This window comes from Thamnophis elegans, chromosome Z (genome assembly GCF_009769535.1).
Source record: "Thamnophis elegans isolate rThaEle1 chromosome Z, rThaEle1.pri, whole genome shotgun sequence".
Taxonomy (NCBI): domain Eukaryota; kingdom Metazoa; phylum Chordata; class Lepidosauria; order Squamata; family Colubridae; genus Thamnophis; species Thamnophis elegans.
The window spans coordinates 124,700,999-124,765,863 of NC_045558.1; the positions used below are offsets into that span (position 1 = coordinate 124,700,999).

Sequence of the window (64,865 nt, forward strand, 5' to 3'; positions counted from 1 at the left end):
TTGACTTTCCACTTCATTGGAGGGAACATGAATTATGGAATTGTCATTGTCATGTATGAAGTATCTCCCAGAAACCACTCCTCAGAATGCAGTATTTGGTATTTACACTTTATATAGCAATAACACTTAGACTTATATACAGCCCTCTCTAAGCAGTTTACCCCCAACAATCAGGGTCCTAGTTTTACTAACCTCAGAAGGATGGAATGCTGAGTCAATCTTGAGTGGGTGAGAATTGAACTGCTGGCAGTCAACAGAATTATCCTGCAGTACTGTATTCTAACCCCTGTGCCACTATAGCTCTTTCAATGAATGTCATAGAATGTATGCTATGTGCATTGCCATAAATATATTCTGATAAAAACCCAAAGGGAAACCACAAACAATAAATCTTACTTTAAGATCAGAGGTTGATTTCATGAACAATTTTGGAACATGAATAGCCAATATAGCAATGCAGTTCCACAACAAACTTACATTATTAAACCATTGCAATGGGTTCCAATGACTCATAGCAGGTCCTGCTATACTCCACTGTTTGAAACTGAAATTGTGTGAACATCAGATAATATGAGAAAATGTGAATGGAATAAATTGCCATTTTTATAGCCAGGGAGGAGGAGATATATTAAAAGTACCCATAGCCCACAGATTTTCCCTGTTATTATTCGTCATCATGATAGATAGTGTAATCAGGAAGGATATAAATTATCCCATTGATTGGCATTATAATGGAAACCAAAATAGTCAGCATCTGGGGGCACTGGATTTACTACCTTTTTAAAACAATGCTTCCCCTGTGATCCAGGATGTCCTCTGATATTCATTAATCAAATCCACAGGATGAATCTTCAGGCTTCTGTCAGGAGATCTTGTTAAAGGAAAAAAAGTCTTTTATGTCTCTTTAGAATTTCTGGTCCTCTGGGAGTCAAGTGATTCTATAGACTCCTTTACTCCTTTGATGTTGGCTGATCCGAAATGTCTGCAGAGAGGAAAAAATACTTCATTCTCCACAGAAAGAGTTACATGGAGAGTCACTTATGGCAAGCTGATATTCAAGTTCTAAAGCAAGGTCAATGCATTTTCCTTGGTTCATGTTTGGTGGGTTGGTTCTTCCTGTTCTACAACTCCATGAAAGGTTTTATTGATCCAATAATAGTAACAGAGTTGGAAGGGACGTTGGAGGTCGACCAACCCCTTGCTCACACAGGGGACCTGTACTAGGGATTTGAACTGCCAAATGCCAAACTTTCTGATCAACAAGCTCAGTGGCTAGTAGTGTAGTGTGGTGTAGTCATGTAGATTTCAAGGACAGCAAGTCTAGTTCATTCTTAAAAAAATGTTATGAAGAATTATTTAATTCTGTATTTTCTCCTCTTCCTAAGGTTTTGATAATGAAGAAAGAGAACTGGACCTGTTTGACCGAAATTGTCCTGCTCGGCTTCTCAGATTTTCAGTCTATGCGAGAACTTCTGTTTTGCCTGGTCCTAATGTTCTACCTCATGGCTTTGATGGGCAATAGCTTGATTTTGATCCTCACCATTTTCAGCCCTACCCTTCACACCCCAATGTACTTCTTCCTCTGGAACTTGTCCTTTGTGGAAATCGGCTACACTTCCTCCATCAGCCCAAAGATGCTAGTGAACTTATTATCAGAAAGACAAACTATATTCTTTTGGGGCTGTGGATGTCAAATGTGTTTCTTCATTCTCTTTGGTATTACCGAGTGTTGTCTTCTTTGTGTAATGGCATATGATCGCTATGTTGCCATTTGCCAACCCTTGCAATACCCATATATCATGAACCTCAGGGAATGTGCTAAGCTTGCTGCTGCCTCATGGACCATTGGGATATCGGTGGGTCTGGGGCAATCTATTTCAATCTTCACCCTTCCCTTCTGTGGGTCAAACAGAATCAGCCATTTTTTCTGTGACCTTATGCCTGTTCTGAGACTGGCTTCCACCAATATTTACAAAAATGAAGTGGCCATTGCCACAGTAACAGTTCTAGTTATTCTTGTACCCCTTTTGCTCATCCTTTTTTCCTACATCCTCATCATTTCTACTATTTTCACAATGCCACTGGCCAAGAACAGGCGCAAAGCATTTTCCACTTGTTCCTCACATCTCACCGTGGTCTGCATTTTCTATGGAACCTGCATTGTTACCTACATTCATCCCAACTCAGAATATTCCATGGACAGTAGCCGATTCCTTGCCCTGCTCTACACAGTGGTGACCCCAAGTTTAAATCCCATCATTTACAGCTTGAGGAATAAAGAGATGAAAGTGGCTTTCAAGAAAACTGTAGCAAGGAAACAGATCCTCTTTATGGGGTAATAGAGGTAGATCCATAGGTTTGATGTTTTCAACACAATGTAGTTGTCATGCACATATTTCTAGAGTAGAATGGACTCCAGGGAATACCAGTGGCAGATCTCACCCTTTACAAAAGAAGGATTCAGGCAGATTTTTTTAAAACAAAGAGGGAGCCCTGAAAGATAACCTAAGTTTATTATTGTGATAGAATTCAAATGAAGGTTAATATAGCTCAATTTATTTAAAAAGAAAGCTGCTGGGCTGTTCTTAAAAGTATAAAGAAAAGAGAGGAAAAAGGAAGGAGATAAAAGATGCTTTTAAGATATCAGTAGCAATCTGGGTGTGATTATGAAGCAGTGGGGTAGACTGCCAAGATAAGTTGTGGTTTTTTTTTGAAAAACAAAACAAGAAGGCATTATTCGATAAGTGCAATTTCTGTGTGTAGTGAATTACAATATTTTTTCTTTCCCAGAACTCTTTTGAAATTGTGCTATCTTGTCTTCTCCAAGTTTACCATCATTTCTTGCCTTTGCAAAGTTTTATGCCTGAGCTGATAGTTATTCTGGAAAAGTGTTTTTGTAGATGAGATGATTGCATAATTTGAAATGGCATGGCTGTGACGGTGCTTTATTTTTGCTAGAAAGATATATTTGGCTGAGCACTTCTAACTTGAGCTGCAGAAATACTACTTTACTACTTTCATTTGTGTTTGTACTTATAGTTATTAGTTTATCAAACATGTACAAGATAGCAGGTATAAATATAAACATGGATATGAATGAAATAAATAAATGCAAATAAATTGGGACAGTAGAACAGAGACTGTAGGCATGCTGGTGCGCTTATGCCTGCCCTCTTTATGGACACTTAGGAATGGGGTGAGGTCCATGGTAGACAATTGAAGGAGGGAAATCAAGGAACATCAGACAGTATTATTTAGCACTGTGAAGGTGTATATAAATCTACGTGCTATTGCTACATATACAGCTGAGCACTGAATTAAAAAATGTACCATATAGGAACTTTAGACTAATTCTGATTTTTTTTCCAAATATTTGCTGAGATAGCGATCTTATTAGAATCGCAACAATAATAAACCATGCTCTTTCTTACCATCCATTTATGCATTGATATGAAATTAATGTTTTATTATCCTGTACTGAAATATTTCCTTTTCTCTTTCTTCACTAACAAACTTATTGTATCCCCGACTGAACATCTACAGATGGAGTAGTTATAGTTCGGATGACCTAACAATTTTGCAAGGAGGTGGCTAGTTAGGTCTCTGTTTCTGGCACTGAATGCAGAAATCAAAATCTTCCCCTCAATATTATCCAAATGGCATTCCAGAATAGATTGCAGCCATAGTAGCATTTCAGTAAGAACGTTGACAATGTATATGAGAATGGCAAAACATTTAACATAAAATTAGCCCCTTATCTAAATCAGATATTGAGGTATGTTCATTTCAGAGAGGTAGTCCTTATGGTGTTATGATTACAACCCTTTTATGTTTACATTCCATTGAAGATTTACTAATGATAACAGGAAGTATTGCCAGATTTTTTATTTTGTTTTTAAATTTTCTGGGTCATTTAGTTCTTTGGAGGGAGGAGCAGGTAACTCTTTAAATTTTGATCTGATAGAAATGGATGGAAAAGAATACTCTTCCCCTGGTCATTGAAAAGAAGCAATGGTCCCCATTTGCAGATTATGGGATGACAGAAGTCTTTTTCCTAAATCCGCTTCCCTGAAGATGTTCTTCCTCCTGATATGTTAGAAGAAACCATCATCAAGAGGTCCCAAAGGTGCTTTTTCAAGAGGCAACTTGACTTTCTTTCCTTGAAGATTATTTTTCCCTTGAAGATGTTCCACTTCTCACCCAAGAAGCTTCTTCAGTTCTTGAGTTCTTCAGGGCTTCAGTCAGAATTGAAGAAGCTTCTTGGATGAGAAGTGAAACATCTTCAAGGAAAAACATGTTCAAGGAAACAAAGCCTAGTTGCCTCTTGAGGAAGCATCTTTGGGACAACAATGATCTAGGTGACTAAGAATCTCTACAGATATTTTTCAGAGGATTGGGCCTTCTGAGCATATGAGCCTACATTCATATAGATTTATTTTATTGTGATTTGAATAATAGTCTGAAACTGGCCAGCTAAGTAATGTCTTTCCCTCTGGAAGAATTTGTCTCAACTGGCTAATATGGTGCCCTCCAGTGGGGGGATTTAATTTTTTTATTACTGGTTCCATGGGCATGGCTTTGTAGGTGTGGCAGGAGAAGGATACTGCAAAATCCCCATTCCTTCCCCACCTCATTAACCTGCTTTCCAGCTCTGTTCTCCTGTGCAGGACAACAAAAGAAGACTCAGCTGATCAGCTGTGACTCCAATCAGCTGTGACTCAGGAGGCAGTGAATCAATGGAGGCGGAGCCAGCCAGAGGTGGTATTTGCTGGTTCTCTAAACTATTCAAAATTTCCACTACTGGTTCACTAGAACCAGTTAGAACTGGCTATATACCACCTCTAGTCCCCTCTCTTTTAATGTTCAGAAGTGCCACCAGATCAGCAGTTCTTAACCTGTGGGTTGTGACCCCTTTGGGGGTGTGTCGAATGATCCTTTTATAGGGGTCACCTAAGACCATCGGAAAACACATATTTTCAATGGTCTTAGGAACCGAGACACCAATTTTATCGTTGGGGGTCACCACAACATGAGGGACTATATTAAAGGGTTGGCGGCATTGGGAAGATTGAGAACCATTGCACTAGATGCTTCTTTTTCCTAAAACTTCCAAGGCAGAGTATCAGCTAAGTGAAGAATACTAAGTTCATTTTGAGCTTAATGGAAAGTTTGGGTGTTTGTTAATGAAATTTAGCTGTTATTCTTTCCATGTAGCCCAGATTTGAAATAGACTCCACCAGGTTGACTGAAATTCTATCACATTGATAGCAATATTCCAATATTTCAGGGGCTGTCACAGAGAGGAGAGGGCCAAGCTATTTTCTAAGGCACCTGAAGGCCAGATAAGGAATAATGGATGGAAACTGAACAAGGAGAGATTCAACCTAGAAATAAGGAGGAATTTTCTGAAAGTGAGAACAATCAACCAATGGAATAGAAGTTGCCTTTGGAAGTTTTGGGAGCTTCATCACTTGAGACTTTCAAGAAGAGATTGGGCTGCCGCTTGTTAGAAATGGTGTAGGGTCTCCTGCTTGAGCGGTGGGGGGGGGGAGGCTGGACTAGATAAACCATAAGGTCCCTTCCAACTCTGTTGGATCAGATTAATCTGTTAACCTGATGCAGGTTACAATAACAGAATCCTGAAAGCTTGACTCAGCCTGTTATACCTGAATGAATGAAGATGGAGTCAATTAGAGCTTTTTTCTCAGGATTTCCATGTTTCCTGGGATTAAAACATATTTTTGTTTCTGTAATCATGTCTGCCTCCTTTCTCTGAGGTCATGTCTCTGCCACTCTAATAAAAATATAGATGTTTTTGAAATATATTTTATGATATCATTTCTGAGAATCTTGGTTAGGTGGAGCAATCAGTAAATTTCTATATCAATAAAACATTCATAAATGCTACTTCCAGTTGGATCCCCTGTGAACGACCGAGAATTCCTACTAGTATGTAATGCTATTACAGGAACACAACTATGCACTCTTCAAATTATAAAATCCAGGATGGATATGCTCATAATTTCAATTTCTTCATCCACCCAATCATACAAAATTATAGGTGAATCACTACTTAACCCAACAATGTGAATATTTAACTATGAACAAACTGTATTATTTGAGATTCAAATTGTGTGAGCCAAAGGTGGCATTCAGCAGGTTCTGACCAGTTCTGGAGAACCTGTAGTGGAAATTTTGAGCAGTTCAGAGAACTGGTAAATACCACTTCTGACTGCCCCCCCCATCTATTCTCTGCCTCCCAAGTCCCAGCTGTTCAGGAGGAAATAGGGATTTTGCAGTAACCTTCCCCTGGAGTGGGGAGGGAATGGAGATTTTACAGTACCCTTCCCCTGCCATGCCCACTAAGCCATGGGCACAAATCCATGCCCACAGAACCAGTTGAATCCCACCACTGGTGTGAGCATCAGGTGAAATGAAAGAAATGGAAAAGGAACTGAAATAAATTGAAATTTCTTCAACTCAGGAAAGAGGAGAGATATTAAAATTATCTCAAAGTTATAGAAATTGTAAATGAAAATATTCAGTATCTGAGATCACTGGGTTTCCTAATTCTGCTGTAGGGAGTGTATTACCCTGGGGCCGGGGTGTCTTCTAGTATTAATTTACCAGATTCCCAAGATCAATCTTTGAGTTTCTTTCATGAGATCTTGTTAGAGAAAAAGTCTTCAAATCTCTTTGGAATTTTGGAACTTCTAGGAGTCTGGAGGCTTCTTTAGACTTGTTAATGTCAGTTCCTATAAACAGCCTACATTATACATTTTTTCCCGAGGAGGGACTGCATAAAGACTCATTTTCAAGATCTTGAATTACCAATGAAAGTTACAGCATGTGCAGTGTTCCTTAAGAAGAAATATTCTATCTCTATAAAAATCATCAAAAAACCATTCATAAAGTAAGATTGATACTTCATAAATAAACAAGGTCAGGTTCAGTGGGATGGTTCCAGTGGGTATGCAACTTCATGAAAATAAGTTTCATTTTTGAATGATAGACAGAGAAATATTAAGAGAATTTTATCACCAGCAGTAAAAAGTTCTTAATTCAAATCAGTAAAAATTGAGCTCATTCTTGTAATGGCCAGAATCTCTAAAATAATAAAGAATTAAATAGGCAAAGTTGTGTCACCTTGAAATTAAGGGTCTGCCTTAAACTCAAGAGGTCCATGTTTAAATTGTCGGCACTGAAAATTCTGACAAATCAGTTCTAAAAATATAGAGAATTATTGTGTGATTCATTAAAATGGTATAATTGCAAAAAAGTCTGAAGGACCTTAAATTAGATGACCAGTCTCTAGTTTTCAAGAACTTGATCCAATTAACTACTTTTGATAAATGTGGATATAGAAAATAATTATTTAGTGTGAAAAGGGTATTGATTGTCAATAGCTGCTAAAACCAATAGTTGCACATCAACAAGTCATTGTTGACTCTAAATTGTCTGTGGGATGACCTGTCTATTACTTAGTCCTTCAGGTTTCCCAAAGATACACCTATTGGCACTTTAACTTTGTCCAAATAACTTGCCAATCGTCTTCCTCTTGTCTTTCCTCCCATCTTTTCTAGCAATAGAGCTTTTTCCAGAAACCCTGGTCTTTGCATAATATGTTCAAAGTGAAATAACTTGAGTGTGATGATTTGTGCTCTTTGTGAGAACTTTGTTTAATGTTTATTTTCTTGGTATTCTTAATATTCTCAAGTTTTTTTTAAAAAATAATGATGTTTAGACATTTAAATTAGTTTTTCCATTGTTATTCCTCAAGATTGAAATTACTGAAAACAAATGTAATTTTTATTTCACATTCATTTTGTGTTCTCAGGCTTCAGTCTCAACAATATTATGAAGAAAGACAACCAGTCCTGTTTGACCGAGTTCATCCTTTTGGGCTTCTCAGATTTCCAAACAGTACAAGAACTTTTCTTTTGCCTGGTTCTAATATTCTACTTCATAGCCCTGATAGGCAACAGCCTGGTTTTGATCCTCACTCTTACCAGTCCTAGTCTTCACACCCCAATGTACTTCTTTCTCTGGAACTTGTCCTTTGTGGAAATTGGCTACACCTCCTCCATCAGCCCAAAGATGTTGGTGAATGCATTATCAGACAACCAGAACATATCATTTTGGGGCTGTGGAATTCAACTGTGTTTCTACCTTCTCTTTGGTACCACTGAGTGTTGTCTCCTTTGTGTCATGGCATATGACCGCTACGTTGCCATTTGCCAACCCTTGCAATACCCATCTATCATGAACCTCAGGGAATGTGCTAAGCTTGCTGCTGCCTCATGGACCATTGGGATATCGGTGGGTCTGGGGCAATCTATTTCAATCTTCACCCTTCCCTTCCGTGGGTCAAACAGAATCAGCCATTTCTTCTGTGACCTTATGCCTGTTCTGAGACTGGCTTCCACCAATATTTACAAAAATGAAGTGGCCGTTGCCACAGTAACAGTTCTAGTTATTCTTGTACCCCTTTTGCTCATCCTTTTTTCCTACATCCTCATCATTTCCACTATTTTCACAATGCCACTGGCCAAGAACAGGCGCAAAGCATTTTCCACTTGTTCCTCACATCTCACCGTAGTCTGCATTTTCTTTGGGACTGGCATTTTTACCTACATTCATCCCAGCTCAGAATATTCTATGGATAGTAATAGATTTCTTGCCCTGCTCTACACAGTAGTGACCCCGAGTTTGAACCCCATCATTTACAGCTTGAGGAATAAAGAGATAAAGGCTGCTTTCATGAAATCTGTAACAAGGAAGCAGATCTTATTTACTGAATAATTTTAGTGTACCCACATATTTGTTCTCTTCAACAGAATTCAATTGTGAACATAAATATTAGGTAAAATGGATATATTAATGGCAGAATGAATCTTTACTGAAGAATGATCTGGATAGATTTATTTAAAATAGGGAGAGAGTCTTGAAAGTTAACCTAAGCACATTAAAAGTAAAGGTATAAGTTTCCCTCACATATATGTGCTAGTCGTTCCCGATTCTAGGGGATGGTACTCATCTCTGTTTCAAAGCCAGAGAGACAACATGGTTCAGAGATTTCTCTTTGGTCATGTGGCCTGCATGACTAAATGCCGAAGGCTCACAGAGCTCACTCCGTTAGGCAGCTCTAGGGATTCGAACCGATGAACTGCCAACCTTTCTGATCGACAAACTCAGTGTTTTAGCCACAGAACCACCATGTCCTGCTAAGTACATTATTCTGATAGGATTCAGATAAAGGTTAGCTGTCAATTTATTGAAAAGGAAGAATGCCAGACTGCTCAAAAAGTCTAAAGAAAGGGGTGGCAAAAGGAAGGAGATAAAGTATCATTTCAAGAGATCAGTAGCAATCAGGGTGTATGAATGAAACAATGAGGAAGATGACCAAGTCAGTTGAGATTCTAAAATACAAGAAGGCAATATTCTATAAACACAATTTCTGTGTGGGAAGTTTTAATCTTTTGGTTTCCCAGATCTCACATATCTTGTGATATTTTTGTCTTTGTTCCATTCCTTTATTTTTGCTGGGAAGATGAATCTGGTTTAGGAGCTTTTAATTTGAGGTGCAGAAATAGGAGTATGAGAGATTTACTACTTTCATGGAAAGGGAGATAAAGGAATATCAGACAGTATTATTTATTCAAGTATATGTACAACTGAGCACTGAATTCAGAGATGGTACCACATAGGAACTTTAGATTAATTTTGATTTTTTTTAAAAAAATATTCCTGGATATATTGGTCTTATTAGAATTGCAACAATAATAAACAAATGCTATTCTTTGTTATTAAAAAACCCTTTATCCATTTATCATTTATATGACATCAGTGTTTTATTATCCTGTATTGAAATATTAAGAGATGCAGTGGCTCAGTGGCTAAGATGCTGAGTTTGCTGATCAGAAAGGTTGGCAGTTCGAATCCCTAGCACCGCCTAACAGAGTGAGCTCCCGGTACTTGTCCGAGCTTCTGCCAACCTAGCAGTTTGAAAGCACGTAAAAATGCAAGTAGAAAAATAGAAACCACTTTGGTGGGAAGATTCTGTGCACCTTTGCCATTTAGTCATGCTGGCCACATGACCATGGGGATGTCTTTAGATAGCACTAACTCTTCGGTTTTGAAAGGGTGATGAGCACTGCCCCATAGAGCCAGGAACGACTAGCACATATGTGCAAGGGGAACTTTTACCTTTTACCTATTGAAATATTTCTTCTTATTCTTCACTGACAAACCTATTGGATTCCTTTTTTAACATTTACAGATGGAGTAATTACAACTTGGGTGACATAACAACTATGCAAGGAGCTAGCTGGTTAGATTTCCCCTTTTGCCACTGGATGCAGAAATCCAGATCTTTCTCTGGATATTCTTGTAAGGTCATTCCAGTTTCAGTAAGAGGTCTAATAAAGTTCTCTTTAAAAAGAACTATAAAACTAACATAAAAATAGTCCCTCATTGAAATCTGGGCTAGGGAATCTGGGCTAGATGGAGCAATCAGTAAATTTCAGTATCAATAAAGTAATTAATAAATGGTACTCTGAGCTGGCTCCCCTGTGAACTATTCAATTTCTACTAAGTTGATAAAATGGCTATCAAAGCAACAGCAATATGTACTCTTAAAACTACAAAAGCCAGGACTGATTTGCTTATAATTTCAATTTTTTACGTATGCCCAATCATAGAAAATTCTAGATGAATCACCAGAGGTAACCTAACAATGTGAATATTTAATTACAAACAAACTATACTATTTGAGATCCACATCATGTGAGCATCAGGTGATATGGAAGAAATGGGAAAGGAATTGAAATAAAATTGAACTTTCTGGAGCTCAAGGAAGAGGAGTAATATTAAAATCAGCCCCAAAAGTTTCCACACAGTTGTTGATTTCATGGCAGAACTTTAGGCACAATATCTATTATGCCATTGTAATCATCTTTTGAACTAAATTCCCTATATGAGTGAGTTAGCATGGCAAATGATTAGAGAGTCATGGAAAATGTAAATGAAAATATCTAGTATCCACTGGGTTTGTTAACTTAGCTGTAGGGAATGCTTTTCCCTAGATCCAGTTTGTCTTCTGGTATTAATTTGCCAGATCCCCAGGATGAAACCTTTGATGTTTCATGAGACCTTGTTAGAGAAAAATTTTTTTCCAGTCTCTCTGGAATTTTGGAACCTCTAGGAGTCCAGGGGCTTCTCCAAATTTGGTAATGTCAGCTCCACTAAAGAGCCTACAGTATTTCATTTTTTTTCCTGAGGAAGGAAAGCATAAAGACTCATTTAAGGCAGTAGAATTTTCAAGACCTTGAATTACCAATGAATATTACAGCATGTGGCTCGTTCCTTAAGAAGGAATTATCTCTATAAAAAAAAACACCAGAAAACCATTCACAAAGTAAGACTGAAATCTCATAATTTATGAAGGTCAGATTTGGTGGGATGGTTTCTGCAGATAGTCAATTTCATGAAAAGAAGTTTTATTTCTTAATAATAGTCTGAGGAATATTAAGAGAATTATATCATCAGCAATGTAGTTATAAAAAGTTTTTATTTCAAGGAAACACGGTAACAGCTTTCATTCTTATAATGGTCAGAATCGCTGAAATAATAAAGAATTAAAGAAACAAAGATGTGTCAGCTTGAAATCAAGTCTGTGCCCTAAACTCAAGAGGGACATATTTAAATTCTGAACATTGAAAATTCTGACAAACCAATTCTGAAAAAAAAGAGAATGACTGTGTGATTCATTAAAATGATATAATTGCAAAAAAAAATGTGTAGGACACTAAATTTAAATCAGCAGTCTCCAATTTTCAATAACGATCCAATTGACTTCTTTTGAGTAAATGTGAGGGATGCAGGATATAGATATCTATTATTAAAAGGCTATTAATTGTTAAATTGATTGACCAATTAGGTGCTATCAAATCAATGTTGACTATAAATTGTCTGCATAATGATCTGTCCCTAATCTGGTCCTTTAGGTTTTCTAAGGATGCATTTATTGTCATTGCAACTTAGGCCATGTAATTTGCTGATTGTTTCCCTCTTCTCTTTCCTTCTACCTTTCACAGCAACAAAGCTTTTTCCAGAAACCTATCTCTTTGCATAATATGTCCAAGATAAATTAATTTAAATCTGATGATTTGTATCTTGAGAACTCTGGTTTGACATGTTTTATTAGGTCCACTTGGTTATTTTCTAGTTTATCCATGATATTCTTCAAAACCAATGTTCAAACTTCCCATTCTTATTCTTCAAAGCTGAAATTGCTAAAAGAGGCATGCAATGCTTATGTCAGATTCTTCTTGCTTTCTTAGGCTTCAACCTGGACAATACTATGAAGAAAGACAACCAGTCCTGTTTGACTGAGATGATCTTGATAGGTTTCTCAGATTTCAAGACAATACAAGAGCTTTTATTTTGCCTGGTTCTAATATTCTACTTCATAGCCTTGATGGGCAACAGCCTGGTTTTGATCGTCACTATTTTAAGCCCTACCCTTCATACTCCAATGTACTTCTTCCTCTGGAACCTGTCTTTTTTGGAAATCGGCTATACCTCCTCCATCAATCCAAAGATGCTAATGAACTTATTATCAAAGAATCAGACTATATCCCTTTGGGGTTGTGGATGTCAAATGTGTTTCTTTGTTCTTTTTAGTGTCACTGAATGTTGTCTTCTTTGTGTCATGGCATATGACCGCTATGTTGCCATTTGCAAACCTTTGCAATACCCATATATCATGAACTACAGGGAATGTGTTAATTTTGTTGCTGCATCATGGGTCTTTGGGATTTTGATGGGTTTGGGGCAATCTATTTCAATATTCACCCTTCCATTCTGCAGGTTGAATAGAATCAGCCATTTCTTCTGTGATATTATGCCTGTTTTAAGACTGACTTCCACCGATACTTACAAAAATGAAGTGGCCAATGCCATACTAACCATGGTGTTTGCCCTGGTACCCCTTTTGTTCATCCTTTTTTCCTACATCCTCATCATCTCTACTATTCTCATGATGCCAGCGGCTAAGAACAGGCAGAAAGCATTTTCCACTTGTTCCTCACATCTCACTGTTGTTCTTCTCTACTATGGAACAATCACTGCAGCCTACATTCATCCCAACTCAGCAAATTCTCAGGACAATAACAGGTTCCTTGCCCTACTCTACACAGTAGTGACCCCAAGCTTGAACCCCATCATTTACAGCCTGAGGAACAAAGAGATAAAAGCTGCTTTCAAGAAAACAATAGCAAAGTTATGTGTCTTCCTTAGGTAAAAATCCAGTTATTTCAGTTGGTTTCAGCCTTTCATAGCGTGACTTTTCTTGTGCACATATTTATGGGTAGAAGCAATTCTAGAAAATAACAGTAGTCATTGTTATCTTTAGAAGTACACAGAGATGGGGCTAGATTTATTCAAGAAAAAGGGGAGAGCCATGTCAGGATACCTAAATTTAATATTTTGATACAATCTAAGAAAAGGATTGATTAGCAAGTTCCTTACAAGGAAGGCTGTCACTGTCATAACAAGTCCAGGTTCAGATGAGGAGACTGACAATTAGCATTCAGTTCCAGTGTTGTTGCCTGATTAGCTGCAACGAAAGGAGATGGAGCCATGCAGTAACCAGTAGGCACAGCTGCTGCCAGTGTCTGAAAATGAGGACACATCGCTTCCCAGTGCAAGAATTCACTGTGCAGAGAGCAGAGCAGAGGAAACACATTCTGTAAGGCTCCGTGCAAGAAAGGAACTTTGCCCTTCCAAAAGGGTAACATTGGGATTGCTTATCCCAAAGGTGACCTGGGTGACTGAGAATATCCATGGACGTTGGAATTGCTTCTGTTTAAGAATAGCAAGCTCCAGTCTCTCTGTTGGCCACAATTGTTGGTTTACCTAGACTCTGCGTGCCTTGTCTCCCAACATGAAACCTCAGGACTTTGACTCTGACTCTTTGAACTGGCTGATGAACCGTCTACATTTTGACCCTTGGACTGTTTGACAAGTCTTGTGCCTACTATTTTGGAACTCCCCTAAGGCAAACTTTTTTTCCATTCAAGTTTTTTTCTTTTTTAATACAAATTATACATATTATAGGAACAAAGAGTTGTCGGGTCTTTTCTTTTACATCCTCTCATTCACATAGTCCTTTTAACATCATAGTTTCATTTTCACTTTCAATTATTCTCTTCCATTATTTTTCATCTTTATGATTATTTTTTCTTAATACATAAACAATATCTTCAATTGCCCCTTCAAAGTTACACCAAATTATCCTTTCTTATTTTCTCCATTGGTATATTTTACTATAAACAGCATACATTCTCTAATTCAATTTAAACATAGACAGCATTTCTTTCAATTTTTTCTATAATTAACAATATACTATCATTTATTTCTTAATTAGTTACATCACAGTAACAATTTTATATTACTCTCTTTAATCATGTAACTCTTTCCCCCTTTCTTCCCCTTTTAACCATTTTCTCTTGGGCCTCAAAAATTCCAGTTTTAATTTTTTCCCTTCTTCTCCCCCTTTCCCCTAACTTCTTCTCCCCCCCCATATTTTTGTGATGATTGTATCTTTTCTTCAGAGTGTTTACTTTTATTATTCTAGTAACTTTCCCCAGGGTTTTTTCTGTTCTCCTTACTATTTTGTGATTTCTTTTTTGAGAGAACTCCTTTTTCTGCTTTTTCTTTGTGACTGTATATCCCAGTAAAATCTTCTATCTGTGTTTTTATTTTCAGTTCTTCTTTTTCTCATCTTATCTTCCTGTACCTCATTTGTGCTCCCTCTCCTAAGGAAAACTTATTGGACTTTAGGGCTCTCTGCTGTGAACATGCATGTTGTTAAGTTCATGTTTCCTTTGCCATTTATTTATTGACTTCACAAAGTTATCCTTCTTGGTATTAAGACTAGGCCTCTTCCTCTCCAACAATAGATAATATGGAATTAACACCAAACAAACAATCAAGTAAAAAAAAAACCAATACCCTAATCAAGGAACTATTATGGAGAAAACTGCATCTCCACCAACATTGGCAGGGGAAGCTACTCTGTAAAAATAGGGAATAAACCTCACATTCACTAGCTCTTATGATATAACCTAATTGGGTAATAAAACTTCTGCGAGCAATACAGAAGGTCAGAGAGCCTCAAGTACCCCGAACAATCTATTGTATATTCTCTTCTATTGGAACTGATGAACAGTTAGGCTCTTTTCACTTTCTTGTTCCACGGATGTAGATCAATAGTTGTCAGCCCTTTTTTTGGCCATGCCCCACCTAACCATCTTTAAAATCCTGATGCCCCCCCTTTGACATATAATTCTTAATTTACTCAAAAAGTGAACTCAGGGAAAGCCTAAAAGGCCATTAACTTGGCTTAAAAAAGGTTCAAATGACTCCCATTAAAAATCAAATTGCCTCCCTGTGGGGCATGGGGCCCACATTAGGAACCACTGATGCAGACCAAAGGATTAAACATGGGAAAAATAATCCCAGAAAACATGTTCATCAGCATGTTCAATTCTGAGTGGCTCAGGGTTGACTTCCATCCTTTCAAGGTCAGTAAAATGAAGACCCAGATGGTTGGGGACAATATGCGGATTCTGAAAACTGCTTAGAGAGGAGCACAGTGAAGATATATAAGTCTAAGTGCTATTGTTATTTACACCACTCAGGTGACGCTGACTGCACAGATAAACTTCCAGATGGCCTTAACAACTCACGAAAAGAATGCAAATGACCAGCTGTCTGCAAAGAGTATAAATCCTTCCATTCCCCATCATCCAATCAGAGCTGAAGAATCTTCTTGGATAGGAAGCAAAGTGCTTCCACCCCCATCATTCCCTCTTGCACAAAAAGAGCCTGCTGCAAAAAGAGCGGTAGGCTAGTAATGTGATCACCCTCTCCCGCCTGTTCCTTCACGCACAAACACTGCCCACCCGACTCCAATGGTAAAGGCAGCCTGCCGGGTTTCCTTTCCTGCCGTTCCCTTAGCTAGTGGTGGCAGGTGGGTGGGGGAGAAGCAAGGCAGGTCTCTTATCTTTCCAGGTCCATTGTGTTCTTTGGCCTTTTGTCCAGTGAATCCCCTTGTAAAAAAACCCTCATGAGTTCAACTCGCAAGGTTTGTTTACAAGTCGCTTCACTGGACTCTGTAAACTGTTTAGAGAGAAGCACAGTGAAGGTATATAAGTCTAAGTGCTATTGTTATTTACACCACTCAGGTGACACTGACTACACAGATAAACTTCCAGATGGCCTTAATGACTCGCGAAAAGAATGCAAATGACCAGCTGTCTACAAAGAGTATAAATCCTTCCATTCTCCACCATCCAGTCAGAACTGATGAATCTTCTGGAATAGAAAGCAAAACATCTTCAAAAAATCCCCTGGGAAGTCCAGGATGTCTTTTGAAATTTGAAAATCCCCTTTGGAGATTCTAAAATGTGTCGTTTCGAAAATGGCTCAGGGCAAAGAACATGAAGGGACTGAAGACTACTATCCATTGGTATCTCATTTTGTCCCGATGGGATGCTTTTTATGTTTAGGATTTAACTGATTAACTATGGGGAATGTTCTTATGGATATTTATTATTACCTTGATTTATAATGTAAGCACCTGGAATATTGGTTAGATGAACAGTTCTTAAAATTTAGATGACTTCATAATATCATAATATGTCTGTTGCGACATATTGAAATGCTCTGTCCTAAGATTTTCTATGTGGTTATTGATCCCCATGGCAGGACATTATAAATTATGCCACTGGTGGGCTTTATTTCTGAGGTTAGAATTTGTGTAAGACCAGCCACATGGCAAATGATCAGGTAGACAAAGTAATTGTAAGCCAAAATATCCAGTATTTGAGGCCACCAGATTTCTTTACTTTGCTGTAAGCAAGATGTTCCCCAAGATCCAGGTTTTCCTCTGGTAATTCATTGACCAAATCCCCAGATAGTACTTCTGTTCTGAGACCTTGCTAGACAAAATGTCCTCCAATTTCCCTGGGATTTCAAATCTTCCAGAAATTTGAATAAATATCTCTCTTCTGTTCAATCCTGTCTGATTCTCAGAGTCTGCCTGGACAAGCCTGTGCTGTTTTCTTGGCAAGATTAGTACTTCATATTTTATCAAAGATTATATTTGGTGGTTTGATTCCTTACATGCTCAAGATAAGATATTTTGCTTTTAAATGAGGTAAATATTACAATAGTTTTATTTCCAACAATTGTGCATTGTTCTTTTGAACATGGGAAAGATGCTGACTGATATTTCAACACATTTTGATGCTCTGTTTAAATAGAAAAAGAGATCTTTATCTAGCAGGAATGGCTGATCTCTGATGACAGAAAATGAGTACAAATTGCATTTAATGGAATATTGAGCTGTTTTTAAAAATCTAAATCAGTTTTCTCCAATACTCCATCTATTTCAGGATTCAGAATCTCCAGTAAGAATCTCCATAAACAATGTAAAATTTGGAGTGAAACAAACCAACAAACAAAAGGAAATATAAATGAGTAGCACCTTCAATTAATTATGCACTATTAACTCAAAGAAGATCCATTTTAAAGTCTTAAGATTGACAATTTTGACAAATTACTTCTGAGAAATGATCCTAGATTGATCCGATCTAAGTCGGTCCTAGATCCTAAAATGGTTTATATGATTCATAAGAATGAAATGATTGCATCCAAAATGGACACTGTGCTAAATTAAAATTGTAATTTTCCTTTTATATCGAACAACATCCGAGTTACTATTTCTGAAGAAAAAACTAAAGGAAGGAAACTAAAGGAAGCGATATATAGGTCTCTAATGTGACAAACCCATTATATTGTTAGTAATTCTAAAGAATAATTGTTGAATTCATTGTTTAATGTTCTTCTTGTTTGTAGCCTTTGGCCTGGATGAAACAATGAAAAAAATCAATCAGACTTGTCTCACCGAGATTGTCCTTCTCGGTTTCTCAGATTTCCAGTCTATGCGAGAACTTATCTTCTGCTTGGCACTAATATTCTATGTTATGGCTTTGGTAGGCAATGGTCTGATCTTGTTCCTCCTCTGTCTTAGTCCTACCCTTCACACCCCAATGTACTTCTTCCTCTGGAACCTGTCCTTTTTGGAAATTGGCTACACCTCCTCCATCAGCCCAAAGATGCTAGTGAACTTATTATCAGAGAAACAAATGATATCCTTTTGGGGCTGTGGATGTCAAATGTGTTTTTTCCTTCTCTTCGGTGTTACTGAGTGTTGTCTTCTTTGTGCCATGGCATATGACCGCTATGTTGCCATTTGCAAACCCTTGCAATACCCATACATCATGAACTTCAGGGAGTGTGCTACGCTTGCTGCTACCTCGTGGACCATTGGTATTTCTTTAGGTTTGGGGCATTCAATTTCAATCTTTACCTTTCCCTTCTGTGGATCAAATAGAATCAGTCATTTCTTCTGTGATCTTATGTCTGTTCTGAGACTGGCATCCACCAATACTTACAAAAATGAGGTGGCCATTGCTGTTTTAACAGTGGTAGTTGACTTGACACCCTTTTTGCTCATTCTTGTTTCTTACATCCTCATTATCTTCACTATTCTGAGAATGCCAGTGGCCAAGAACAGGCGCAAAGCATTTTCCACTTGTTCCTCACGTCTCACTGTTGTCTTCATTTTCTACAGAACTGTCATTTTTACTTACATTCGTCCAAATTCGGAATATTCTGTGGACACCAACAGATTTCTTGCCCTGCTCTACACAGTAGTGACACCAAGTTTGAACCCCATCATTTACAGCTTGAGGAACAAAGAGATAAAAGCTGCCTTCATGAAATTAGTAAGCAAGAAGCAGTCTTTTTGAGGTAATCATCAAATTGTTTCAGTTGGTTTTGTCATTTCATTAGATTAGAATTTTGTCATGTGTATGTATAGGTAGAATAAAGCTCTGGAATAACCTGAAGCTGGAAACAGATGTATTCAAATTAAGGAGAGAACCCTGACAGGAAATGTAACTTGATTCCTCTGGTGGTATGTAAATAAAGGATTCTCTAGCCATTTCTTTACAAGGAAGGCTGCTAGACAGCTTGAAAAATGCAGAGGGAAAAAGGGTGAGAGGAAGGAGGAGATAAGTGTTTAGACCTGAAGGAGTGAGATAAGCAACACAAAGCTTGAGATCATCCAGAACAATCCACCGATATCAACATCCTCTCCCATTTTAACTCTTTGTCCATTGCAAGTGTAAAGTATTGTTTTTAAATTGTCCTTGGACTACTTAAAGTCCAGCTTGAGGAGATCATGTTAATATTAATAAAGTGAAAGTATCTATTTTCTTCCTAAATAAGAAACAAATGAATGGGAATCTAAGAAATTTCAAAATACAATGTATAAATACAATTATATATAGATATTGGTTAAATCATGAGTACTTTAGCAATGAAGTTTATTTTTTACTCCAGCAAACATTTGACAATACATTATATTTGGGTATATAAAACTTCTCTAAATTATTTTTAGAGAGGAGAAATTGTGCATATACTTGTAACTTTAAAATGGAGGAATAAACCATATTTTTCTACAATTGTTACTTTAAACCGTTACTACTTTGTTATGAAGGGCATCAACGAAGCAACATTTTTCAGGAAAATGATATAATGCAAAAATGTTTAGTGACCATTCTAATAGCAACAGCACTGATAGAAATGACTTATGACTGTTTTTTTACACCTGTGACCAGGAGTGGGTTTCTGCCAGTTCTAACCTCTTCTATAGAACAAGTTCCACAAATCTATCGCGCCGTTTAGAACCGGTTCCAGCCCCCCTCCCCACCTGTCCACACCATACTTGCCCTGCCCGCTACTCACTGATTGGCTGGCTCACCAATCACCCCACCCACCTCTAAGAGTCCTATCTAAATCTCAACATTTTAAAGCTGTCAAGTTTGATCATCTGGGGTTTTTTTTCTAAAGGGTTCGGGTTGCAAGGGTCTTGTAACTTGACAGCTTTAACACTTGCATGCTTAAAATGCCAGAGTTTCTGAGCCAACATTTTGGTTGCTAGTAGTGACTGAGTGGGAGTGGCTTGGCAGTCATGTGACTGGATAGGTGTGGCCAACTTTAAAATGTGGTGAAACTCACTTAACAAGTGAGCAAGAGATTTTTTAAGTGAGTTTCACCACATTTTACAAGTTGGCCACACCTACCCAGTCACATGACTACCACTCCCACTCAATCACTACTACTTAGTCATACTCTATTATTCATGCCCTTTCAAATATCTTCTACTCTATTATTCATACCTACGGCAGTAAATACTGGATACTGAATTTTTTTCGGTAAATTTTCTGAAACAGGTTGCCATTGCTACTTCTTATGGCTGAGAGAGAGCAACTTGTCCAAGGTGACCTAGCTTATGTCATCCTAAAGTGGAACAAGGACTCATAGTCTCTCTATGTTTAGACTGATGCCTTAATCATTACACCGAACTGACCTTCCAATTCATATAAGCAACCATGGCAAGCAGAGAACCACTGAAATTGGATATTGTTCCAATATCTCAGGGGCTGCCACAAAGAAGAGGGAGTCAAACTATTCTCCAAAGCACCTGAAGGCAGGACAAGAAGCAATGGATGGAAACTGTTCAAGGAGAGAAGCAACTGAGAACTACCGTGTTTTCCCGAAAATAAGACATGCCCTGCTAATAAGCCCAATCAGGCTTTTCAGAGCATGCGCAATAATAAGCACTCCCCCAAAAATAAGCTCACCCCCAACTATTTAAGTGCATGCGCAACCGGTCCCAGCCATTACCACTGTACTACCTACAGGTACAGCTTGCGGGGAAAAAAGAGGGCCCGTTGCAAAAACAGCAGCAGGTGAAACAAAGTGCTTCCACCCCCGTCCTTCCCTCTCGCGCAAAAATAGCCTACTGCAACAAGAGCGGCAGGCCAGCAATGCGACCACCCCCTCCCGCCTGTTCCTTCTCGGGCAAAAATAACACTGCCCACCTGACCACAATGGTAAAGGCAGCCTGCTGGATTCCCTTCTCCACCACCCCCTTAGCAAGCGGTGGCAGGTGGGGGGGGAAGAAGCAAGGCACGCCTCTTACCTTTCCAGGTCCGTTGTGTTCCTTGCCCTTTTGTCCAGTGAATCCCCTTGTAAACAAAAAACCTCATGAGTTCAACTCGCAAGATTTTTTTTACAAGTCGCTTCACTGGACGGAAGGAATGTGACGGATCTGGAAAGGTAAGAGGCGTACCTTGCAGCCCAACCCCACCCATCTTTCCCCATTGATAAAGGCAGCCTACTTGGCTGTCTTCTCCGCTGTCCCTTTAGCAAGGGGTGGCAGGTGGAGGGAGAAGTGAGGTGCGCATCCTAGTGCTACCAGAGACTGACAGCTCCGCGGCATTCCTTAGCCTTTAATCCAGTGAAGCACCTTGTAAAAAAAAAAAACACCTCACGAGTTGAACTCATGAGGATTTTTTTGCAAGGGGATTCACTGGACAAGAGGGCGAGGAATGTAACGGACCTGGAAAGGTAAGAGGCGCACCTCACTTCTGCCCCCCACCTGGTACCCCTCGCTAAAGGGATGACGGGGAAGGGAACCAGGCAGGCTGCCTTTACCATTGGGGTGAGGTGGGCGGTGTTGGGCCATGAGGCACGCCTCTTACCTTTCCAAGTCCGTGGCATTCCTCGCCCTTTCATCCAGTGAAGCACCTTATAAAAAAACCTTGTGAATTGAACTCATGAGGTTTTTTTTTACAAGGGGATTCATTGGATGAAAGGGCAAGGAACGCAATTGGACCTGGGAAGATAAGAGGCGCGCCTCGCTTCTCACCTGCCCCAGAAAATAATAAGCACTACACCTATTATAAGTCCAAGGCCATATTTCATGGGGCAAAAGAAAGTAAGACCCTGTCTTATTTTGGGGGAAACACGAATAGGGAGAAGTTTTCTGACAGTTAGAACAATTAATCAGTGAAACAACGTGACTCCAGAAGTTGGGAATGCTCCAACACCGGAAATTCTAAAGATGTTGGACAACCATTTGTCTGAAGTGGTGTAGGGTATCCTACCTGAGCAGGGGGTTGGACTAGAAGACCTCCAAGGTCCCTTCCAACTCCTATTCTATTGGGCACAAAATATCCAGTGTCTGAGCCCAATGGATTTCTTAACTCTGCTGAAGGGAATGATTTTACCCAGGTCTGGATTGCCCTCTGGTATTCATTTACTAAATTCCCAGGATGAATCCTTGGGCTTCTATCATGAGACATTGTTAAAGAGAAAGTTCCCCAGTCTCCTTTGAATTTGAGATCCTCTGGGAATTTCGTGGCTCTTTCAGAGTCGTTGATGCCTGTGGATGTAAATATAAAATAATATTTTTTTTCCAAAGGACAAATGGCAGAAGTATCTTCAAAGTCTCAAATCTCTACTAAACATTATTGGATTGTCAATTCTCTAAGAAGAAATACGCCATCTATTTGAAATCATCAGAAAACCATTCACCAAGTAAGATCAATATCTCATAATTTAATAAAGGTCAGTTTGGTGGTTTGACTCCTGATACTATGTATATTGAAGACAGAGACTTTAGTTTTTAAGTGATGCTAAGTAGAATGCTATGAGGGTTTTATTTATTTTTTTAAAAATTAAAAAATGCATTAGCATTTTATTCTTGTGAACCAGAGAGAAATGATGCCTGAAATTTCTGCACATTTTTATGTACCTGTCTAGATGGAAAATGGCATTCTTTATATAACATGAATGGATTACAATTTATGATAAGCAATTAACGCTAACTGTGTTTAATGGAAAAGTAATTTGGCTTTATCCTAAATCCGTTTTCTTCACATTGTAATCTAGGTACTTGAGGATTTTACAATTGCCTGTCATAATCTCAGGGCAGATTCAATTCTGAATAATATTCATAAATCACTTGTCAGAAAGGTTCCTTGAATGGTTGATTAACATGATATAATCAAATGCAAAGGGCATAAGAAATACATTTAAAAACAAAATTAAATTGCAGTCTTCCTTAGGTCTAAAGATTTAATTCAATTTACTATTTCTGAGTAAACATGAAGGAAATAAGATACAGGTCTTTAGGATGAGAAGCCTTTTGAATTGTTAAGAATAATTCTTTAATTGTTTATTTAACAGTTCTCTTTTGTACCCAGGTTTTAACATGAATGATACTGTGAAAACAGACAATAACTCCTGTATCATCGAAATTGTCCTGTTGGGCTTCTCAGATTTCCAGACTTGGCAGAAACTTCTATTTTCCCTCATTCTAATATTCTACCTCATAGCCTTGATGGGCAATAGCCTGGTTTTTCTTCTCACCATTTCCAGTCCTACCCTTCACACCCCAATGTACTTCTTCCTCTGCAACTTGTCCTTTGTGGAAATTGGCTACACTTCCTCCATCAGCCCAAAGATGCTAGTGAACTTATTATCAGAAAGACAAACTATATCCTTTTGGGGCTGTGGATGTCAAATGTATTTCTTCAGTCTCTTTGGTGTCACCGAGTGTTGTCTTCTTTGTGTCATGGCATATGACCGCTATGTTGCCATTTGCCAACCCTTGCAATACCCATCTATCATGAACCTCAGGGAATGTGCTATACTTGCTGCTGCCTCGTGGACCATTGGGATATCGGTGGGTCTGGGGCAATCTATTTCAATCTTCACCCTTCCCTTCTGTGGGTCAAACAGAATCAGCCACTTCTTCTGTGACCTTATGCCTGTTCTGAGACTGGCTTCCACCAATATTTACAAAAATGAAGTGGCCATTGTCATAGTAACAGTTCTAGTTATTCTTGTACCCCTTTTGCTCATTCTTTTTTCCTACATCCTCATCATTTCCACTATTTTCACAATGCCACTGGCCAAGAACAGACACAAAGCATTTTCCACTTGTTCCTCACATCTCACCGTGGTGTGCATTTTCTATGGAACCGGCATTGTTACCTACATTAGTCCCCACTCAGAATATTCCATGGACAGTAGCCGATTCCTTGCCCTGCTCTACACAGTGGTGACCCCAAGTTTAAATCCCATCATATACAGCTTGAGGAATAAGGAGATGAAAGTGGTTTTCAAGAAAACTGTAGCAAGGAAACAGATCCTCTTTATGGGGTAATAGAAGTAGATTCATAGGTTTGATGTTTTCAACACAATGTAGTTGTCGTGCACATATTTCTAGAGTAGAATGTACTCCTGGGAATACCAGTGACAAATTTCACCCTTTAGAAAAGAAGGATTCAGGCAGATTGTTTTAAAACAAAGAGGGAGCCCTGAAAGATAACCTAAGTTTATTATTGTGATAGAATTCAAATGAAGGTTAATATAGCCCAATTTATTTAAAAAGAAAGCTGCTGGGCTGTTCTTAAAAGTATAAAGAAAAGGGAGGAAAAAGCAAGGAGATAAAAGATGCCTTTAAGATTTCAATAGCAATCTGGGTGTGATTATGAAGCAGTGGGGAAGACTGCCAATATAAATTGTGGGTTTTTTTGAAAAACAAAACAAAACAAGAAGGCATTATTCCATAAATGCAATTTCTGTGTCTAGTGAATTACAATATTTTTTCTTTCCCAGAACTCTCTTGAACTTGTGCTATCTTGTCTTCTCCAAGTTTACCATCATTTCTTGCCTTTGCAAAGTTTTATGCCTCAGCTGATAGTTATTCTGGAAAAGTATTTTGTAGATGAGATGATTGCATAATTTGAAATCAGTGATGTGCGGTGAGCTTTATGGCTGGTGAGGCACTTTTTAGACTTGTGGACTTCAACTCCCAGAATTCCACAGCCAGGCATGCTCAGTTCCGATTTGAAGCAACAGCATTTCCCCCCCCTTGCAAAATAAGTTTTCCCATTTTTTTCTTCTCCCTCCCCCTCCTTCCTCCCTCTCTCTGTCCCCCCCTCAAACAGACACACGCACACAGAGAAATTGGATCCCTCTCTCACTCACACACTCACTCTCAAACAAACCCAAACACAGAAGTTGGATTGGATATATTTCCCAAAGGCTTGAAAGCAGCTCCTCTACCATACCCCCCCTTCCCCTGCTGCCTTCCGATCGGAACATTTGATTGCAGGTGAATCACGTTGTAATCAGTGAAGCTGGGCTTATATACTTTTATCCAGCTCTCTCTCTCTGTGTGTGTGTGTGTGTGTGTGTGTGTGTGTGTGTGTTTGAAAAGGCAACGTGGTTCTGCCAGAGCTCTGAGTCAGACTGAGCTAGTTGCTCCCAGAGAACTCTAAAAAGCCTCTAAAAATGCCCTCTACAGGAGGCGAGAGAACACGTGCCTCCTTTGCATACAAATTTTTTTGCTTGTTAACCCTTGCTTAACTCTTAAAAGGCGAAAAATTGCTTATGCACAGGAGGCCCCTATTTCTCTGGCCTCCTTCTATAGTTAACACTAAGCACTGTTCCAAGTCACTGTGAATCTGGTAGCAACTACCTTGGCTTTAATTATTTTAAAAAAATTCTTTAAAATTCTTTCCTTTTCCTCATGACTGGTGAGGCCACGCCTCCCCTGCCTCTAGTGACTGCATGTCCCTGCTTCCATCCTTCCAAGGTGGGTAAAAGGAGGACCCAAATTGTTGGAGACAATATGCTGACTCTGTAAACTGCTTAGAGAGGGCTGTAAAGCAACGTGTAGGGGTATATAAGTCTAAGCTCTGTTGCAATTCCCAAGATTACAAAACCCAAGACTGATGGTTAGAAGCTCAGGATCAATGCCTTTTCCTCATTGACAATTTTGGTAGCACACTAGTGTTAAAACCAACAATGTGAATTATGAAGGATGAAACACTGTGTTTGAGATTCAAATGGTGTATCAGTCAGTAGGGGAGAAATATGAATGGAACTAAATTAATAGGCATATCTGTAGTTCAGGGAATAAAATGAGACATTGAATGTGCTCTGTTCAAATATCTTCTACTCTATTATTCATACCTATGGCAGGAAATACTGGACAGGAACAATATCAGTTATGCTGCTGAATTACCTTTTGGACTTGTTTTGGGAATAAATTTGAAACAGTATTAATTCTTGGTGATTATCTGGACAAGTCCCTGCACGTTTTTGGTAAATTTTCTGAAACAGGTTGCCATTGTCTACTTCTTACGGCTGAGATAGAGCAACTGGTCAAAAGTGACCTAGCTTATGTCATCCTAAAGTGGAACAAGAATTCATAGTCTCTCCATGTTTAGACTGATACCTTAATCACTACACAGAACTGACATTCCAATTCATATAAGCAACCATGGCAAGCAGATAACCATTGAAATTGGATATTGTTCCAATATCTCAGGGGTTGCCACAAAGAAGAGGGAGTCAAACTATTCTCCAAAGCACCTGAAGGCAGGAAAAGAAGCAATGGATGGAAACTGATCAAGGAGAGAAGCAACTTAGAACTACCATGTTTTCCCGAAAATAAGACAGGCCCTGCTAATAACCCCAGTTGTGTTTTTTAGAGCATGCGCAATAATAAGCCCTCCCCCCAAAATAAGTCCACACCCAACTATTTAAGCCCAAGCGCAACCGGTCCCTGCCATTACCACTGTACCACCTACCGGTACAGCTTGCAGGACAAAGATAGCGCCTGTTGCAAAAACAGTGGCAGGCGAAGCAAAGTGCTTCCACCCCATCCTTTCCTCTTGCGCAAATAGAGCCCGCTACAAAAAGAGCGGCAAGCCAGAAATGCGACCACCGCCTCCCGCCTGTTCCTTCGCACGCAAAAAAAACACTGCACACCCCACCCCAATGGTAAAGGCAGCCTGCTGGGTTCCCTTCCCCGCCGCTCTCTTAGCGAGGGTGGCAGGTGGGGGGAAAGTAGCGAGGTGCGCCTCTTATCTTTCCAGTTCCATTGTGTTTCTTGCCCTTTTGTCCAGTGAATCCCCTTGTAAAAAAAACCCTCATGGGTTCAACTCACAAGGTTTTTTTTACAAGGCGTTTCACTGGACGAAAGGGCAAGGAACACAATGGACCTGGAAAGGTAAGAGGCGCACCTTGCAGCCCAACACCACTCATCTTTTCCCCAATGGTAAAGGCAGCCTGCCAGGTTCTCTTCCCCGCCATCCCTTTAGTGAGGGTTCGCAGGGGGGGAGGGAGAAACGAGATGCGCGTCCTAGTGCTACCAGAGACTGAAAGGGTGTGTTCCTCACCCTTTCATCCAGTGAAGTGCCTTGTAAAAAAAACCTTGTGAATTGAATTCATGAGGTTTTTTTTTACAAGGGGATGCACTGGACGAAAGGGCAAGGAATGCAATTGGACCTGGGAAAGTAAGAGGCGCGCCTCGCTTCTCATCTGCCCCAGAAAATAATAACCCTCCCCTTATTATAAGCCCAAGGCTATATTTCATGGGGCAAAAGAAAATAAGATCCTGTCTTATTTTGGGGGAAACATGGTAGGGAGAAGTTTTCTGACAGAACAATTAATCAGTGAAACAACTTGCCTCCAGAAGTTGGGAATGCTCCAACACTGGAAATTTTAAAGAAGATGTTGGATATCCATTTGTCTGAAGTGGTGTAGGGTTTCCTGCCTGAGCAGGGGGTTGGACTAGAAGACCTCCAAGGTCCCTTCCAACTCCTATTCTATTGGGCACAAAATATCCAGTGTCTGAGGCCAATGGATTTCTTAACTCTGCTGAAGGGAATGATTTTACCCAGGTCTGGATTGCCCTCTGGTATTCATTTACTAAATTCCCAGGATGAATCCTTGGGCTTCTATCATGAGACATTGTTAAAGAGAAAGTTCCCCAGTCTCCTTTGAGTTTGAAATCCTCTGGGAATCTCGTGGCTCTTTCAGAGTCGTTGATGTCTGTGGATGTAAATATCAAATAATATTTTTTTCCAAAGGACAGATGGCAGAAGTATCTTCAAAGTCTCAAATGTCTACTAAACATTATTGGATTGTCAAATCTCTAAGAAGAAATACGCCATCTATTTGAAATCATCAGAAAACCATTCACCAAGTAAGATCAATATCTCATAATTTAATAAAGGTCAGTTTGGTGGTTTGATTCCTGATACTATGTATATTGAAGACAGAGACTTTAGTTTTTAAGTGATGCTAAGTAGAATGCTATGAGGGTTTTATTTTATTTTTCTAAAATTAAAAAATGCATTAGCATTTCATTCTTGTGAACCAGAGAGAAATGATGCCTGAAATTTCTGCACATTTTTATGTACCTGTCTAGATGGAAAATGGCATTCTTTATATAACATGAATGGATTACAATTTATGATAAGCAATTAACGCTAACTGTGTTTAATGGAAAAGTAATTTGGCTTTATCCTAAATCCGTTTTCTTCACATTGTAATCTAGGTACTTGAGGATTTTACAATTGCCAGTCATAATCTCAAGCCAGATTTAATTCTGAATAATATTCATAAATCATTTGTCAGAAAGGTTCCTTGAATGGTTGATTAACATGATATAATCAAATGCAAAGGGCATAAGAAATACATTTAAAAACAAAATTAAATTGCAGTCTTCCTTAGGTCTAAAGATTTAACTCAATTTACTATTTCTGAGTAAACATGAAGGAAATAAGATACAGGTCTTTAGGGTGAGAAGCCTTTTGAATTGTTAAGAATAATTATTTAATGCTTTATTTAACAGTTCTCTTTTGTACCCAGGTTTTAACATGAATGATACTGTGAAAACAGACAATAACTCCTGTATCATCGAAATTGTCCTGTTGGGCTTCTCAGATTTCCAGACTTGGCAGGAACTTCTGTTTTCCCTCATTCTAGTATTCTACCTCATAGCCTTGATGGGCAACAGCCTGGTTTTACTCCTCACCATTGTCAGTCCCACCCTTCACACCCCGATGTACTTCTTCCTCTGGAACTTGTCCTTTTTGGAAATCGGCTACACTTCCTCCATCAGCCCAAAGATGCTAGTGAACTTATTATCAGAAAGACAAACTATATCCTTTTGGGGCTGTGGATGTCAAATGTACTTCTTCCTTCTCTTTGGTATCACCGAGTGTTGTCTTCTTTGTGTCATGGCATATGATCGTTATGTTGCCATTTGCAAACCCTTGCAATACCCACATATCATGAACCTCAGGGAATGTGCTATACTTGCTGCTGTGTCATGGGCCACTGGTGTTTTTGTAAGTTTGGGGTACTCAGTTTTAATTTTCACCTTTCCCTTCTGTGGTTCAAATCAAATTAGCCATTTCTTCTGTGACCTTATTCCTGTTCTGAGGCTGGCCTCTACCTATACCTACAAAAACGAGCTGGCCATTTCTACATTAACAGTGCTAGCTGACTTGATACTCTTTTTGCTCATTCTCTATTCCTACATCCTGATCATCTCAACTATTCTCATGATGCCACTGGCCAAAGACAGGCGCAAAGCATTCTCCACTTGTTCCTCACATCTCACTGTTGTTTGCATTTTCTATGGAACCATCATTTTTACTTACATTCATCCCAGTTCAGCAGATTCTGCAGACAGTAACAGGATTTTTGCCCTGCTGTACACAGTAGTGACCCCAAGTTTGAACCCCATCATTTACAGCTTGAGGAACAAAGAAATAAAAGCTGCTTTCATGAAATCATTAAGAAAGAAACAGTCTTTTAAAGATAATAATCCAATTACATCAATCAATTTTAAGAGATCACCATTATCCCACAGATATTTGAGGAATAAACCTTAAAAGCTACCAAAGCAGGTAATCTTATTTTTGGACTAACATAGCTTGGAATAATTTCCTTAAAAACAAAGAGAACTGAAATTAATCATTCTGACTGCATATAAGTAGAGGATTACAAGAAAGGTTGGCAGTCAGTTCAGAGAAATGTAGAGAAATAAGTGTTGGGTTGAGAAGGAGGAGGTAGGCAGAAGGATCAAGATGAGATGCCAGAAGGTAAAAACCATACATGTTCATTTGTGAGCCATATGCAGAGCCCATTGTTGTAGTCCAATTGGAAAATGACTAAAGCTTAACTCATCATAAGTGTGCCTCCTAAATCAGCAATAATGGTGTACAAGGTAGATTATACTACTGGTCATAGGTTTTGAAAGCACACATCGTGGTATCAATAGTAAGTCAAGGAACTCAATCAGTAACTTCCTTCCTTGGAGAGAAAAACAAATTAAGCATTTTCTAGAATCTTCACTCATTACCTTTCCCAGGAATATGGCAAAATTTCAATTGTCTGTAACTCATTCAGTATTTTTAATTTATCTCAACTTTATCTGAAACCTTATCCAAAAAAATAGTCTGTATACCATACTCTAAGTAAACGGGTGACATTAGTTCTATTTTACCTTTGTAAATGCCTTTTCTCTAGAAACATTTTGCAGATTTTTAGTATTGATTTAGAAGCTACTGACCCACTGAGCTCTCTGAAAGGTGGAACACATAATTTCAGAAATGCTGCAGTGGTTGATAAGAATATCTCTCCCCTGATTATTAAAAAGAAGCAATGGATTTCAATTACGATAATAGCAGATTCTTCCCGAAATCAATTTTTTTGATGATCTTTGTCCTCCTTATGTATTAGAAGAAGCCATTGTCAAGATGATTCAACTTCTATGGGACATATGAGCCAACAACATATGATATTATTCTTATTTTTAAAATATATTTTTTTATTTTTAATAAAATAAAACAAACACAAACAAACATAAAACATAAAAACCATCCTCCAGTTACATACAGTGTGTCGATTGGTTACAAAACTTCTGTGCCTCTTCACCACAGTCATCACTTACAGTTTATGTAAAATCTCATATTATCAATCTTTTATATATGCATACAATTATTATCATTATTAAACATTATTACTTCCATTTTTACTTCCTTTTATGTGAGATATTCTAAGTTTAGAATAAATTTACATTATGGCATTTCATCACATCATCCTAAAACCATCCAGTAATATTACATCTTTAAATTTTATTCTGTATAAAATTGTTTATCTTTGGTTACAAAACTTTTGTGCATCCTCTCCATAGTCCTCACTTACAATTTATATAAAATTTCATATTATCAATCTAGTATATATGTTCTGACCCACTGGCCTGTGAATAAACCAGAACACAGGCTTGGCTGTTTGCCACTGTTCAATTATTGAGATAATGAATCCTTTGGCTGAGGGCCCAGGCAACTCACAATCAACAGAGTAGCTCTGCAGCAACGCAGATAGTTCAAACGAAGCAACACAGATATTCCAAACGAACAGACATGACTAGAATACATAGATAGATTTTCCTAACTACTAATTCGAACATTGTTTCCTGTAAATGTCCCCTCCCAACGTCTCACTTATAATCTCTCTTGGGAGGGGCCAATCAACAACCACCTGTGCTTAATCATCTTCTGTGAGTCTGCCTATGGAGTTGCTGCTTCCGTTTCTCAGCCCTTCTCAATCTAGCATCAGGGACAAATTGCCTTTGATCCTCCCCACTGTTCCATGCCTTAGGCGCCTCCTGGTGGCCAACCAGCCTCTCTGGTCCCTGCTCTGAGACTGAACCCTGCACAGGGTCCTCCACATCGTCCAGGGCAGACTCATATGGTTTCTCGCTATCCGAGTCCATCAGCAGCTCAACTGGATCCTGCTGGGCTTGAAATAGATCTATACTAGTCTCCCTTTATTTATTTATCAGCACAAATACAACACAAATGTAACAAAGGCAACAGTAAAAAATATTGGGTTTCTGTCTGGATGGTCTCTTGTGACGAGCCGATGGACAGAGAATGGAAGCAGTGGACTTCCTCCCATGTTTGGGCATACCGGGGGTTGTAACTCTAAATACACACACACACACACACACACACACACACACACACACACACACAGTGGCTAACATAGTGGCTTAGTGGCTAACATAACTGCCTGATATGTAATACACCTCAGGTTCGATTCCCAGTAAGGGTATGGCTAGCTGATGAGAGCTAAATAGCTTGAAATAGATCTATACTAGTCTCCCTTTATTTATTTATCAGGACAAATGCAACACAAATGTAACAAAGGCAACAGTAAAAATAATGGCTTTCTGTCATGATGGTCTCTTGTGACGAGCTGATAGACAGAGAAAGAAAGCAGTATGCTTCCGCCCATATTTGGGCATACCAGGGGTTGTGACATAATACATACCTATTTCCCTGGCCTAGCTGATAAAGGAAGAGATCCTCTGGCTTAGTGGCTAACATAACTGCCTGATATGTAATACAGCCCAGGTTCGATTCCCAGTAAGGGTGTGGCTAGCTGATGAGAGCTAAATAGCTTGAAATAGATCTATACTAGTCTCCCTTTATTTATTTATCAGCACAAATGCAACATACACACGCACACATATACATATACATACACATACACACACACACAGACACACATACAAACACAAAATCATTGTTAATCATTTATTTTATTATAACTATTATTACTTCATTTTATGCATAATATTCTAAGTTTTAACTAAATTTAAATTAATTTTTATTATAGCATTTCATTAGATCATCCTGTATCCATCAAATAGTAGTGCAATCTTATATCTCTTGCCATTTGTAGTATTTGTGTTCTAATTGCTTTCTTGGTAGATCTTGTATGGATTTCTCTTGGCAACTTGTTTTTCACTGCATATCTTGTAAAGACTTGAAACCCCTCATCTTTTCCTTCCATCAACTTCCCTTTGATTATCACCGATGCTTCTGCCAGAATTTCTATCATTACTTCTGCCAAGTTTTCTCCCTTTTCTTCTTCTATATTCTGGAATCTGAGGTAAAATTCTGATCTATTGCTCTCCCATTCCAATATTCCACTCTTGTCTTTTTCAACAATGCTCAATCTACTGTCAATATTTCCAATTTTCTTGTCTCTTTGTTCATCTTTTTCTTCAATTTTTTTGAAATCAGTCCTTGTATTTCATCATCATTTTGTGAATATTCTCAATTTTTTTGTGAATATTCTCAATTTTTTTGTGAATATTCTCAATTTTTTTCATCTATTCTTCCTGTTCTTTGTTCAATATTCTCCATTCTCTTTTCAATGATCTCTGTTCTTACTTGTATTTTTTGGATTTCTCGAATAATCATCTGCAATGTCACTTCCTTTTCTTTTTTGTGCTACAGCATCATTTATATTGGTCATTTCCTCCAGATAGTAAACAACTGCCACTATATAGAATCCAAGGTTTTTTTTATTAAGTTCCAAGCAAGTTCACAGCAATCTTTTCTCTTTCAAGTCAAGCTTTTTTTCACTCCAGTCCAGCTACTGATAGTGCCTCAGAGGAGCACTTGTATAAACAATCTGTGCTCATCCCGCTATCATTTTCAATAAACAAGCTCAGAGACCTTGAAATGTAAATCAAGTGTTGAAAGGAAGAAAAGAAAAACAATGTTTCCAAGCCTCCAAGTGACAGTGTTACTTTTTTTCCTCTACTTTTGCTTCCCTCTTTATATTCCAAACTTAAGGGGAAAAAAGAAAAAATTCTTAAAAAGAAAATGCAATAGAGCGTTGAAAAAAGAAAAAAGAAAGAAAGTCTTAATCAGTAAGTATTGAAAAAAAATAGAAGGAAAAAAAACAGTCCAGTTGAAAAATAAGAATCATTTGTAAAGATTCCATCAATAAAAAGATTAAAAAATAGCACACTAAGTTTACTCAGGTTCAATCTCACCGCTTAACCTCTTCTGTCTTCAATTTTAACTTTACTTTTGATCTTTTTGGGGATTCTCTTCTCTAATAGTAAAATTTATCTCACTAATTCGACACACTCTCTCTTGCATTTCCTTCAATTCTGGAGCTGTCCCAACCTCAGCAGCTTTGATGGCTGCTTCTCTATCGCCGGAAAAATGGGCTTCTCTTGGATCAACCAGGAATTTTGCGATATCCCTGGGATCAGCAGGATGTGCCCTTCTCTATTACCATCTCTACGGATGGTTTAGGTCCAAAAGGACTGTCCAGCGGCAGAGATACCAATGGTGATCTTGAAGCTTCGCATGTCGCATCATCGCGATGACAGCACCACCTCCCCCTCTTTATTCTTAGAGAGTCCAAGCACTAGTGCCTCGTTCCTCTGTCAGGATGGGCTCTTCTTAATGTTCAAGATCATTAAAAAAAATTCTATAATGCTTTCAGGACAGAAAATAACAAGTGTCTGAAGACTACAGTCCGTTGTTGGCTCATTTTTAGCTGACTGGAAGGTTTGGTGCATAACATAATGAAATTAAAGTAATGGTGCAAAGAGTTGACTGGTCACCAAGAAAGCGATGTAAAATTGTATTATTAAGTGAACAAGGCTACAGTTATAAAGAAATTAGAAAAAAAATTGGTGGAAACTTATTTCTAAGTTTTTGAAGAGATATAAGGAGACTCAGTCACTACAAAGCCACACCGGTAAAGGCAGAAAAGAGTGCACAACAACAAGTGATGATAGAAGAATTAAGAGACTGTGCCTATGTGACAAAAGAAAATCATCTGGCAGGGACGTGCAGTCACTAGAGGCAGGGGAGGCGGGGCCTCACCAGTCTCCTGAGGGAAAGGAAGAATTTTAAATAATATTTTTAAATAATTAAAGCCAGGGTAGTTGCTACCAGATTCAAAGTCACAGTGGCTTGGTGTCTGCTCTCAGTGTTAACTATGGGAGGAGGCCAGAGAAGTCGGAGCCTCTTTTGCCTAAGGAATTGTTTGCCTTTTAAAAGTTAAGGCGGAGTTAACAAGCGAACACTTTCATATGCAAAAGAGGCACTGATTTTCCCCCCTCCTGATCGGGGAGTAGCGAATCATGCCTTAGGAGCTTACGTTGAGCACGCTTACGTTGGCCAGACAAGAGGAGAGTTGAGAGAGTTTCCACAGCTGGAAAAGGTGGATCAGACGGAGGGAGGGGGGGATTCAAATTTATTGTAATTTAATTTGTAATTTGTAATTTAATAAAAAAATTAATTTTTTATTGTGAGGTTTGTGTGTGTGTGTTTTTTTTCTTTCTTCACAGCGGTGGGGTCGGAGGAGGCAGGGGGGCGAGGCGGCGGAGCACGGAAGCGGCAGGGACATTCTCGCCGCTGTGTTTCAACAGGCCAGGCATCTCGCATTTATGTCCGCCATAAACGCGAGACACCTGGCCTGTTGGACACAGTGGTGGTGCGGGGAGGAATTGGCTGGGTGGGCTGGCTGGCTGGGGAGGGGAGACCCCTTTAAAGCCCAGCACTGAGCGGGGAGGAGGAGGAGGAGGAGAGCGGTGAGTCCAGGCAGGGAGCAGGTCGGGCGGGGGTGGGTGGGCTGGCTGCAGGCTGGGGCAGCAGGATTGTTCATATGAGGAGGCGGGGGGGGGGGGCAAGGCGGTGGAACGCGACAGCGGCAAGAAGCATCTCAGATGGAGCTGGGACACCCGGAAGGCAAGCCAGAACTTAAAGGCATGCCGAAGTTCCGGCTTGCCTTCCGGGTGCCCCGGATCCATCTGAAATGCTTCTCACCGCCGTCGTGCTCCACTGCCTTGCCCCCCCTGCCTTTTCATACATACAATCCTGATGCCCCAGCCTGCAGCCAGCCCAGCACCGAGCAGGGACGAGGAGGAGGAGGAGGAGAAGACTGGTGAGTCCAGGCAGGGAGCAGGTCGGGCGAGGGGTGGGTGGGCTGGCTGCAGGATTGTTCATCGAAGGAGGTGGGGGGCAAGGCGGTGGAGCGCAACGGTGGCGAGAAGCAACACCCCCGCCACTGTGTCCGACAGGCGTCTCGCGTTTATGTCCGCCATAAATGCGAGATGCCTGTCGGACACAGTGCCGGGGACATTGCTTCTCACCACTGCTGCAGTCTTGCCTCACCAACGGTAACCGTCACCGCACGTCACTGTCATCTGGATGTATTCAAGATGAAATGGCGTATATATACTGTTGTATTTATACTGATAAATAAATAAAGGGAGACTAGTATAGATCTATTTCAAGCTATTTAGCTCTCATCAGCTAGCCATACCCTTACTGGGATTTCAACCTGGGCTATATTACATATTAGGCAGACGTCTTAGCCATTAGGCCACAGGCTCTGATCCGTTATCAGCCAAGTCAGATTGTAAAATCTATTAGATTTTACAACTCCCAGTATGCTCAAATATGGGAGGAAGATCACTACTTCCATTCTCTGTCCTTCGGCTTGTCACAAGAGACCATCCAGGCAGAAACCCAATATTTTTACTGTTGCCTTTTTTGTTACATTGTTGTATTTGTGCTGATAAATAAATAAAGGGAGACTAGTATAGATCTATTTCAAGCTATTTAGCTCTCATCAGCTAGCCATACCCTTCCTGGGATTCGAACCTGGGCTATATTACATCTTAGGCAGTATTGCATCTTAAATATATATATGTATATATATATCATTTTTTGTAGATCTTGTTTTTTCTACGTTTCACTTTTCTTTATAACTGCTATTCTAAAAACAAATCCTTCATAAAAGTTATTGCATTACATTCTTGATTAAATTATCCTTCCATTGATATATAATTTTATGGTGCCACTCAAAAAAAAAAGTGGTGTTATTAGCCACCAAACCTCAAAAATACTTTAAACTTTTCCCAAAAGGTTTCCACAATTTTGGCCACTACTGTATATTCAAGGATATTTTTTGATATTCTTGTTTTGTGATGTAAGCCACTTGGAATCCTGGCTAGATTAGGCTTCTTGTTAAATTTAGATGAGTAATATCAATTAGTGCTTCTTATGCCAAAGTATGCCAGGATCCTTTCTCAGCCACCTGCCATGTAAATAACATGTTAAATCAACTCTCACTGTAACAGCAGTTCATGCACTTTCAAGATTGCAAAATCCAAGACAGATTGATATGGGTAATCCTAGACATATAACAGTTCATTTAGTGATAGTTCAGAGTTACAACGACATTGAAAAAAGTGGCTTGTGACTGTTTTTCACACTTATGGACGTTGTAGCATCCCCATGGTCACATGATCAAAATTCAGATGCTGGGTAGCTGACTTATATTTCTGAGAGTTGGAGTGTCCTGTGGTCATCTGGTCACCTTTTGTGATCACCTTCTAACAAGAAAAGTCAATGGGGAAGCCACATTTACTAAACAATCATGTTACTAACTTAACAACTTCAGTTATTCACTTAACAACTGTGGCAAGAAGGGTAATAAAATGGGGCAAAATTCACTTAACAGCTGTCTCACTTAGCAACAGAAATGTTGGGCTCAATTCTGTTTGTAATTTGAGGACTTACCTGTAGAAGCTCAAAATCAGTGTCTGCTGACTCATTCATTTTGTTACTCTTTAGTGTTAAACCAACAAAATGGATAGTTTAATTATGATGAATAAAGGCCACGCTTTGAGATTCAATTAGTGTGAGTATCAGTGAGTGTGGAAGAAACCTGAATGGGACTGAAATTATCAGGTGATTCTGTAGTTTGGACAAGAGGACAAGACATATAAACTTTTTGTGGGTTGCCTAGGCAACAAACTTGACAAGTCCCTGAAGTTTTCTTGATAAGATTTTGGAAGCAGTTTGACATTGTCTTCCTCCTAGAGCTGAGAAAGAATAACTAGCCCAAAGTCACCAACCTGTTTTAAATGATACTAGAACTCACAGCCACCTCATTTCTAGCCTCATGCTTTAATCACTACACCAAACTGACTTTCCAATGCCTATAAGATAAGCAAATAGTCCGGGAATTGGACTATTTGGACCCAAAAACATCCAGCTTCTGAGGTCATTGCATTTCTTAACTCTACTAATACAATATTTTTCCCGAGGTTGAAACTGACTTCTGACATTTATTTATTATTTTATTTAGTTTGTCAAACATGTACAAGATAACAGGTATGAGTACAAATAAATGGGGACAGTAGGACAGGGACGGTAGGCATGCAATGTAACATGAATGGGTCATAATTGATGATAATGCAATAATGAAATGATTGCCCCCTTTACAGACCTCTTAGGAATGGGGTGAGGTCCATGGTAGACAGTTTGAAGTTGAAGCTGTTTGAGGATATAACAATGGAGTCAGGTAGAGCATTCCAGGCATTGACCACTCTTTTGCTGAAGTTGCTATTTTGAGTTTGAAGTGGATTACCTTGAGTTTGTATCTATTGTTTGCCCATGTATTATTGAGGTTGAAGCTGAAGTAGTCATTGACAGGTAGGACGTTGTAGCAGATAATTTTGTGTATTATGCTTAGTCCGACTGCAGGTGGCACAGTTCCATGTTGTCCAAGTTCAAAATTCCAAGCCTAGTGACATAAGGGATTCTATTGTGAGCAGATTTCTCATGAAATATTCATTTAGAAATATTCTAAATATTCATTAAAAAAATCCCCAGGATGAATTCTTAGACTCCTGTCATGAGATCATACTAAAGAGATAAAGTCTCTTAGTATCTCTGCGATTTTAAATCCTTTAGGAATCTATCGGCCCTTGTTGTGATGAGGATATTGGCTGATGCAAGCAGCCTACATAAAGATTATTTTTAATGAAGAGACTACACAAAACTTATTTATGAAAGGTAAATCTTGAAAACGTCAAATTGCCAGTGAATATTGCAGAATATTTTCAATTTTCCATAAGAAAAAAACATCTCTTCTATCGGAAATCCTCTGAAAGACGTACATAAAGAAAGATCACTACAGCATCATTTATCAAAGGTCATGCCATGCATTTTGATTTCTGACACTCTGCATCTGGAATATAGGTAACTTAATTTTTAAATTATGTTTAAATGAAAGTCATGAGAGTTTTATCTTTGCTGTTTGCTATGCATTAGCAATTAATTCTTTTGAACCAGGAAGAAATGATACCTGAATTTTGGCACATTTTTATGTTCTGAGTTGATGGAAAATGACATTCTTTATGTAACAAGAATGGGCCATAATTGATGATAATGCAATAATGAAATGAAATGATAATAAATAATGAAAATATATGGAATTAATTTGCATTTGAGAAACGGGAAATTGAGTTGCCTTCATTCTAAATCATCTTTCTTTAACCTGAAATCCTTCAACCACCTCAGGATTTTACTATTGCCAGTCATGATCTCAGGGCACAGTTTTATTTATGAAAATTCAATTTATTTCATAGGAAACCAGTCAAAGCAGAACTAATTATTACTGAATTCTTATTATGATCAGCATCCCTGAAATAACGAATACATAAAAAATAAAGTATGTGCCCTACATTTAAGATGGCCATTTTAAATTCTAAGCAATGAATATGTTCACAAATGAGTTGTGAGAAAGTTTCCTAGAATGATTGACTAATATAACATAATCAAATGCAAAACGAATAGGCAAGAAAAACGAAATGCACAGGTACAATATAGGTGGTACCTTGCTCAATGGTAGTAACTGTGAGAGAATCTTGGAGACCTAGTGGACAACCATTTAAACATGAGCCAGCAGTGTGTAGCAGCTGCCAAAAAAAGCTACAACACAATTGTAGGCTGCATAAACAGAGGGATAGAATCAAGATCACGTGAAGTGTTAATATCACTTTATAATGTCTTGGTAAGGCCACACTTGAAATACTGCATCCAGTTTTGGTCGCAACAATGTAAAAAAGAAATTGAGATTCTAGAAAGAGTGCAGAGAAAAGCAACAAAGATGATTAGGGGATTGGAGGCTGAAACATATGAAGAATGGCTGCAGGAACTGGGCATGGCTAGTCTAGTGAAGAAGAAGACCAGGGGAGTCATCATAGAAGTGTTCAAATATCTCAGGGGCTACCACAAAGAAGAGGGAGTCAAGCTATTCTCCAAAGTACCTGAGGGCAGGATAAGAAGCAATGGGTGGAAACTAATTGAGGAGAGAAGCAACTTAGAACTAAGGAGAAATTTCCTGACAGTTAGAACAATTAATCAGTGGAACAGCTTGCTTCCAGAAGTTGTGAATGCCCCAACTCTGGAAGTTTTAAAAAAGATACTGGATAAGCATTTGTCTGAAGTGGTGTAGGGTTTCCTGCCTGAGCAGAGGGTTGGTCTAGAAGACCTCCAAGATCCAGGTAAGGGCTTCAAAAATTTCAACAACAGGTTCTCTGACTGGTTGCTGGGTGGGCGTGGGCATGGTGGGTCTTCTACTCAGCCTTCCACACCACGATGATGGGTGGGAGGAATTTTTGGCTTTCCCAGGCTCTGGAGGCTTTCCTTGAGCCTTTTTTTGAGGGCGAAAACTGCTTTTCCCAGGCTTCTAGGGTCCAGGCTTCTAGAACATCTGGAAGGCCCATTTACCCCCCTCCCTGAGCCTCCATGTGGATCCAGCACTTATCTCACACCTAAAATGGGCCGTGTGGAGACTCCTGGGAGGGGAGGAGTGATGTGGGCAGGGCCAGCCAGGGCTGGAATTTGGAGGTTCTACAAACCAGCCATAACATTAGCTATGGGTTTTTCCAAACCTGGGCAAACCCACAGAAGCCCACCCCTGCCAAGGTCCCTTCCAACTCTGTTATTCTGTAGTCTGACCTCAAGCCTGGATTTATAATCAGGTCTTTAAGATTTTATGTAAAGCAACACAGTTAGGTCATTCTAATTTTGAGAAAGAGAATGTGAAGGGACTACCATATTTTTCAGAGTATAAGATGCACCTCCCCCCCAAAAGAGCATGGAAATGTTGGTGCATCTTATGCACCGAATACAGCCATTTTTTGCCTCCCGAAGCTCCGCCCCCACATCCCATTTTTGTGAAAAATGGGTGAAAGCGGGAGTGTTTTTGCCTCCCCCCTCCCAGAAGCACTCTGCAAGTTTCAGTAGGGCTGGGGCAAGGAGAAAATGCCCCAGGTTTGGTTGAAAAAGGGGCAAAAAACATGCTATTTTTCACCAAAACGGGAGCATTTTTGCCTTCCCCCAGCCCCCAGAAGCACTCTGCAGGCTTCAGCAGGGTTGGGGGAAGGGAAAAATGTCCGTTTCAGTGAAAAATGGGGGCGTTTTTGCCTTCCCCCAGCCATGCTGAAGCCTGCAGAGTACTTCTGGGGGCTGGGGAAGACAAAAACTTTTTCCCCCTTACTTACCTCTTTGAAATCTTGGTGCATCTAGAATAATTAACCAGGAGTAGATGTCTGCACTCATGCCATGGCAAGTCCCCCACTGCAGTTGACCCATCTTGGGCATTTATCATCAGCTGGCCCTCTGCCAACATTTCTTCCCCGCCAATGGTCTGCCACCACTCCTCTAATGCACCCTTTCTGCTGGGCAATTTGCCAAAAGGTACTTGTTTCCAGCCAATCCACAGTACAGAACAAGTAATGCATCCCCACTGTGCCTCCTCATTGGACGCAGTTCCTTTTTGGGTTTGGCTTCCTGAAGTGGAAAGTGGAAAGATTAGGAGAGGGGACACCCATTGCACTTTGTGGGCATGGAGCAGTCTGAGATGGTGAAGCTGCTTCCCTCCAGATGTTCCATGCTATTGGTTGTACGCTGCAGATTCATGGCAAAACAGCAGGTGGATATGTGCCTCTGGAAGGAGAGATTGGCTAATAATAGATTTCTTCCAAGCACATTCTGAAATCAGGAATTTGTCTTAAGTTTCAGGATCAGGCTTCCTGGGTTCTAAAGAATAGGTCAAAAAACATAACAAGGCCTCAGGATGGGCTGCTGGGGGTTTGCGGGGGTTCAGGAGAAACTCTAGCTAAGATTCTGTGCAGTTTGGAGACCCCCCAAATATCAGTACTGGCTGGACCTGCCCACCCCTCCCCACCCCTCCCAGGAGTCCTCATGCAGCCCATTTTAGATGCAGGTAAGTGCAGGGCGTCTGGAATCTGGAGAGGCCATTTTCACCCTCCTGGAGGCTTGAGAAAAGCCTCCGGAGCCTGGGGAGGGCAAAAATCCCTCGCATAGTGCTGGAGGCTGACTAGGCCACACCCACCATGGCCATGCCCATCCAGCAACTGGGCAGAGAACCCCTTGCTAAAAATTTTGAAGCCCACCCCTGAAGAAGCAGGATAAATGTGAAGGGCCCTCTCGGAAACGAAATTGTCAACCACACTGTGAAATTTTCTCTGACTGAGCATAGCCTTTGTAATTGTAGTCAGCAAAAATAAAGTGAAAACAAACTACACCAAATTGGATCTCTAATTCCTATAAGACAAGCAAACATGGCAAATGGTTAAAGAATTGTGAAAATTGAATGTGAAAATATCCAACTTCTGAGGCGGTGGTGGGGGAGGGGGTTGTTAACTCTAGGGTAAGGAATACTTTCCCTCAGCTCTAGATTGCCCACTAGCATTCATTTACCAAATCCCCAAAATGAATCCTTGGGCTTCTGTCTTGTGATCTTGTTAATAGTCCCTTGTTTCACTTCAGTTCCTCAAGGAATCTAGTGGCTCCTCCAGAGATGAGAATGTTATGAAATATATATGAGAATACTATGAAAATATATATATTTTCAGAGGAGAGAATGTGTAAAGACTTCGGTATAGCAAAATAATCTTGAGAAACTCAAACTGGCAATGAATACATTTAATTTTTTTGTCAGAAGAAACATCTCAGCAATTTGACATCATCAAAAAAAGTAAGACCAATATCTCATAATTAACCAAAGATGGTGGTTGGATTTTGACCATGCATGTTGAAGACAATTTAATTTTTAAATGACATTGAATGGAATATTATGAGAATTTTATTTTCAACTTATGTTAGTCTTTCATTATTTTATTATAGGAGAGATGATGTATGAAATTTCTGCACATTTTGATATCCTCTAGAGGAAAAGGGATATTCTTTATGTAACAGGAATAGATGATCATTGATGATAAGCAATAGAAACAAATGGTATTTAGTGGGAGATAAACTACTTTCATCTTAAATCAATTTTCCTAGACTTGAAAACTCCCAGCTATCTGATAATATTCAAATTAGTGGTCAGAATTTCAGGTAAATTATGAAAATTGTTTAATTCAAAGAAAACCAGTAACAAGAGAGTTAATTATCATTGGATTCTTACAAGGCATAGACTCCCTGAAATAGCAAACAAACAAATAAATAAGGAGCAAAGTACATGTTCTAAACATGAGGGCTATAAATAGATTCTAAACATTGAAAATGTTCACAAATTACTTGTGAGAAATGGTTGGCTAACAATATATAATCAAATACAAAATGCATAGGACACTAAATTAAAATTGAATTCTTCATGCCCTGTTTCCAAATGTTTGATTGAAATTACTTTTGAATAAACATGCAGAATGTATGTCTGTAGAGTGTGAAACCTATTTATTAATTACTAATAATTATTTAATTCTTTATTGAACATTTCTCTTCTGTTGCCAGGTTTCAATATGGATGATCCCATGAAAATAGGCAATCACTCCTGTATCACTGAAATTATCTTGCTGGGCTTTTCAGATTTCAAGGCTAGGCAAGAACTTCTGTTTTCCCTCATTCTAATATTCTACCTCATAGCCTTGATAGGCAACAGCCTGGTTTTGATCCTCACCATTGTCAGTCCCACCCTTCACACCCCAATGTACTTCTTCCTCTGGAACTTGTCCTTTTTGGAAATTGGCTACACCTCATCCATCATCCCAAAGATGCTACTGAACCTATTATCAGAAAGACAAACTATATCCTTTTGGGGCTGTGGATGTCAAATGTACTTCTTCCTTCTCTTTGGTGTCACCGAGTGTTGTCTTCTTTGTGCCATGGCATATGACCGCTATGTCGCCATTTGCAGACCTTTGCAATATCCTTATATCATGAACTACAGGGAATGTGCTAAGCTTGCTGCTGCGTCATGGGTCTGGGGTGTTTTTGTGGCTTTGGGGCTCTGTGTTTTAATCTTCACCCTTCCCTTCTATGGGTCAAATAGAATCAGCCATTTTTTCTGTGACCTTATTCCTGTTCTGAGGCTGGCATCTACCAATACCTATGAAATAGAAATGGCTATTTCTACATTAACAGTGCTAGCTGACTTGATACTCTTCCTGCTCATCCTTTATTCCTACATCCTCATCATCTCCACTATCCTCCTGATGCCAATGACCAAGAATAGACACAAAGCATTTTCCACTTGTTCCTCACATCTCACCGTGGTCTGCATTTTCTATGTAACTATCATTTTTATTTACATTCGGCCAAACTGGGCATATTCTGAGGACAGCGACAGGATCCTTGCTCTGCTCTACACAGTAGTGACCCCAAGCCTAAACCCTATCATTTATAGCTTGAGGAATAAAGAGATAAAAGCAGCATTTATGAAATCAGTAGGAAAGAAACAGATCTTCCGGAGGTAATAAATGAATTGTATCAATTAGTTTTATCACCTCATCAGATTATAGTTGTCTAATGTTTATGTATAGGATAAACATTAGAAGACCACAGAGCTGGTGTTCTTAATACTGGAATAATACACAGCTAGCCATAGATTTATTTCAAATAAGGAGAAATTCCTGACAGGAAACTTAAGTTTATTATTCTGGCGGTATGCAAGCAAATGATTTGTTGTCCTTTTCTTAAGAACCTTCGATATTGATATCGTCTCCCACTGACGAATTAATAACATTGGGAATATAAAATATTTTTAAGCGTTATATTGGACCAGAGAAATGAAGATTTTCTTATTGCCTGCAAAGTCACATGTGAAGGGCAGTGAAATTTAAATTCCTCTTATAGACTTTTTCAAATTAGAATATGCATGTGATTCCATACAGCAACCATTTATTTACTTTGATGTAATGCATCAGGTACCTAGTGAGGTGCATGAGGTAATTAGGGTATGTCTATGTAGCACTGACAAAGAAAGCATTTTTGTATAATGAGTAGTTGCCTAATTAGAGAGCATATAGCTATGTTTTCTTTGGGAAGATATAATTATGGTCCTTGGTTCTCTCTGACCTTGGTTGTTTATTGGTAGACATTTCATTACCCAGGTAGGTAACATGATCAATATCATGTCCCAATGGTGATTTTTTTCAAAAGGCAATGGAACCATCTTGTTTTTTTCCCCTTGAAAGCTTCTCATCCAAGAAGCTTCTTTAGTTCTTCTTGAATGAGAAGCAGGACTGAAGCAGCTTCTTGGTTGAGAAGTGAAACATTTTCAAGGAACAAACCAAGAAAGTCCAGTTGCCTTTGAAAAAGCACCTTTGGGACAACCATGATCTGGATGATTGAGAATCTCCATGGATGTTATTAGTGCTAGTATAAATACTGATATTACCTAGTTGGATAAAGAAATGCCTATTTGGATGATGCAACTTCTGCAAGTGAAGAACTAAACTCAAAGAACACCATGAACTTCCAAATTCAACCATGAGCTACTTATGTTTTCTTCTTTTGAGATATATTTATATTATGGCTTTTTCGTTGTATTTAAGTACAGTGACAATAAAGGTTATACTTTTTAATATGATCCTTACTTATTCTCCTTCAAGGTGTTTGGCCAACAGAAAGAGGCAGAAGGTCTCAACTGCAGGACTGATATGTGTGGTCTCAAACACAAATATGCAATTCCAAGACATCCAGTTAAATATGGATCTTACTCTTATGGACTTTCTATTATAGACAGGATGCTTTAAATAAAGAACCAGATAATTATAAGAGGGCACATCAATCAAACATGTGCCTTCAACTCAAGAAGGCCGTATTTAAATTAAGAAGGTTGAAAATGCTGAAAAATGAATTCTGAGAAATGGCTGCATGATTCACTAAGATGAGGCCATTATACAGAAAAGGCACAAACATTTTCTTAAATTAAAATTTCAGTCTCCACTAGATTTTTGTGTCTAGTGTTATAAGCTTATTTAATTTTTAATAATAGTTAAAACATTTATTTAATTTCTTATTTCATATACTTATTATGTTCAATGTTCAGTTGGGGTATTTTTTTTGGGGGGGGGGAAAAACCAATGTGAGAATATTAAATGAACACTGTTTCTGTGTTAGGAATTATGATCTTTTGTTTTCTGAGAGCCCTACTTACTATGGAATATCATCTCTTTCTCTAGATTTACCATAATTCATTGGCCTTCTTACTGTTTTAGGACCAAGCTGATATTTTTAGTTACCCTGGGAAAGTGTGGTTTATAGAAGTAGCTGTTGACTAATTTGGGAATATATAGCTGGGTCAGTGCTTTGTTTTCACTGGGAAAAATATATTTGGGCTAGGCAGGGGTGGAATCGAAACATTTTAGCAACAGGTTCTCTGTCTAGTTGCTGCGTGGGCTCTTGAGACCCTCTGTAGGCTGGAAATGGGCCCATTTCCAGACTTCCAGAAGGCCCATTTTTTGCCCCCCCCCCAGGCTCCAGAGGCTTTCTTTGAGCCTCTGAGGGGGCAAAGATGACTTCCCTGGGCACTGGAGGTCCTCCGGAGACTCTCTGGAGGCCAGAAACGAGCCTGTTTCTGGACTTTTTGAACTTCCGAGAGGCCTCTCTTTTACCCTCCCCAGGCTCTGGAGGCACACTAGAGACTGGAAATGGGCCCGTTTTTGGACTTTTGGAACTTCCAGGCCTGTTTTTCACCTTCCCTTCTGTTATATATGCAAATGTTCCCTGTTACCAGCTCTCTGATTGGCTGGTCATTTGACAGTTGCTTTGGGCTCGAGTATAAATACCCTGACAGTTGCAGGGACATTTTGAATCGCAGTCATCTTGCAATAAACATCTTACTCTCTGATTCCATGGCTCCTGCGTCTTTCCCTCAAACATATTCAACACCTTCGCTCTAGAGGCAGTCTCTGGGAAGGTAAAAATATCCACCCTCTGGCTCTGGAGGCCCTCCATAGGCCAAAAATGGGCACATTTCTGGACTTCTGGAACTTCTGGGAAGCACATTTTTCACCCTCCCTAGGCTCTGGAGGCATTCCTCAAGCCTCTTGGAGAGCAAAACATCCATAAGTCCTTAGCAAACTGTGTATTATCTGGATCAATTTATTTTGCATACAATTCTGATAGTGATATTATCATTTAAATATACATAATCATACTTTTTCAACTTCTAGCATTTGTATATACAAAGTAATCATAATATGTTCTATTATATTTCAGTATACATAGCATTATTTTCCCAATTTCTATTTTCTACTTCTTTTTTCTAACACTTATTACAATAACCACCATGTTAAAAAGTATTCTATGTCTAGCCATAATCTCTTACCCTTTTTAGAATTTTAACTCTTATTAACTTTTTGGTGAATCTGTTCTGGTTCTCCTTTGGTTTCTTGTAACTCCTTCTGTCATTTTTATTTAAATTAAATATTTCTGCTGCCTCTGTCACACACAACATCTGTCTCTTGCTGTTGGATCTCTAGAGTACCCATCTTCATTCCTCCATCATTTAAAAAGAATCTATCTCTTTATTCTCTTTTCTATTTTGAAGTCTTATATAAGTATTATATTGGTTCTGTGTTTGAAATTATTGCTATCTCTTCCATCTCTTTGTTTACTTGTATTGTTTTTAGAATTATCTCCTCTGTTTTTTCCTCAACACTTTCTGGTTTTTCCTTTATTTTCTGATTTTTTTAAAATTGTCATTTGCTCACTGTATCTTGCATCAATTCCATCATCTCCTTCTGATTCCTTGTTATATCTTTCTTAATACATTGAAACAGCTACATTATTCCTTTATAGACTGCCTTTGTTTTCTCCTGCTGAGACATTTTGTGCTGATATACTATAGTAATCATTGCTAAATATTCCACCTAGGATGGGCATGACATCATAGCACGTGTTTTCAGACAGAAGCTGAAATTGCTGATGGATTTCATGGTAAAACATGAAGTGTTTGGGTCTGTGTGCTGCTGGATGTACTCAGTGGAATGGCAAAAGAAAGGATTGCCACGCAAACATATATTAATCTGGGTCTATAACAAAATCACTTCAAATGAAATCGATGATGTAATATGCGCTGAAATACCCAATGCCGACATTGATAACGATTTCCATGAAATTGTGATGAAAAATATGATACATGGACCTTGCAGTACACTGAATCCAAATTCACCATGCATGATAGACAGAAAATGTTCTAAGCGATATCCTCGAGCATTAGTATCCAACACAATTACTGGAAACGATGGATATCTGTTCTGTCTCCCCTTCATGGCTCTTAACAAACGGCAAGACGAATAAACTTAAAAGGAACTTTCTTTATCAGGTCTCAGTTCAAACTGGCTTCGAGCCCAAAAATAACATAAATACAGTCTCTAACGAGATAACAGAATACAAAACAACTCTTACAAGCAATGCACTTCTCCAAATGCAGCCTTGAATCAGGGTTACAAGAAACACAAAGCACTTATCCAAGTGTATCTTCCATAAATCACGACTAATGATCAAGCAATGTTGTACCAAACAAGGAACGCACGAAGGAACGTTGACTCCTGCGACTAGGGCGTGGCAGCATCCGTCCTTTTATCTCCAAACCTGCCTCTAACAAACCCCAGCTGCATAATAAATCTTATATCCCGAAAAGACTCACAGCAGACATCTGCTGAGTCACAACACTATCCCCCACCACAGGGCCCTTTCCCCGGGGTCCGATGGTTTGGATGCGGTGGGAATGTCGTGTCCACAAGATGACCTGCACCCATTTCCCTTGGTGCCTTTTTCATGAATCCCAAACCTCTGGAGGCATAGCCCCCTTGAACCGGAACTCTTTAGGTATCTGGTGGCCACCATGTTTCCTTCCGCCCTTCATGGTGTCAACACCCTGTCCAAGGTCATCCACCCTCTGCAAGGTCAACCCACCAGCCCCCCTATCCTCGGAGGTTGATGGCAGCTCTACCGACTTCGGCCGAGCCTTAACTCCCTGTCCAGGGTCCTCCACCCTCTGCAAGGTTGACCCACCAGCTCCCTTTCCATCGGAGGTTGACGGCAGCTCTACCGACTTCGGCCGAGCCTTAACTCCCTGTCCAGGGTCCTCCACCCTCTGCACGGCCGACCCACCAGCTCCCTTTCTGTCGGAGGTTGACGGAGCTCTACCGACTTCGGCCAAACCTTAACTCCCTGTCCAGGATCCTCCACTCTCTGCACGGCCGACCCACCAACCCTCCTACCGTTGGAGGTTGATGGCAGCTCTACTGACTCCTGTCGAGCCACCACGCAATCCCCTCCTGCAGAGCCCTTCCCCTGGTTTCGATGATCGGGGTGCGGCCCAGAAGGGTTGGTGACGGCATCCCCAGAACACGGTCTAAGACACCGGCACCCCACCGGGAACCCAGAGACAAAGTTCAGTGCTGCGGGAACCGTAGTCGACAATGGCTGGAATTTCGGTGGAGTTCTCTTTGTAGACCTGGCCCAATGACACTGGGCACATGACTTCACGTACCTCCGAACGTCATTTTTCAGATGGGGCCACCAAAATTGATGGGAGGCCAGGCACAATGTCCGAACAAACCCCCAATGTCTTGCTGCAGACGCGCAATGAATCTGCGTGAGCACCCCTCGACGGATGTGCCCTGCAGGAACATAGAGCTGGCCCCGACACTTCAAAAGATCCACTTACAAAGTCCATGGGGACGCCGGCCCCACTTCTGCCTTTTGTTGCTCCACCCAGTTGCTCACAGGATGACAAATGGCAGTGCAGGATGCAACGGGTAGAACAGTCCGAGGTGGAAGCGAGTTCGCAGGGTCAGAGTTCTTTACTTTACTTGGCAGGGCATCCGCCCTGGGACTCCACACCCCCCGAACAAACGCTATCTTGTGCGAACGGGGTAACACGGCTGCACCAACATGCTGGTTGTCCGACTTGATCGTGCGTTGCTGAGGGACAGCTGCAGTCCGCGCAACCCTTCTGTTCTTCTTGGGTCAGCTCCCTGCCAAGTGTCCAAGATCCCCACAGTAAAAACACAATCCCTCCGCACGTCATCTGTCCATCTCTGTCCGTGACACTTGAGGTCGGACAGCACCGAACTCCATGGGCTCCTCCCAGTCCACTGCAGTTCCTTGCTGAACCGGCATGCTGGTGGTCTCCTGGAATACATGGCGAGGCTTTCACCTCTGCAGCTGGGAGTCTATCCAGAGGCACAGGTGGACCAATGCATCGAACGTCGGTGGCCTGTCCACCCTCGCCAGTTCATCCTGCAAGGCCTCAGACAATCCATCCTGGAACATGTCCATTAGAGCTGGTTCATTCCATGTGGAATTCTGGCTACTTAGCCTGAATTCAGTCACATAGTCTTGCAGTGATTTCAGACTTCTAGCAGATGTTTCCCCCTTGATCGGATCTTCAAACATCCTTTTGAAATGCTTGCAGAAGCCCTGGAAGTCATCCAACAAAAGGCTCTGTTGAACTAACAAGGGGGTGGCCCAACGGGCAGCTGTGCCTGGGAGCAAGCTGATAATGAATCCCACCTTCCTCCAGTCAGTGGGAAAGTCCTCTGCTCTCAGGCTCAGGAACAGCTGGTATTGTCCCAGAAAAGCGGCAAACATAGCCAGACTCCCATCATATTTATCTGGCATGGCTACTGGGCACTTCCTCCTTGGCTGGGGGGAGGGGGTTGTAGCTCTCTGCAACTGTTGAATTTGATCCGACAACATTGCAATTTGCTGTGCCATTAATCTATCTATTACTGAGATTAAGGATTGTCAGGCAGGAGTCAATCTGTTCTGTCCCCCCTTCACGGCTCTTAACAAACGGCAAGACGAATAAACTTAAAAGGAACTTTCTTTATCAGTTCTCAGTTCAAACTGGCTTCGAGCCCAAAAATAACATAAATACAGTCTCTAACGAGATAACAGAATACAAAACAACTCTTACAAGCAATGCACGTCTCCAAATGCAGCCTTGAATCAGGGTTACAAGAAACACAAAGCACTTATCCAAGTGTATCTTCCATAAATCACGATTGATGATCAAGCAATGTTGTACCAAACAAGGAACGCACGAAGGAACGTTGACTCCTGCGACTAGGACATGGCAGCATCTGTCCTTTTATCTCCAAACCTGCCTCTAACAAGCCCCAGCTGCATAATGAATCTTGTATCCCAAAAAGACTCACAGCAGACATCTGCTGAGTCACAACAGATATCCTTTATAAAGAAGAAGATCAGCAGAAGATGGTGGTAAATTAGCAACCATACAAATGCGAAACGGTGACATTGAAGTAGATAACCGGTGGGCTGTTCCATATTCACCTTTGCTATCAAAAACATACAAAGCACACATAAACGTCGAATACTGTAACTCTGTTAAATAGATCAAATACATTTGTAAGTATGTGAATAAAGGCAGCAACATGGCAGTTTTGGGCGTGCAACCAGAAAGAAGTGATAGGAATGCGATCATACATTTTGATGAAATTGCACAGAATTAGGCTGGAAGATACATAAGCAGCAATGAAGCTGTATGGCAATTTTTTTCATTTCCCATATATGAATGAAGTACAGCTGTTGTTCACTTAGCAGTACATCTAGAAAATGGACAACATGTTTATTTCACACCTGCAAATGTGCAACAAATAGTCCTGAATCCACCAGCCACAACGTTAACTGCTTTCTCCACATTGTATCAATATGACATCTTTGCGAAAATACTGTTGTATTTGGAAGAGCCTACATATAACACATGGAATGAGAGTAGAAAATCATTTGAACGACGCAAACGAGGAGAGCGAGTCAAAGGGCAACCTGGCATATTCAAAGAAACTATGATAGGCAGACTGTACACCGTGCATTCCAATCAAGATGAATGTTTCTTTCTTCGCATGCTGTTGGTAAATGTGCTCGGTCCAACGTCTTTCCAGCAATTGAAAATTGTTTCTCACAAGGACAATTATATATTGCATGTTCTAGAGTTGGCAAACCAAACAATCTCTATATCTATACAGACAATGGAACACAAAAAATATAGTATACCCACAAGCATTGTGAAATTAAACATATTAGAAACTTGCGCTTTCTCTTTTCTTTCTTTTCCATTTCACCAGACTGGTCCACAGCAATGCGTGGCTGGGTACAGCTAGTTAATAATAAGATTAAATAACAGTAATTTTAGGATACTGTTTGATTGTAGGATACAGTACCTTTGGAAAGTTGAAGGAATGCTTACATTCCTATTCTTTTCAAGAATTCTGAAAGTATGTCTATGGCTGTACTATATTAAACAATGTACTCTGGATGAGTGAAGAGAGAAGTAATTTTGTACATCCAAAAGATACATCCAAAATTTTGTATATCCTTATATGTTGTACCTTGAAGATTAGATCTTCTCTTTCTGTCTGCCTGTCTTCCCCATCACTTCTGATTTAAAAGTTTAGTTTCTTTGTGGCACTGAGACTTGTATGAATTGCACAACTGAGATATATAATAAAGTACAAAAGAAAACAGTATTAATTAAAAAAAACCTAAGATGTATAGACCAGTGTTTTTCAACCTTTTTTGTGCAAAGGCACACTTTTTTCATGAAAAAAATCACGAGGCACACCACCATTAGAAAATGTTAAAAAATGTTAAAAAACAGCACTAGGTTGCTGAAATTATAAAGATATGGAATAAATAAATAAATACATTCCACCTAACTCAAACAATGTGACTCTGGGTGATATACAATACAAACTTTGTGCTGAGATCAACATCTTTGTCAACAGGGATTTGGTGCCCTGCAACTGTCAAAATGATAGTGATTAATGGAAGAAAATTGTGAGAGGTAGCAGCTCTGACAAGTTGTACTTAGTGCATAAAAGGTCTTTGGCCTCTCTCTTTGTGATCTGCATTTGACAACTGCACAATTATTTACTTTGCTTTCATGAATTTTTGATGAAGATGGTAGGTGCTTGTTTATCATGGTGGTAAGATTGGGATGGGGCTTATCTCAGGAGCTCGCAGCTCTTCTTCTCATCCTCTTCCTGCTTGTAAAGTTCAATGATTCCTTCAGAAAATGTCTGAACCTGAAGGATCTTTACCATAGAAAACCTTCCACACATCCCTCAAGTCCTTCAGATGAAATTATAATAGGAGAATTTGTATCCATGACACTTGGTAATTATAAGGAACAGAAGTTTAAGGAACATCCAATTTCTTCACCAACCGAAGCTTAGTAAGTAATTCTTCATTTTTATCTAAGGTGTCTCTTACATCATGGAATTCTTTCCTTAAAAAAACCTAAGTGGTTTTTCATTCTTGGAAGATCCTGTTGGGGTTTGATGATCATTCTTGCTTTCATCATATAAAGATTAGATCTTCTCTTTCTGTCTTCCTGTCTTCCCAATCACCTCTGATTTAAGAGCTTAGTTTCTTTGTGGCACTGAGACTTGTATGAATTGCACAACAGAGATATATAATAAAGTACAAAAGAAAACAGTATTAATTTAAAAAAACCTAAGATGTATAGACACATATATAATATATGCATTCATGACAGAAGAGAAAGAAGAAACCTATTCACTTTGCTTTAGGGGAATATCTGGACCATTTATATCAGAAAGAGTTTCTCATCATATAGAGAAAAAACTATTGCCTGAGCTCTATGGGCAAACAATGATCTACAAGTCACATAATTAGACCTTAAAATCTAACATTCAAAATTCTCTTGGCAGTATGGTCCCTAAAAACTATCAGCATGTCCTTGCCTTTGTGTTTGCCATTAAAGAAGTCAACAAGAATCCTGATCTGTTACCCAACAATACTTTACGATCCAAGATTTATGACAATGCTTACAATTCATGGAGAACTACTTGGACTACTTTGGATCTTCTGTTTCTCAGACAAGGGGCTCCATTCAATTATTACCATGAAGAGAAAGTCATGGCCACCATTGGGGGACTCACCTTAGAAAATTCTATTCACATGGCCAACATCTTCAGTCCTTACAAAGTACCACAGGTAAGTCTTTGGAAATAGCTATATAGAAGGAAAAGGAGAATAACTGTTAAGTCCCAGTACTAAAGATAAATGTTTCTTCTTCATTTTATATCTATGTTGATTTCGAACTCTGGAAAGAAACTATACTTAGATAGATGCAAGATTAAAAGATAAACTTGAGAAATCAAATTTCTTTCATATCCACTTTACAAATTCCAAATTAAATATACTAATTAATTGATGGTCTGATTATTTGCCATCAAGTTGATGTTGACTCATAGTGACCACATATATATGAAAGCTACTTAACAGGTATATCTCATCTTCAAAAGAGCCACCACTCATGAACAATGTAACTGAGTCCATCCACCAACCAAATAATATACCAAAATGGATTTTTAAGAATATCTGATAAATTTGGATCTAATATTAGCAGGTTTTTAAAAACAATTTACACAAAATCGAATGTTTTTCTTTGATTTAATATGTTTCCGCCCAGGTTAGTTATGGGTCATCTGACCCCACATTGCGAGACAAAACTGGTTTTCCTTCTTTCTACCGTATGGTTCCCAACGAAGCTCTTCAATACATGGGGATAGTTAAACTTCTGAAATATTTTAGATGGAATTGGATTAGTCTAATTGTTTCAGGTGATGAAAGTGGTGAAAACTTTCTTCGAACTCTGAGACCCATGCTGTTACAAAATAATATTTGTATAGCTGGCATACAGATAATTCCAATCATGTCACTGTTCTTATTAAGAGAGATACTTGAGAAAAATATCCTTCAAATTCAATCTATTATTTCCCAAAGTAAAACCAATGTATTCCTTGTATATGGAAATGGTCAGTCTCTGGAGGGATTACAGATGGTTTTGTACTCAATGGAAATAGGCCATAACAAGCCTCTGGAAAAGATGTGGATCACAACATATGAATGGGATTTCACTACCCAGGACCGTTCCAGCCATTTTTGCAAAAAATCCTTCAATGGCACCTTGTCTTTCTCACTCTATACCAAAGTTGTGCCAGAATTTCAGAATTTTCTTGAGAAAATAAATCCTCTGAAGTCAAAATATTATTTCCTATCTGAATTCTGGACATCAATATTCTTCTGCTCCCTCAATATCCATGTATTATATGAGGAGAAAATGAAAAAATGCACTGGGGAAGAGAAGCTGGAGACCCTTCCTGATTCTGTCTTTGAAATGGGCATGTCTGGCAGGAGCTATAGCATCTACAATGCTGTGTATCTGGTGGCACATTCTCTCCATGCTTTGTATGCCTGGAGGAACAAACAGAGGAGAAGGAGAAAGCAAGACCAATGGAATCTTCAAAAGGTTCCTCCCTGGCAGGTACTCACAAATAGATTGGTCAATTCATGAAACCAAAATAATTTAGGAATCAAAATAGAACTATAAGAAAATCACATATGATGTAAGTAAACAGAACCTGCAAAGAAAAGCAAGCAAATGCTTTTAGAAGAATGTTGAGAGAAGGGAGATAGCTGATAAAAATATCGAAAGTGAAATGGCAATTGGGAATGCAGGTGTGCCAATAAAATAGATTGAAATCGATGCTAAATTTAGCACCACAGTAAAGAATGGATAATTTAATCTGTTCCGAGGTTTTGAATTAACAAAAACACCAGATACTTAATTCCATTATGAAAAGAGGAAGAAACAAGTAAGGATTGATTGAGACAACCCCTGTTCCGCGCTTGCATCTCCAAAAAGTTCCTCCGTGGCAGGTACTCTCAAGTAGATTGGTCAATTAATGAAATCAAAATAATTTAGGAATCAAAATAGAACTATAAGAAAAGCACATATGATGTAATAATAGAGAAAATCTAGTAAACAGAACGTGCAAAGAAAAGCAAGCGAATCCTTTTAGAAGAATGTTGTGAGAAGGGAGATAGCTGATAAAAATATCGAAAGTGAAAGGGGAATTGAGAATGCAGGTGTGCCAATAAAATAGATCGAAATCAATGCTAAATTTAGCACCATAGGGAAGAATGGATAATTTAATCTGTTTCTGAGGTTTTGAATTAACAAAAACAACCAGATACTTAATTCCATTATGAGAAGAGGGGGGAAAAAGGTAAGGATTGTACTACTGCTCCCAAATGAGTAAAAGGGCCTAAATTGTATGACTGGTTGTAGCTGCAGTGCTTCAGAAAAGTGTAAATTAATTGTGATTTAAATAGAAATAAAAACTGATGAACTGACAATAGCTTAATTTCTTTGAAGCAAAGTATTTCTCCACATCATTAAAAAAAAAGAGGGAAGTGAGTCTCTGGAGAATGAATTTTAACTCTTGTCCCATGAAGAGTTGTCCAACAGCAAGATGGCTGCAGTGACTTGTGACAGTGCTGAATTGTCCTAGACCCCTTTAGAGTAGTAACTACTTTTCTCCTTTCCCTCTAGCTTAATTCATTTTTGAGACATGTCCACTTTAACAATAACGTTGGAGATGAAATATTTCTCAATGAAGATAGGGACTTAGCAACAGGCTATGACCTGATCAATTTTGTGACATTCCCGAATGAATCCTTCCAGAGAGTCCAAGTTGGAAGAATCGACCCTAATGTTCGATTTGGAAAAGAATTCATTATTAATGCAAGTGCTATTATATGGAATCCCAAGTTTCATCAGGTTGGAGCTCTTATTCTTTGCTGTGTTTGATATCAAGGTCATCTGAGCTATATTTAACACACACAATCTGGAGAATGACAAGGGGATTTGTTAAGAGAGCTGACTTTGGAAAATAGATTGAAAAAAATGAATAATGCAGAAAGAGTTATTAATATCAGATTATTGTGGAATTGGGAATCTTTCTAAGATGTTAACCTGATTGATTATTTTTAAAATCTATCTGTTCCAAACTTATTTAATTCAGAATTAGAAGTGAGAGGAGAAAGCTATTTCTTGTTGTAGAGACTGTTTTTCTTTTGATAATATTAACAGACGGTGCCAAAATCTACCTGTGTTGAGAGCTGTTATCCTGGACAAAGCAAACAAATGCAGAAGGGGAAACAAATCTGTTGTTATGATTGTATTCAATGTCCTTCAAGTAGGATCTCAACACAAATGGGTAAGGGAAGGAAATCAGATCTAAAAGAACATCCAGAAATTTTCATCTAAGTGCTTTTGAATTTGTGCATTCTCCCTTACATATGTCTAGTGACTGTATTTTATGATTTAGGTTCTTGAATAATGTATCTAAAGGCTATCCCAACACCTGGGCTGAGGCCAATTTGGAAACAGGCCACACAAGTGCCATCAAGTCTGTCATCTGCATCTCTATAACCTTCTGGTTTGGCTCTGCAACCAAACAAGACAGACACAGACTTCAACAGATAATTAGAACTGCAGAAAAAACAATTGCTACCAACCTGCCTTCTATCGAAGACCTACATACTGCACGACTATCACTGTCATATCTTATGATTCTTGATGAATGCATTTTTTTCTTTTATGTACACTGACAGCATGTGCACAAAGACAAATTCCTTGTGTGTCGAATCATATTTGGCCAATAATCCTATCCTATCCTATCCTATCCTACCCTATCCTACCCTATCCTATCCTATCCCATCCCATCCCATCCCATCCCATCCCATCCCATCCCATCCCATCCCATCCCATCCCATTCCATTCCATTCCATTCCATTAGCATGTGAAGCTCCATTTACGAGCAGAAACATTCCCTTTCCCACTGCTGCTTCCACTGATTTTCAAAGCCCGAAAGGTTTGGGATCATTGTTTTCAATAACTTTTGTAGAGTTTAATACTAAACTTTTTTTCCTATCAGGTAATGTATAAAGAGAAGAAAAGTATGAAATATATTAGTAGAAACTTCTAATACTGAACTTATGATTGTGATCTTCAGATGCAGATGAATGTGAGCCATGCCTAGAAGATCTGTATCCTAACACAAACCAGCAGGAATGCATTCCTAAAGTAATGACTTACCTGTCCTATAAAGAAGGCCTGGGAGCAGCTCTGACATCTTTGGCACTTTTTCTTTCTCTCACCACGCTCATTGTGATAGCAATTTTCAGGTTGCATTCAAACACTCCTATTGTGAAAGCCAACAACTGGGGCATCACATGTATCCTGCTTGCCTCTCTGCTCCTATGTTTTCTCTGCTCCTTCTTCTTCATTGGAAGACCTAGCAAGGGGACTTGCCTTTTAAGGCAGGCTGTGTTTGGCATCACCTTCTCCATAGCTGTTTCCTGTGTACTAGCCAAAACAATCACTGTGGTTCTGGCCTTTGTGGCTACAAAACCAGGGAATAGGATGAGGAAATGGATGGGAAAGAGGCTGGCAATCTTGGTCATTGTGCCTTGTTCTTTGATTCAGATTGTCATCTGTGCTGTTTGGATAGTGAAGAAGCCCCCTTTCCCAGAATTAGAGAAGCATTCCCAAGTGGGTGAGATCATAGTGCAATGCAATGAAGGTTCAGAAATCATGTTCTACATTGTGCTGGGCTACATGGGCCTTCTGGCCGTGGTCAGCTTCACCGTGGCTTTCTTTGCCAGGAATCTGCCTGACAGTTTCAATGAAGCCAAGTTCATCACTTTCAGCATGTTGGTGTTTTGCAGTGTTTGGATATCCTTCATCCCCACCTACTTGAGCACCAAAGGAAAATTCATGGTAGCCGTGGAGGTTTTCTCCATGTTGGCCTCTGCTTTTGGTTTACTGAGTTGTATTTTCCTTCCCAAATGCTACATTATTATAATGCGGCCTGAATTAAATAAGAAGGAGCAATTGGTAAGGAAAAATAAAGATTGATAAGTTCAGAATTAGTTCAGAATTATTGAACGTGAAATCTGTGGTTTTTGCTAAATAAAAAGTCTTTCCCCCCAAATATGTTAAATCTGCATGTTATTAAATGTTTTAAAAGTATTGATATCTATGATGATTCCTTGTCAAGGAAAGAAAATACTAAGAAGCTACACTTTGTACGCTGACGGGAAGAAATGTAAACTTGGGAAGTCAAATTTCTTCCATGATTTCTTTTCAACTCCCTTATTAAATATTCTGATCGATCAATCGATTTGCTTTGTTTGATTGGGTGCTTTCAAGTCAGCATTGACCCTTAAAGGTAAAGGTTCTCCTCCCACATATGTGCTTATCTCTGTTTCAAAGTCAACGAGCCAGTGCTGTCTGAAGACATCTCAAGGGTCATGTGGCAGGTAGGAGTAAATGCCGACGGTAAACAAAACGCTGTTACCTCCCCACTGAAGATGGTTCCTACTTTTTATCTGCATTTTATGTGCTTTAGAACTGCTAGGTTGGCAGAAGCTGGGACAAGTAACAGAAATCACTCTGTTTCACGGCGCTAGAGATTCAAACAGCTTAACTGCTGATCTTTTTTTATCAACAAACTCAGCGTCTTAGCCACTGAGCCATGGTGTCCCTCATTGACTCTTAGGAATCACACAGATAAGAGATTTATTTATTTATCCTCTTTACGTAGATACCCATCACAAAGAATTTATTTCAATAATACTCATTTTAACAATAACATGTTCATCATCCTAAGCAAACAAAAAAGTTAATGGCTGATATATCTGTGGAGGTATCTTTTTTTGTAACTCACAATAAATAATAAATGCATGTTTGTTATTTATAAATATTTAGCCTCAGGAGTGGTAGTAGAAACAAAGTGCAAACTTAATTCCTGATCACTATCTATTGAAGAGATTTTGGAGAGCTCTCAATCAATCGAAGCTAAATCCAAGATGTATTATTTCACTGGATCTGATGTGCATATACAAATATTTTGGTACAAGCAGTCTGTTGAAAGCAAGGGATGGGGATGTATTTTCTATTTTAACCAGGGCCATATTTTCTTCTGTATTGTGTCATTTACTTGCATAGTCCTTTTTTCCAATGGATTATTGTCCACTTTATTATAACTCCTGGATCACACTGGCACTAAAAAAGGTCTTTGTTTAGAACAACAATGGAAAATTTTGGAAGAATAATGATAAAATTTTCTATCCCTGATCCTAAACTCTATCTATCTATCTATCTATCTATCTATCTATCTATCTATCTATCTATCTATCTATCTATCTATCTATCTATCTATCTATCTATCTATCTCTATCTATCTATCTATCTATCTATCTCTATCTATCTATCTATCTATCTATCTATCTATCTATCTATCTATCTATCTATCTATCTATATCTAATATTTATTTATTTATTCTTTTCTTGTTATTATTATTTTTTTTACAAATAACTCATATCCAAAAGATCCCCTTCCTCTTATTTTCCCCACAACAACTGTGATATGTATCAGACAGAGAGTGAATGACTGGCCCAAAGGAATCCTGGTGGCTTTCATAGCTAAGGTGCGACTTGAATTCACAATTCCTTGCTTTCTAGCCTAGTTCCTTAACAGCTAGATCAGACTGCCTCTCAAGTGAAACCCAAGGATATGCAGGGAATGTTTATTAAGTAAATAGCAAAAAGAGGTAATCTGTCAGTGACATTTGTCTGCTTTTATTTATTAAACAGATTTATAGAATTTGAACCCAAACATAGGCGATGAGTCATAGGCCTATGACTTTTCTCATTCTATCAGTCTTTTTTGTAATTCCTATATATGGAATTATTGAATACTCTTTTTTTCAGCACATACCAAATGTGCTTTTTCAAGAGGCAACTGGACTGTAAAGTCCAGTTTCCTCTTGAAAAAAGCACCTTTGGGACCACCATGACCTGGATGACTGAGAATCTCCATAGACATTTTTTTGAGCAGTACCATGGCCTACAGCTCTAACCTCACACTTGGGAGGCTGTGAATTGGATCTTAGGCAGCGGTAGATATTTCTTTCTGTGGGTGCAATGAGTAATTGTTTGCTCTGAACTGCCTGTAGGCATCAGGAAGGGCAACCAGCCAGTAAATGCTTTAGCTCTGTTCAGTCGTCCCAACTGATGAGTTCTTGTCCCCACTCGAATGGTGTGGCTGTTGAAGGTTTTTAAATTGTGGTATTGTTTTGTCCATGTCTTTTTTCCCCTATTTGTATTCCCCCCTCCCCCGACTTGGTTTGTGAGCCGCCCTGAGTCCCTCTGGGAATAGGGCGGCATAGAAATACAATAAAATCGAAATCGAAATCGAAACTCTACCCTGATGCAAGCTATTACAGAGTCATTAAATGAGAAAAAAGAATATTTTTTCTTTTGTTATTTCTATATTCCTTTTAATTATTAAAATAACACCTGTTTTCAATTGTATATGTTTGTTTGGAATGTTTGGAATGTTTATTATAATTTATAGGCCGCCCTTTTCCCTGAGGGGACTCAGGGCGGCTTACAAAACACCGGAAAGGGGATACAAAGACAAAAGACATAAGACAATACATAATTTTAAAAATAGAGCACAACATTCATTCATCATTCGGGAGGGGACATGAAGCAGTCTCCTCATCCCTCTTTTATTTAGTTTAAAGAGATTTCCTCTCCAGGAAAGTCCCGGCAAACAGTCTTTCAAGAGATTTCACAACTACAGACCTTTATCAGGTTTGGAGAGCTGCCAGGCTGATATCTTCCAAATGCCACACTGTAGCAGCAATTACTTGGCAAGAAGTCAGGAACAAATCTTCACTGTAATGAATTGAATTAAGTGTCTCCTGCAAACTCCCCACCCCTTTTGCTCCTCTTTATTCCCTATGGGAGGGGCCATTTACCATCCACCTGTGTTTTTACGCCCAAGTCAGCCTTTGTTACTTAGCTGTTCCCTTCTCCTGGCAGCTCTGTGCACGCACTCATCGGGAACAGGCTCCACCTGTTCTTCTGATATCCGACTCCGAAGACAGCTGATAACTGTCAGATGGCCCTGGGCTGTATCTCCCTCCCACACAGAGCCCTCATCAGAGCCTTCCCCAGACTTCAGGAGTGGCCCATGTTCCTCCTCAACTTTCTCACTCTTTGAGTCTGCCACCAATTTTGCTGGCTGCTGGCGGGCCACAAATTTCAGCCTTATGAGGTAAAAGTTGTTCCTTTTCCATGACATCTTTCAAACACAATCTATCTAAAGAGGCAGGCAGACATAAAATTCACCTTTTGTTTAAATATCCCATAACATCTTGAATCTTTGCAGCAGTTTGTCTAATTGCTTTGGTTCTATATCAATTCCAAATTCTTCTCAATCTTTTTTATATCTAGATTGTAGTTGGAGATATACTCACCAGTCTATAATCACTCCCCGATCTCTTAATTCCTGATTAGTTTTTAGTGTTCCTTGGGTGTCTAAAATTTCATAGTGTTTGGCCATTTTACCTACATCTAGTGTATTGGGGTGGATCATTGCCTCCATAATCGATAACCAGCCCGGGATTTTCATTTAATGTTTACTTTTAATCTCCTCCCATGTTCATATCAACAAATCCCAAAGTTTCCCATTCTGGGGGTCCAAAGCCACCTTTACTCCTGCTGTCCAGCAATGCAGTTAATTTTATTCATGCTTTTTTACCTGCCCAAACAAATTTTAAAGTTATTTTATTTAAATCTGTGAATAATTTTTTCCCAGTTTCATGGAAATTGTTTGGAATAAATGAAGTAATTTAGGTAGAATATTCATCTTAATGGTCACAATTTTTCCCAACAACGATAATTGTACTTTTCCTCATACTTCTATATCTTTCTTTATTTGTTGGAATAGGATGATTTAATTGTCATATTTTAATGAGGAGCTTCTTGCCGTTAGCCCAATACCTAGATATTTGACCTTCTTTGTGATTCATAGCCCCATTTCCTTCTCTGACTCTCCGTTCTGTTGGACTGTTAGGTTTTTAACTAGCATTTTAGTTTTCTCCTTATTAATTGTAATTGTACTTCTCCGTATTTTTCTATTTAGAATAGAATAGAATATACTTTATTTGTATGCCGCCCTTTTCCCTGAGGGGACTCAGGGCGGCTCACAACTCAGGGGGAGGGGAGGACAAACAAGTTATAAACATGAAAAAACAATACATTGTTAAAAGAAAGCACAACAGTCATACCATTCGGGTGGGGTTAGGGTCTTTAGCCCCAGGCCTGCTGGGACAGCCAGATTTTAAGGGCAGTGCGGAAGGTCTGGAGGGTGTTGAGGGTACGAATCTCCACGGGGAGTTCGTTCCAGAGGGTCGGAGCAGCCACCGAGAAGACACCCTCCCGAAGGGAGGTGGCAACAACTGCCTGGATCCTGCCCCGTGTCACCTCCCTGCTGTTTACAACCAGCCAGGAGGGGCACGGGTCCAGCACGCATGTGGAGGCACCTACAGCTCTCATCGCCTTGTCCACGTCCTCGGGGGTAACAGCTTGAAAACCAATCCAGCGATGGCTTACCAGATTATCCCTTAGTGCCTCGGCTGGTTCTAAAGGATTGGAGTCCAGGTCCGCCCGAAGCCGAGCAACCTTGTCCGCGAGGAATTGGACGTAATCCTCAGCCTTGCCCTGCAGTGGATCGTCCGTATCCCTCCTATTTAGGAGGGAACGGGTTATCCTAAACAGGGCGGCTGGGCGTGACTCGGCGGACGCAATCAGAGAGGCAATATGTGTTCTCTTTGACGTCCTGATTGCTCTGACGTACTCTCTGATGCAGGTTGTCAAAAGTGCTCGGCTCGATTCGGATTTACTGGATCTCCATTGGTGCTCTAGGCGTCTCTTTCTTGTATTAGTATTGGTTCTGATTCCAGTGGCTCTTCTATGAAGAATACCAGGTCATCAGCAAATGCCTGGACCTTATATTTTTCTTGTTTAAGTTGATCTTATTCTTATTAATAAAATCTAAAGTCAAAATAAGGAGTAGAAGTGACAGTGGACATCCATGTCATACACCCTTCATTATTTCAAATTGTTTTGTAATCTCCCCATTTATTATTACTCTTTCTTCCTGGGTAGAGTAAATTGAATCTCTTATATTTTCAAATTTCTCTCAAAAATTTATTTCTTTTATTTGTTGGGTAATGAATTGCCTATTTACCTTATAAACGGCTTTTTGAGCACCTAAAAAGACCAGGGCTGCCTGTTTTTCTGGGAAGGCCTCATAATATTCCAATAGATTAATTACTATTCTTATATTATTTCTTATTTGTCTCATTGGTAAGAATCCATTTTGGTCCGAATGTATATTTTCATTTAATAATTTCTTCATTCTTTCTGCAATAATGTTCACAAATATTTTATAATCAGCATTTAAAAGAGAGATTGTCTTATAGTTCTTAGTTTGGGTGCTGTCTGTATCTTCTTTCAAAATCAGAGAGATATATGCTTCTCTCCACAATTCTGGTAACTTTGCTTCTGTCAAAACATCATTACAGACTTCCAGTAATAACAGTTCAATTGGTTCACCTAAGTTCTTATAAATTGCCCATGATAACCCATCCGTCCCCGGGATCCTATTTGTTTTTTGCCTTTGAATTGCTTCCTTATATTCTTCTAATGTTATCTCCTTGTTTAATATTTTTCTTTTCTCTTCTGTTAGTGGTGGCATGTTTTCTCCTTTCAGATAATCTTTTATTTTCTCTATTGCAACTCCTTGTTTGTAGAGCTCTTGAAAAAAGTCTTGTACAATCTTCTTTTTCTTATACATATTGTTTGTAAGTTTGCGTTCTTATCTTGTAGTTGTTGGATTATTTTCTTCTCTCTCTCTTTTTAATTTATATGTTAACTATCTCCCTGGTTTTTTCATGTGTTCAAAATGGTTTTGTTATAAAAATTTTAGGTTTCTTGCATTTTTCTCCTGGTCAAGTATATTCAATTTGTGCTTGGCTAGGGTCCTTTTACTTTTAATTTGCTCATTTGGATTGGATTTGGATTTATTACATTTATATGCTGCCCTTTTCCCCGAAGGGGACTCAGGGCGGCTCACAATTCAGTCAGGGAAGGGGTACAGACAGGGGATAAAAAGACAAACATAACAATACACAATTTAAAACACACAACAACCATACCATTCGAGGAGGGGGGCAAAAGCTCTTTAGCCCCAGGCCTGTCGGAACAGCCAGGTTTTAAGGGCTTTGCGGAAGGCCTGGAGGGTGGTGAGGGTTCGAATCTCCATGGGGAGCTCGTTCCAGAGGGTTGGAGCAGCCACAGAGAAGGCTCTTCTCCGGGTAGTCGCCAGTCGGCATTGGCCGGCAGATGGAATTCGGAGGAGGCCT

General features: G+C 39.3%; 7 protein-coding genes across 7 annotated transcripts; all 7 read left to right on the forward strand.

The window, feature by feature from the left end:
- The first annotated feature begins 1,394 nt into the window (after nt 1–1,394).
- Nucleotides 1,395–2,339, forward strand: LOC116521627 (olfactory receptor 10A4-like). Its single transcript, XM_032236287.1, has one exon. The coding sequence runs from the start codon at nt 1,395–1,397 to the stop codon at nt 2,337–2,339; it is 945 nt and encodes a 314-aa protein (XP_032092178.1).
- Nucleotides 2,340–7,857: 5,518 nt separating this feature from the next.
- Nucleotides 7,858–8,802, forward strand: LOC116521628 (olfactory receptor 10P1-like). Its single transcript, XM_032236288.1, has one exon. It carries the CDS (start codon nt 7,858–7,860, stop codon nt 8,800–8,802), a length of 945 nt encoding a protein of 314 aa, XP_032092179.1.
- Nucleotides 8,803–12,361: 3,559 nt separating this feature from the next.
- On the forward strand, nt 12,362–13,303 carry LOC116522589 (olfactory receptor 10AG1-like). The gene has a single exon (XM_032237569.1). The coding sequence runs from the start codon at nt 12,362–12,364 to the stop codon at nt 13,301–13,303; it is 942 nt and encodes a 313-aa protein (XP_032093460.1).
- A 4,642-nt stretch (nt 13,304–17,945) lies between these two features.
- Nucleotides 17,946–18,881, forward strand: LOC116521629 (olfactory receptor 10AG1-like). Its single transcript, XM_032236290.1, has one exon. The coding sequence runs from the start codon at nt 17,946–17,948 to the stop codon at nt 18,879–18,881; it is 936 nt and encodes a 311-aa protein (XP_032092181.1).
- Nucleotides 18,882–23,197: 4,316 nt separating this feature from the next.
- On the forward strand, nt 23,198–24,154 carry LOC116521630 (olfactory receptor 10A4-like). Its single transcript, XM_032236291.1, has one exon. The coding sequence runs from the start codon at nt 23,198–23,200 to the stop codon at nt 24,152–24,154; it is 957 nt and encodes a 318-aa protein (XP_032092182.1).
- A 4,513-nt stretch (nt 24,155–28,667) lies between these two features.
- On the forward strand, nt 28,668–29,690 carry LOC116521631 (olfactory receptor 10A4-like). Its single transcript, XM_032236292.1, has one exon. The coding sequence runs from the start codon at nt 28,668–28,670 to the stop codon at nt 29,688–29,690; it is 1,023 nt and encodes a 340-aa protein (XP_032092183.1).
- A 13,571-nt stretch (nt 29,691–43,261) lies between these two features.
- Nucleotides 43,262–44,203, forward strand: LOC116522490 (olfactory receptor 10P1-like). The gene has a single exon (XM_032237408.1). It carries the CDS (start codon nt 43,262–43,264, stop codon nt 44,201–44,203), a length of 942 nt encoding a protein of 313 aa, XP_032093299.1.
- The last annotated feature ends 20,662 nt before the right edge of the window (nt 44,204–64,865 follow it).

What these genes read in the sequence shown, in the direction of transcription:
- LOC116521627 (XM_032236287.1), top strand. Translation starts at nt 1,395, where the DNA reads ATGAAGAAAGAGAACTGGACCTGTTTGACCGAAATTGTCCTGCTCGGC.
- LOC116521628 (XM_032236288.1), top strand. Translation starts at nt 7,858, where the DNA reads ATGAAGAAAGACAACCAGTCCTGTTTGACCGAGTTCATCCTTTTGGGC.
- LOC116522589 (XM_032237569.1), top strand. Translation starts at nt 12,362, where the DNA reads ATGAAGAAAGACAACCAGTCCTGTTTGACTGAGATGATCTTGATAGGT.
- LOC116521629 (XM_032236290.1), top strand. Translation starts at nt 17,946, where the DNA reads ATGAAAAAAATCAATCAGACTTGTCTCACCGAGATTGTCCTTCTCGGT.
- LOC116521630 (XM_032236291.1), top strand. Translation starts at nt 23,198, where the DNA reads ATGAATGATACTGTGAAAACAGACAATAACTCCTGTATCATCGAAATT.
- LOC116521631 (XM_032236292.1), top strand. Translation starts at nt 28,668, where the DNA reads ATGAATGATACTGTGAAAACAGACAATAACTCCTGTATCATCGAAATT.
- LOC116522490 (XM_032237408.1), top strand. Translation starts at nt 43,262, where the DNA reads ATGAAAATAGGCAATCACTCCTGTATCACTGAAATTATCTTGCTGGGC.